Source organism: Miscanthus floridulus, chromosome 13 (assembly GCF_019320115.1).
Source record: "Miscanthus floridulus cultivar M001 chromosome 13, ASM1932011v1, whole genome shotgun sequence".
NCBI classification, from domain to species: domain Eukaryota; kingdom Viridiplantae; phylum Streptophyta; class Magnoliopsida; order Poales; family Poaceae; genus Miscanthus; species Miscanthus floridulus.
Window position 1 is genome coordinate 85578109 of NC_089592.1, and position 72089 is coordinate 85650197.

Sequence of the window (72089 nt, forward strand, 5' to 3'; positions counted from 1 at the left end):
TTGAAGCTATAAAAGCAATCAGGTAATAACGTGTCTAGACTTCTCTACCATTTATATTTTTCCTTTGTAAGTACATGCTATTGATTCTATTCTTATTGCAGGGGAGAACCAAAGAGGAGGGCAAGGAACACCAAATCTGCCCAAAGTTCCATTGTGCCTTTGGAGGAAGATGCACCGGCGGCATCCCATGTCTACGCCCCAACTCTGGACGTTTCAAGTAAGAAAAAGGGAAACCATACTAACTCCAACTCTGGATGTTCAAAATTGTACGTTTTCTAATTCTGAATTTTTTCATTGATTCAATTTTTTCTCTAATCTAAAACCATTGCCCATGTATACCATTTGTAGGTCGAGAAGTGGGTCAAATCAACCTGAAGCACTATCTGTCGCTTCTCACGAAGATCGACCTGCTCAAGTTAAAAGGAAGGTCTAACCCAAAATGAAGAAGCTAGGACTTCCAAAGAAAAAGGCGTAGACATTCCAAAGGTGCCACTTGACAGCCCATTCGATGGGTACAAGAAGCAAGACAGGACTACCTGCCAGCCCTACAATGAGTACACACAGCAAAAGAAGGCTTAGCCTTTGATTTGTGATATGCATATTGAATTTGCTTGCTATATGTGATCCCAATGTATGCTTGAGATGGCCTTTATGTGTGACATTTATGTGTGACCTTATTTATGTGAGACTGAACCTATGATGGATTAGTGAACAATTTATGTGTGAACCTATCTCATGTATGCAAATTTATGTGTGAACCTATGGTGAATTGCAATGCATTTGTGCAAATTTTTATGCATTTGATAAGCTAATTTTATTTTAACGTATTTGTGTATCTGATTATGTTTCTTATTACTTACTATTATGTGTGACCTTATTTATATAAATATATTACTCCAAATCTAAATCAGACAAACTAAACTCCGCACTTTATTTTTTCACCAGGGTTATAATGGTCATTTTACCCTTTACTTAACACCATTAGTGCTAGAAACGGATGGAAGGCCACACATGCAAGAGAATTTCGTTTTCTGGCCTCATAGGTATATAGTTCTATATGAGACCCGCATGTCAGATGTCCAATCCATCTGAACCAAGCACTTCAACCATGAAAAAAAATAGGATGAACCTAACCCCTTAACTAAATAAAAAATGAGTCTAACCACCTCTTAAAAATAGGGTTGGATTCAATCCAGCCCTTTATGATCCCATGGACAGACACACGCTGAGAGTCGTTGGCGTCGGACTGCCCAACCGACAACCATCACCGACCTAGCACACGTTTTCTCCACAGGCCAAGTGCCACGATGAAACAAACGGCTGAACGGGCCAATAACTGAAGAACACCTAGAGAATCCGACGATGAGCGTTCAGACACTAGACGGGAGCACGGTGCGGTGCTTCGTGGAGGACGAGGGCGCCTTCAACTCCTCGGTGGACGGCCGGTTCGCCGCGCTAGACGCCGACCACGACGGCCTGCTCACCTACGCGGAGATGGCCGGGGAGCTCATGAGCCTGCGGGTGCTGGAGAAGCACTTCGGCGTGGACGAGGCCGCGGTGGCGCCCGACGAGCTCGCAAGGCTGTACCGCGGCCTGTTCGCTCGGTTCGACAGGGACGGCAGCGGCATGTGCGGAGATGAGGGAGCTGATGCTCGCCGTGGCCAACGGGCTGGGCTTCCTTCCCGTGCAGACAGGGGCGGGCCCACTTGTATTCAATGGTATTCAGTTGAATACCCATTATTTTTGCAAAAAAAGATTATATATAGTGTATTCTAGGTATATCCGTATATGTACGAAAAAAAAGAAAAAATCTATTTAACCTCCCACCTTTCATACTTGATCTACTTCACCCTCAACTATGAAACCGTCTGTTTTACCCCCTGAACTTTCTAAAACCGTCTATTTTACCCCTGGACGGTTTTCAGCGGCGGGTCGCTACAGTAACAGCGGGTCTGCTACAGCAACGCGGGTTGCTACAGTACCAATGGTTTTGATTTTTTTATTTATTTTCGGTGAATTTTTGAAAAATCATAGAAAAATCATAAAATGAAAAATCTAATTTTATTGGACTCCACATGAGTAGATCTACACAGTGAATATATAATACGGTATGCTTTAGTATAATTTTTTTTTGTAGCTTTAGATTAATTGGAAAATCCAATTTTGTCTGTAATTAATTAGAATTTATCTATAACTAAGGTATACATAGTTCAATGAGTACGAAATTTTTACTATAGTTCAAGCATACAATAATTAGCGTACCATAAAAATTTCACCAGAATTGGACCATAGAAGCTGCAGCTATGAATTATTCCAATTAATTACAGACAAAATTAGATTTTCCAATCAATCTAATGCTACAGTAAAAATAGATTTTTTATTTTACGATTTTCTATGATTTACTGTGATTTTTCAAAGATTCACCGAAAATAAAAAAAATCAAACCCACCATTACCGTAGCAAAACCGCTGCCAAAAACCGCCCGGGGGGTAAAATAGACGGTTTTGAAAAATTCAGGGGGTAAAACAGACGGTTTTATAGTTTGGGGGGTGAAGTAGACCATGTATGAAAGGTTGAGGCACGCCGCCACGCCGCTACCAAGCTTCACCGGGTATCCCACGTCCTTGAGCACCATCTCCACGCCGCTCAGGCATCCCAGAAGTTGCAGCTGCAAAAAAACAAAAATGTTTTTTTTTTGAAACAAAAGATAAGTTACAGTGATTGATTAATAATTTGCCAACGTTGCAAACTGCAGTGCACAGCAGCTAGGATCGTATTCGTACCTCGTTGAGGTTGCCAAGATGGCCGATCCTGAAGACCTTCCCGGCGTCCTTGTTGAGGCCGAGGCCGAGGCTCACGCTCACGCTTTGTTTGGTTGAGCTGTGACTGTGAGCTGTGGAAAAGTTGCTGTGGGCTGTGAGCTGTAGAAAAACTGAAAACTGTTTGGTTAAATAAGTATAAAATATACCTTTTATCTTTATCTCTCTTGAAACAACTATGGAAGAGCTTTTTATTCCACTAATTTCGAAAAGCAGAAAGCCAAAAGCTAAAAGCAGGATCAAACCAGCTTTCAAAAATAAACTACGGAAAAACAGCTGCTTCTGAAAAAGCACCCTCCAAAAGTAGCCCCTTTGATTAGACTTTTAACTTTTAGGGCCAAAAGCCAAAGCCAAAAGCTCAACCAGGACCTGAGGTTGTACCGCTTCCACGCGTGCTTGACGATCTCGGCGCTGTCGATGTATGGTGGCACGACGACAGCGGTGACCGTGTCGCTGAAACACTCCACCTTCCGGTAGCAGTTCTTGAGCCCCCACGCCTCCACGGCGAGCCTGCATTTGGCGCAATGAGTCGATCGAACACCTGGTGGGCATGCATGCAAGAAAACACCACCGTAGCGTACCGTACCTAGTGGCTGTGCCGAGGCGGTTGTGCCTCTTGATGACGTTGTCGAGCCCTTCCTCGAAGATGAGCTCAAGCGCGGTGCGGAGGCCATAGAGCAGCTGGATGGAGGGCGTGTAGGACCAGTACGTGCCCATGTCGTAGAACTTGAGGTAGTCCTTCCAGTTGAAGAAGACGCGCATAGACGTTTGGCTGTGGCTTGTCGTAAATGATCGTAAATTTCCAACCAGAACAGTATTTTTCTCTCACACAAATCAGCTAGCAGTATTTCTTCACGAACCCACAACGATACGAACCAGCCAACCAAACAGGCATTTTGGCCGTCTCGCTGGCCTCCAGCGCCTTGGGGCTGGCGCACACGATGCCCATCCCGGTCGGCATCGACAGCGCCTTCTGCGACCCGGTGAGCGCCACGTCGACGCCCCACTCGTCCATGCGGAAGTCCAGCGCGCAGATGGACGACACGCCGTCCACCAGCAGCAGCGCCGGGTGCGCGTACGCGTCCAGCAGCCTGCGCACGGCCGCGAGGTCGTTGGTGACGCCCGTGGCGGTCTCGTTGTGCACGATGGCCACGGCCTTGATGGTGTGGCGCGTCGCGTCCTGCCGGAGCTTCCGCTCCAGCGCGGCGAGGTCGGCGCCGCGGCCCCAGTCGCTCTCCACAACGTCCACGTCGAAGCCCAGGCACTGCTGCTGGTCGATCCACAGCAGGCTGAACTGCCCGATGAGGAAGGAGACGATGCGGTCCCCCGGGGACAGCGTGTTGGTCAGCGCGCTCTCCCACGCGCCCGTGCCCGTCGTCGGGATCAGGAAGGGCGTGCCCCGTGGTCGTCTTGAAGATCTTCTTCACGTCCTCGAGGAGGACCTTGGTCAGCGCCGGGATGGCCGGCGAGCGGTAGTCCTCGTTCTGCCGGTTCATGGCGCGGATCACGGGGTCCGGGATGTTCACGGGGCCCGGCACGAACAGGTGGTTCCGCCCGGGGCCATACACGTAGTCCGCCATCTTTAGCTTAGCTTGCTGCAGCACTGGTGCAGGGAGACAAGTCAGTCAGTCAAGCTCAATTCTCAAGCAGCTGCCCTGCTGACGTGTTCGTTCTTTCTTTCTTTTTTTTTTTGGCTAACAACAGTTGCAAGCTTGCGTGGGCTTGGTAATGAGCCTGGATCAATACAGGCCCGCCTATTAGCTCTGCAGAAGTTGTTGATTTTCTCTGAAACTGTTACGTAGCAGTCCATTTTTTTTACCCTTCCGAGGCCCTGTTCGGCTTGCTGAAACTTGGCTGAATTGGCTGAAAAATGCGGTTCTGGCTGAATTATTGTGAGAGAAAAATATGGTTCCGACTAAAAAAACAAGCTGAATAGTGCGGATTATAAGGTTCTGAATTGTACTTGCGTGTACAGCCTGCTAGCTAGTACTTCTGGATGATGCAAGCGTCAACAGACATTTATTGCAAGCATTTTGATCTGGATGATGCATATATTTCACACATATGTTGCAAGGGTATACTCCAAATGTTTCATCTGAAGTGTTTTCATATAGCAATCTGAATGTTGCATATGTTGCAGTAGCTATACATATATGTTGCAAGTGTATGTTTCAAACGCTTCAGCTGTTTCAGACGTATGTTGCAATTGCATGCACAAATCTTGCAAGCTTATGTACTAAACATTTCACATGTTTCAGACGTATTTTGCAGCAAATGCTTCATGTTGCAAGTGTTTTCATTAGCAGGCGAAGACGGTCCCCATGTGCGCGGGGCAGTCCCCACGTGCATGCGCAGCTGCACGCATGGGAGCGCAGCGACACGTGAGCAATAGGCGCAGTCACGTAGCAGCACGCGGGCATGCATAGCAGCAAGCGTGGGGTGGCAAGCGCAGCAGCATGCGGGGCAGGCGCGTGTGCCCGGATGGGTGCTAGCATCCGGACACTAGCCACATCGTAGGAAGATCCATGCTCGTGGAAACCAGCTATGCCGATTTCCAAAGAAAATAACTGTCTGTGCCAATTTTATCAGCCTAGTCCGAATTAGAAGCTAGATTTTGGTATGAAATTTGTAAGACTCCAACTTCCGTCGAGGCAAGATCTCTCCACCCTATAAATATAAAGAGACATAGCCAAATGAAAAATAACCTATCAATCCAAAACAATCTACAATTACTTTTTATCATGTTTGGCCTTTTGCCTATGTTTTTTAAATTCTACTTGCTGTTTATCTCTTGATCCGATAACTAGAGTTGAAGTCATGGGCTTGTGGCCGACCTTGGGCAACCTGACAACATTCACGCCTTGCTGAGGTCTCTCTTAGGTGAGAGATTTGATTGTTCTTCGCTAGTTTGCTAGGAAATCTAGTTGTCCTTCACCACATAAGCATGATACCTACCCTTCTCTGACGAAACTCGAGAATTTCAGCTAGGTCGGTTTTTTGCAAATCGGCTAGTCCAATTTGTGCTAATTAATTAATGATGTTCTTCTTGAACAATTGCTAGGTAAAATTAAGATAAGTATACTGATAGTGAAAGTATCACAATATAAGTTCGTTTCACAAGATTGTAACTATAAAATATGTACGCTTCTTTGACTATTCATATGTTTTGTTTGCACATAGAAGTCAGTCGTTGCGTTACATTTTTTTTCAAGATCACGTTGTTAGAAATTTAGGCATTTTCATGGTTAATTTAATCCAGAAATATAACATCAGTAGGTTTGTGATGGCATATATGTGCATGTGTATATCTCTAATGAAAGCTACAGCATGCAGACATAACATACAGATCGATATAGTAAAAGCGCAAAGTACAGTAATCACAGAGATTAGATTGTACCTAGTGGAGGGTCCCATGCCGAGGGCATCGGAGGCTCCATTCGCACTAGTCGACATAGTGTGTTGCTCGAAGTCGTGGACCACAGTCGATGCAGGATGGTGTTCGTAGTGCAATCCCGCGAACGGATCACCAGAAAGAAGACGTGTTCCGCTAGCCATCACCACCAGGAAGAAGACGTACGTGGACGAGCAGTCGCGGATCGCTCCCTAAAAACCTAATCGCCGCTCACCCCGTGCAAGGTTCTCAGGCGAACGAGAGTTCCGGAGGCACCTGCTCTCCCGCTACTCCGTGCGCGCAGAGGTACGGGGAAGCCAGAGGGCTACTGAGATGTGGTATCTCTCGGGAGCAGTTGCAGAAGTCAGGAAGGACTGACGGAGGACTACGGATATATGGCTGCAATGGGGAAGGAAGAAAGGCAGCGGAGAATCTTAGGAGACGTAAAGCGGAAGGGACGGTAACTGCCGCAATCAGTTCGCCTTCACCATCAAGGAGAGAAACTCTCGTGATTATGTGAATTTAAGTGGCAAAAGACTGGCCACACCCGCTCGCTCGATGCCCGCCTGCCTGCCTACCACGGCACGGTCGAGGCCCCATGCCGACGCCCACGGCCACGGCCCGGCCAGCGGCGGCGGCGGCACGCGCGCGTGTGTGGCACCCCTTTGTCCTTTTCCCAGCTTCTCAATTAAGATGAATAATTTCCAACCATATAAGCTAAGTCAACGTTCAGTCAAAATCATGTATGGTATTAAATCATACAACGCTTAATGTTACATACCACAGAGTTTTATTTGATTTATTAAATATTATACGGGCCAAGCCCATAATATATCCAACAATCCACACCAAACTCTAGGGTTTGTAACAAAGTAGTCTCAAAACCATATTTCTTTTATATACCAGTGTTTTGATGGAGACTGTTAAGTTGAACATTCATCTAGAGCAATAGTTTCACTGAATCACAACTGAACAATGGACTAAGCCTTGAATTGACAGTTTTGTGTGAGGTAAATGTCACTAAAGTTCTTAGGTGATACTTGGCTGCAAAAGGCATCCCCTCTATTTGAAGCATATAAGTCATACTCCAGTGCCTTTCATGAGTATTTAGAGATCACCCAAATCTCATAGACTGTGACCAGCTGTCTGACTCATATAGGTGTGCTCCTCAAAAGATGTTTTATAGGACAACATCTTTGCTTTAGCAAGCCATTTAGAACACATTAAGGTAAAAACCAACCTGCCTTACAGAAAAGAAAGATATGCATCAGAAATGAGTCTTACTAAGGATCTTTCCTCGCAATTTACTACTAGCTTGTTTCACCATCCTACTTCACGGGATCTCCGATCACATAGAACAGGTTACAACTATAGTAAATTTCAAGTGGGTCTCAAACCCATCTCTCTCGATGTACTTTCTATCACATTGCATGATAGACCCTTAGTGAATTAATCTGCTAGATTGTTAGACGTGTGAACATAGTCCAACGCTATTACTCCGGAGTTTCTCAATTTTCTGATAGATTTCAGTCGTCTCTTGACATGCCTTGTAGACTTCATGTTATCCTTAGACCTGTTAACCTTTATAATCACAGTCTGGTTATCGCAGTTCATAGAAATAGCTGGTATAGGTTTTTCAACAACCGGTAAATCCATAAGGAGATCATGAAGCCACTCAGCCTCAGAGCCAGCGATGTCTAATGCTGTGAGTTCTGCTTCCATTGTAGACTTCGTTAAGATAGTCTGCTTGCAAGACTTCTAGGAAACAGCACCACCTCCAAGCGAAAACATATATCCACTTGTGGCATAAAGCTCATCAGTATTAGAGATCCAGTTTTGAGAGCCACGGTGGTTCCTAGGAGAGAAAAGGGGGAGAGCGAGGGAGAGGAGAAAACTCACAAATTCATTCGTGAATCATGGAGCGAAATGTCGGACTGGAGGTCATTGACCGTGAGGGAGTCGGTGCTGGAGGCCTTCACCGTGAAGGGGTTTCTGCCACCGAAGGAGGTGGCCCACTGGAGGGCTCCCAGGAGGGAGGATGTTCCACAACCTCGGGCCGATGAGGTGGTTTCCTTCCTCGCCTTCCATGAGCGTGGTTTAGGATACCCCACACACTGGTTCCTACATGGGCTCCTTAACGAGTGGGGTCTGGAGCTACAGCACCTCAATCCGACGGGGGTGCTGCATATCGCCGGCTTCGTCACCATCTACGAAGCCTTCCTTGGGATGGAGCCGCATGTGGACTTCTTCTAGCGGCTGCTCTCCGAGCAAACTTTGACGGTGGGGAATCCGCCCAAGGCCGCATCGGCGGGGGGCTTCGCCCTACAGAGAAAACCAAGCACGGGGGGTTTGTATCCCATGTACATCCCTTGCGACTCCAACCGGGGGTGGCACGGGGAGTGGTTTTATATTAGGAATCCGGTGGAGGCGCCGTTCCCGGCGTTCATTGGTGGGAGGCTGGAGAGGCGGGATAGTTAATCATGGGGCCCTTCCCGTTGAGAGAAGAAGAAGGTGGAGATCATTGAGGCAGAGCTCCAGAAGCTCATGCAGCATGGTCTCAATGGGGTGCGGGTGTTCCACACCCTCTACCGCCATTGGGTTGCTCCGTTGGTGGAGAGGGCACGACCGATGTGGAGGTATGGCGGCCCGACGGACCTCGATCATGCGTCGCTGGAGGAGCTGTCGAGTGATGAGGTCTAGAGTTGCCTTGACCGGGTGCTGCAGCTGAAGCCCACAGAGAGGGTCGATGGAAAGCCCAGACCTCTCAACGCTTCCATGGTGTCCAAACTAGTATTCTTCCTTCTCCTTATTCCATGTGCTTTCCCTTTTGCCTTCCTATTTTTTATTTTGAGTTGCCTATTTTATAGGGACTTGATGCTTACATGTCCTGGCCGCACCTTCCGAAGGGACCGGAGAGCATGGCCCGGCAGGCCGCCTAGAAGGAGGCGGCGGATGCCAGGAAGAAGAAGAAAGCCGAGGAGTCTTGGCGTAAGTATCAGAAGGAAAAGGAGGTCACCCGGCGCGTAAAGGCCAGGGAAAGAAGGAGCAACGTCGAGTCAAAGCTCGAGTCGGAGGATCCCACAGAGGTGGATGACATGATTTTCTCCGAGGAGGAAAGTCGGGAGGTCGTTGTGACCTCGATGGAGCATCACCACCCTGTGGCGATGTCTGCTAGTGATGAGCAGGAGGCGGAGAGGCACACCGAGGTTCCCATGTTGAGGAAGCGCGCTACGAGTGCAGACGTCGTCGATGAACGGGAGGCTAAGCGGACGCAGTCTCTGGGCCCTTCGGTGGCGTCGCTAGTCTTGTCCTCGCCTGCTGCTGGCGTGGCCGAGCAGGCCAAGCGGTCAAAGGAGCGGGCTTGCACCCATGTGTCACCAGGAGTAGTGCCAGCGCATGACTCGCAGCAGGAGGATGCCCCGCTTGCTGCTTCGATCGGCGCATCCCAAGCCAAAGTTCGTGGAGACCCGTAGGCCGGGCAGGAGCCGGTTGGGATGACTTCGCCCCCGGCTAAAGTGAGGGGGATAGGTCATAGCCTGGGAGTAGTCCTTGCCCTATGGGTCTATTGACGTCAGGTCTTGCTTTCAGAGTCATGCCGCTTACCTTCCGGTATGTTTTTCTTTGTTTCTTTTTTATCTGTTGTTTGTTGAGTCTTTTTGGAGTATGACTGACCTATACTTTTTATCAGCGGCTGGATGATGATGGGGTTGAGCATTGCCCCAACTCTCATGCAGGAGGTTTGGAGGTCCACCTTGCAGCGCGCCGTGGTGAGCGGCGGGGGGAACAGGGTGGTGGCGGCGAACCCTTCCCTTCTGGGGGTGGTGCTCCCTAGGTTGGTTGCTTGTATGGCGACAATGACGGCGATGGTGCTGGCGGTGATCCCGTTCGTGGCGGAGGCTTTGCCGGTGGTGTCCCTCATGGCCCCTCCTCCACCAGTTGTGGCGGAAGAGGAGAAGGAGCCTGAGACCCCTGCCTCGCCGGGCGAAGGGCTACACAGCTCACCCTCGCGGTCGGAGCTGTAGGCGCCGTGGGGAGCCATGGCTGGGATGGAGTTGGAACACCCGTCAATGGCCCGCACAACCCTGGTGGTGGAGATCCCAACCAACGATGAAGCGGATGTCGTGGTGGAGCTGCCAGTGCCATCGTGGGAGCTGGCGGTGGTTCGGTCGGAGGCTGGGCGCTCTAGCGGGCTACCGAAGGGTGACCTAGAGTTGCCCTGTCCTGAGGACCCATCCAAGGTGTGGTTCATCCTTCTAGATTCCCAGGAGTGTCATCTCTAGGACATCCTTGGGGAGAAAGGACTCGCCATGGAGTCCAATCTCGCCAAGCTATCGGTGAAGCTCGAGGACACCCAACAGCGGGTTAAGTCCGCCCAGCAGTTGGTCAAGGTCGACCTATAGCTTGCTGTGGAGGTGAGTTTCTCGTGTTTGTCCTTGATCTCTTAGTCTGTTGTTGGTTGCCTCAGCATGCTTGTTTTTTGTTTTCGTAGGGTCTGAAGGAGATGTCATCCCACAAGTCCCGTTTTCTCTGGATGGAGCATGCCCGGATGGCCAAGCTTGAGCATCAGCTAGAGTACGCCCCCCATGAGTCCCAGGACTAGGCGGCCGAGGTGACTACGGTGCGGGTGGAGGTGCAGCGTGCGGTGGAGCAGGTGACCGGCGCTGAGCGGGGGCTTGAGGTGGCGAAGGCCTTCCAGGCAGAGACGAAAGTGGGGCTATGGAAATCCCTGTTGGACACCGAGGCGGCGCTCCAAAAATCCCTGGAGACCCTTGAGTTAGAGCGGAATGCCCTGGAGTCGAAGCGGAACGCCTTGGTGTCGGTGAGAAAGGCCCTAGAGTCGGAGCGAAAGGCCTGGTCGGAGGCAGACCAGGAAGCGCTCACACTTTGGGGCTGGGTGATGGGGACGGAGGAGGCAAACGCCCGGCTGCACGAGTAGGTGGCTCGGCAGGCAAAGGAATTCTCCGTCCTCGAGAACTTCCGCCTCGGTACGTACCTTTTCTATTTTTCATCGTGTTGGTTTCCTCCTTTAGCTTGTTTCTGAGCTTGTCGCCCTTCTTCCAGAACTGGGCGGAAAGGTGAAGTCGTTGGAGCGGGACCTGGAGACTATCAAGGTGACTTTTGGTCAGAATGCAGAGGCGCTGGCCAAGTCCCTTGAAGAGCGGCATGCTCTTGAGGGGGAACTTGACTAGATCCGCAATGTTGCATAGCTTGTCATCTCTGAAGTCTTTAGGTCGGCGCCAAATACTAGCGTGCCCGCCATCCAGCTGGAGGAGGTCCTGGATGAGGTTTGGGCCCTCATTACACACGAGCTATTCTATAGAGCATCGGGAGTGTTGACTTCGGTGGCGACGTACCACCCAAACCTGGACTTCACCACTATCTACAGCGGGTATGTCGATGGCTTGAGCATGGAGGACATCCAATCGCTCGGGGAGAGCCTGCTACCGCATGCAAGGTTGGTGTCAGAGCAAGTCTCTGCGCAGTGGGTGACGGATGCCCGCCATGAGGACATGGCTGAAAGCGCATGTTAGGGGGACGTTGCCTAGCCTATGGATATCACAGAGCCTGGATTGGAAGTGGACATCGCCCCGCCTTCAACCAAGCCGAATGTCGTCCCACCGGGGAGTGAGTAGCCTGTGCCATCACCGGTTGCACCAATAGTAGATGCCGTCGAGCCGCCCCAATAGCTTGTAAAGTATAAGTAGTGTAGTAGATGCAAAAAGTTTAAGTTCGTGGGGGAGCCCCCGTGTAAACGTTCTTGTGTACTTAATGACTACAATTGGTTTTGTTTTTTGTGATGGAGTCACTCCATTAGGGGAAGCTTGTTCCTTTTATTCCTTAGTTTTATGTAACACCCAAAATTCTACTACAAATTAGCAATTGAATTCTTGCCCTTCTTATACATTTTCTAGGTATTTTTAACTTAGGCTAAATATTAAATATTGGGTAAATAAAATAAACTATAAGTTTAGAAACTTGTTTGTTGCATTCATGCCGAATCATATGGTTTTTGATTGAGTGTAGGGCTAGATGATTTGAAATTGAATTCAAAACTTATTTGAATTTGGCTTAAAATTTAAAATGGAGAAAATAGAATTGGAAAAAAAAATTTGATTTGGAAAGAATTCACCTTCTGGCCCAACTCGAGAACCAGCCCGGCCTTCTTCCTCCCCCTTCCCGGCCTGCCTTGCTTGGCGCGGCCCACTCGGCGGCTGCCCGCGCTGCCGCACTGGCCCGCACCCCACGTGGCCCAGCTTGCTGCTCGGCCTGCCTTGTTTTTCCTCCCGCGCGCGCACCGCATAGCTCGGCGCACCGGCCCACAGCACCGCTGGCTCGGTTTTCATCACCGCGCGCTCTCTCTCTCACTGCACCTCGGCCCCACCCGTCAGCGTCTTCTCCCTTCTTTCCTTTCTTCTTCCCCGAGCTTCCTTTTTTCTTCCCCGGTTCTTTCCTTTCTCCGGCCGCCGTCAGCGCTGCTCGGATGGAAGGCCACCGCCGTCACCCGCACATGGCAGGTGACCAATCCCGCCCGCTCCCCTTCCTTTTTCCCCTCACCATCTGGCCTATAAAGCCCTGCGACCCCTTCTTCCTCCCCCATCCTCCTCTCTTTTCTCTGACCGCCACCGAAGCTCGCCACTGTCGCCCGTAGCCCTGCTGCTCCGGCGCCCTAGACTCGACGCCGACGTGACCTCGAGCTTCGCCACGACCCAACGTGCCCGTATGTACCATCGATTTCGCTTTTTGGTCTTGATTCGCCCGGGTTCCATCTCACCCGCATCCTTCTCTCTCTCCAGACGTTGTCGCCGCCGTCGACGACCCGCTTCGGAACTCTCCAGGACGCTGCGCTCCCCTCCAGACGCATCGCGGTGAGCCCCTCGTCCTTCCTCTGCGCTCAGTTCGTCAATTTGTGCGCTAGGATGCCGTAGCCGCGAGCTCCGAACCACCAGCCATGGCGCCGCCGTCGTGAGCCTCTTCCTCGGCGGCCCGCTGCCCTGCACCCATCTACGCCATCAGATCTTCGGTGGACGGCCACGATTAGAACTCACCGTTTCGAAGTATAAGCGGTCCACCGTAGACCCACGGACTCGGTCCACGGCGCCCTGTCACCGCATCCACCACGCCACGTGGTGAACCGCACCAATCCCCGGCTGCCATGCGTCAGCACAGTCAGCAACCGAGTCAACCCAGCAGTCAAAGCTGCACGTTTTGTAGATTAGCCCCTGGAGTTTCAAGAAAATAACCCGCAATCCAAATTAGTTCAAACTGATTTCTTTTATGTCCTGTTTTCTTCTGATTTAAACCCTATATTTTCCAGAATTAGTGTGCCCAGTCCAAAGTACATTTAAATGCAGATTTTTAATTGTTTTAATTCAAATTTGAGTTCAAATATTTACAGGAATGCCACTGGATCTTATTTCATGCATAACTTTCACGTTTTAAGTCCGAATTGAGTGATTCTTTCGCTCATGTGTTCGTAGAAATGCGTAGAACAGATCTGTAAGTTTTTCAACATATGTTTTCACTGTTTGGTGTGCTGTTCTAATAGAGTTCTATCTTGTATGCATGTAATGATTGGAATGATGCTTGATTGATGATTGGATCACGATTAGAGGGTGACCCATTCGAGGTGACTAAGGACCCCCAACAGGATCAGCAGTACTCCCAGGACGACTTTGAGGAAGGCAAGTGTACCAAAGGCCTCTTGATACCCATGAACTACTACCACTTACATTCATGCATGAGTTTAATTTGAATTGCCTTTAAGGACTTTACCTAGATGATTACTTGTATCACATATCCTTGTTACCAATGGTTTTTGGGTAGGCATTTTGGATAGATGCTGCAGCGCTTAACATGAAGTAATTGTTAAACATACTTAAAGACTATATGCAATATGATAAAATGGAACTTTTTAGCAACAGATAGGGGGCTGGAGTACGGGGTTGAGTACTCTAGTGCCTCTCCATAAGGACTTTATCCTGAAGCGGCAACCCAGGAGGGACCGTACAACCCCGAGTGTCAAATGGCTCTGACTTTAACCTATTATCTAGTATGTACTAGCTCGTCTGTAGCTCCAGTAAGGGGTAAGAGGGTATCTTTCCTTTTTCTATTAGGGTGTGCACCGTGCTGCGATGCCCACGTGTGCCATTCCCTTGTAGCTATGATTTGTTAGTGCAACTAGCTAAGGGTTTCATAGTGAAACTCTGCCACACTTCCTAGGAAGAGGTGTAGTGGGTCTCGCGAACCCCGGCATTGGGAATCACGGCTCGGTGGGTAAAGATGTACAATTTCTGCAGAAATAATTAACCTGTTATAACAGCCGTGCTCACGGATACGAGCGGTCTAGATCCTTCGAGATTAGTGGTTACTGTGGATGGTGGATGGTTGGGAATTGAGACAAAGCTGGATGATACTTTAATACCACTTGGGATTTGGGACTGTCCATTAAAGTAGTAATTCAGGTTGCTAAAAATTGAACAACTAAAATTGCGAACCGCAGTTAAACAGTGTCAAGCCTATTTGAGCCTCATAGATCCCTTTGTTATACTTGCTAAGCATGGTGAGCTTACACTTGCTTTACATCAAATGAAAATCCCGGATGGGTAACAGATAATGGATATGAAGAGTTTCCAGAGGATGTCCAGAACTACTAGGAAGACGTTCACCAGTTGGAGTCCCTGTGGCAGTTGGGCTAGTTTTTCCGCTGTGTTTGTAATAATGTTGCCTTCGAGCAAACTTTGTATTTAACTTTATGATGAGATATGCGATGTAATAAGTACTTTACTTTGATACTACTGCAATTTGTGATATATGTGTGTGTTTGGACATCCTGGGCGCACATATATGAGTACTTGGTTTTGCTTTGCAAAATTGGGTGCGACAAATTGGTATCAGAGCTATAACTGACTGTAGGATGAACAACCTAGTTAGAAATGGACGTTTCTAGGATCACATTATCTTTATTTTACTACTTTAATCTGCTATAAAATTTTTGCTTATATTCTGTTCTTTATCCATTGCCAAAAATTATTTTGTTCTAATACTCAATCTTTTCATTCTTATAGATGGCCCGTACCAAGCTGACCGCGCGCAAGAGGACCCTTCCGATGCCCACCAGGAGGACCAGGTTCACTTTGGGCAAGCGTGTCCCGGCACATCTGGTGGAAGCTCTGAGGAACCAGGAGGAGGAACCATCTGTGGAGGTGCCCATGGGGGAACCTCTGGAGGACTTGCTGGAGGATCCAATGGATGAAGAAACAGAAGAGGTGCCTATGTTCGAGGAGCCCATCGAGATCGAGGATTCTGAGGAAGATCCTGAGGAAGTACAGGAACAAGGTGGCCAGGAGGGAGCAGGTGACCCCGATGATGGAGATGGTTCCGATGAGGCTGAGACCCACACTGACTTGGATCAGGCCCTGGACGAGCTCGATGTCATGGGGAGGGCCTACATGCAGCTGGCTCGTGAGAACGCTACACTGAAGCAACAGCTAGGAGGTCCAGATGTGGAGGATTCAGGAGTACCCGCTCAGTCACCCCCGAGGACCAGAGGAGAGTCTGGAGACCCCAGCACCAGCACCACCATCGACCCGTACCCATAGGAGAGTCTTAAAAATATGTAATAAGCACGCGTAGCTACGCGAGAGAGTATTTAGTTTCTTTCTTTTAATGGTTGGACAAATGTTAGTTGCATGGTTGGATGTTTATCATTATGAATAATGTTGATTTGGATCTTTGATATGATTGTGATGACTTGTGGGCATGTCCACGGTCATTTAGTTAAGGTTAAGGTTTAAGGATATTATGAATAAATAGTTGGGTTTCGTTTTATCATGCTGTCCATTCTGTATCTTTCGGAACAGTCTGTCTTTATCAGTTCATATCTCGTAATCTAGATACTCAAAGGTCATGAAATTTTTATGGAGATAAGTAGACTTCAACATCTTTCTTCTGGCTCTGGAATCACCTCAATAGCTATTATAAATTGTGAGATACAACTATTGTAAGTCGAGGTTTCTGTGCTGTCAGGATTCCGGAACAGTACTTCTTATCGTCTGAATTTGACTAAGTAAACGTTGAAATCTGAAAAAGTATTCTAAACGAAAGTTGTAGAGAATTTCATAAGCTTTCCAGGAAGGTATGCTACGCAATCATGTAATAAACAGAGACTGAGATATGCTCGTTTTACAGCACTGCTGCTATCCAACTCGCTGGAAAAATTCAGAACAAATATCTTCTTGCATACCCTACATATATCTCTTGTCTACACCTACTCTTGTTACACCAGTATCTTGTAAGAGTTATATGCTTGGACATGTGAGACTTATATGATGCCTCTACATATGGTGAACACCAGGAGAAACAACCAGGGAGGCGAGGAACTGCCACCACCACCCCCAGTCTCCATGGAGCAGCTGATGATGATGCAGACCCAGTTGCTTCAGCAGATGGCCCAGAACATGCAGAACATGGGGCAAGGGAATGGAAATGCACCCCCTCATGTCAGGAATAAGAGGGGAGAGTTTCTGAAAGGACACCCACCTGTATTCAAGCACTCTGCCGATCCACTCCAAGCTGATGATTGGCTACGTGCCATTGAGAGGCAACTGGAGATTGCCCAGTGTGATGATAAGGAGAAGGTTTTATATGCTTCTGGACAGTTGCAAGGAGCTGCACTAGATTGGTGGGACTCATTTCGCTTCGGCCGCACCGAAGCTAATCCCATCACTTGGGCTGAGTTCCGCAGTGCCTTTCGCACTCATCATGTGCCTGCGGGACTGATGAAGCTGAAGAAGAAGGAGTTCTTGGCTCTCAAGCAGGGGGGCATGACTGTTGCTGAATATCGTGACAAGTTTATACAATTGTCACGGTATGCACCTACTGAGGTAGACGAGGATGGAAAGAGGCAGGAGCTGTTTATGGAGGGCTTGAATGATGGTCTCCAGTACCAGCTGTTGTCCCATACCTTTGCTAACTTCCAGCAGCTGGTGGACAAAGCTTTAGTGATTGAGAACAAGCGCCGCCAGATGGAGGACAAGAAGAGAAAATTTCAAGGACAGCAATCTGGGAGCAACTCTCGCTTCCGTACCAACCCTCAACAAACTCAACCTCAGCAGCGCTATCAAGGTCAGACAGGTCCCAACCGCAACCAGCAGCAGCAGCGTGCACAGCAGCAGCAACAGCAGTACAAGGCACCAGCTCAGCGCCAGCAGCAACCCAACAATGTACCAGTGAGGAATAATGCCCCCAATGCTCCGCAGAGGAATGGCGCACCAAAAGCGCCAAATGCAGTTAATGACAACAAGTGTTTCAATTGTGGAGAGCCGGGACATTACTCTAATAGATGCCCCAAGAAGACTAACTCACAACAGAACTACGTTCGGGGAAAGGTGAACCATGTTACTGCTGAAACAGCTCAGGAGGCACCGGATGTGGTGATCGGTACGTTTCCGGTCAACTCAAACTCAGCTACAGTACTTTTTGATTCTGGTGCTTCGCATTCCTTCATAACATACACATTCATAAAGAAGCATGGTATTCCAGTAAGTGTTATGAAGAAACACATGTTAGTAAGCTCACCTGGTGGGGTAATGAAAGCAGAGTGGATATGCTTAGCTGCTAGTCTCAGCATAAGGGGGGTAGAATTTCAAGCAAATCTTGTAGTCATAAATTCCACCGGTATCGATGTCATCTTGGGTATGGATTGGCTAAGGTTGCAGAAAGCAGTTATTAATTGTGGTAATAGCTCGGTGAATCTTATCACTTCAACTGGAGAAGAAGTGGTGTTTGTGGCAACTCAGTCTGCTACAGAAATCTGTCGGGTTAATCAGTTGGAGGGTACAACCTTAGAAGATATAAGGATAGCAAATGAGTACCCGGATGTCTTTCCTGAGGAATTGCCAGGTATGCCACCTGACCGAGACATCGAGTTTATAATTGAACTTTTACCTGGAACTGCACCCATAGCTAAGAGACCCTATAGAATGGGAGTGAATGAATTAGCAAAACTTAAGAAACAACTAAGGGAATTGCTAGATAAGGGTTATGTTCAACCTAGTTCATCACCATGGGGTGCACCAGTACTGTTTGTAGAAAAGAAGGATGGTACACAAAGGATGTGCATAGACTACAGGTCACTTAATGAGGTCACAATTAAGAACAAGTACCCATTGCCTAGAATTGATGACCTATTTGACCAATTGAAAGGGGCTTGTGTGTTTTCCAAGATTGATCTTCGATCTGGATACCATCAGTTGAGGATAAGGCGTACTGACATCCCTAAGACCGCCTTTGTGACTCGCTATGGACTGTATGAGTTCACAGTTATGTCTTTTGGTCTGACTAATGCACCTGCCTACTTCATGTATTTGATGAACAAAGTATTTATGGAGTACCTTGATAAGTTTGTCGTCGTGTTCATTGATGACATACTAGTGTATTCTAAGAATGAAGAAGAACATGAAGGACATTTGAGATTGGTGTTGCAAAAGCTTAGAGAACATCAACTTTATGCCAAGTTCAGCAAATGTGAGTTCTGGTTAAAAGAAGTATCTTTCCTTGGTCACATAATCTCTAATGGAGGAGTAGCAGTAGATCCCAAGAAGGTTAGAGATGTGTTGAGTTGGAAGCCACCTAAGGATGTTAGTGAGATTCGGAGTTTTCTAGGTATGGCTGGGTATTATAGGAGGTTCATCGAGGGATTCTCTAAGTTAGCCAAGCCCATGACTGCGTTGTTGGAGAAGAATGCCAAATTTGTATGGACTAAACAATGCCAGGATAGTTTTGAGGAGTTGAAGAAGAGACTGACTTCTGCTCCAGTGCTCATCTTACCTGATCTCACCAAAAGTTTCTCTATCTATTGTGATGCCTCACGGCAAGGTCTAGGAGGTGTTCTTATGCAAGAAGGCAGAGTTGTTGCCTACGCATCTAGACAGCTGAGAAAACATGAGCTAAATTATCCGACTCATGATCTGGAATTGGCAGCTATGGTGCATGCTCTTAAGATTTGGAGGCACTACTTGATTGGTCATAAGTGTGAGATTTATACGGACCACAAGAGTTTGAAGTACATATTCACGCAGTCAGATCTGAATCTGAGGCAGCGTAGATGGCTAGAGTTAATCAAGGATTATGATTTGGATATACATTATCACCCGGGAAAGGCTAATGTTGTAGCGGATGCCCTAAGTAGAAGGAGTTATGTGAACATGGCCTATACAACTCAACTACCTGAAGAGTTGTGTGAGGAGTTCAAATACTTGAATTTGGGTATTGTGGCCAACACCATGGAGTTAGAGGTAGAATCCACTCTGGAACAAGAGATTCGTAAAGGACAGATGGGTGATGAGAGGATCAAGGATATTGCAGAGCGTATAGTGATTGGTAAAGCCCCAGGATTCCATATGGATGATCAAGGGACAGTATGGTTTGGCAAACGGATTTGTGTGCCAGAAGTGAAATCTATTAGGGAGTCTATCTTGAGGGAAGCTCATGACTCAGCCTATTCCATACACCCAGGAAGTACTAAAATGTATCTTGATCTTAAAGAGAGGTACTGGTGGTATGGACTAAAGAGAGACGTAGCAGAACATGTGGCTATATGTGACACGTGCCAAAGAGTGAAAGCAGAACATCAGAGGCCAGCAGGTTTACTACAACCTATGAAGATACCCAAGTGGAAATGGGAAGAAGTTGGAATGGACTTTATAGTTGGATTACCCCATACACAGAGAGGATTTGACTCTATCTGGGTGATTGTTGACCGATTGACAAAAGTGGCCCATTTCATTCCGGTCAAGGTAACTTATTCGAGTGCAAAGTTAGCAGAGTTGTATATGGAAAGGATTGTATGTTTACATGGTGTACCAAAGAAGATTGTTTCGGATAGGGGTACACAGTTCACATCACATTTTTGGCAGAAATTGCATGAGTCAATGGATACGAAGTTGAACTTCAGCTCAGCTTACCATCCTCAAACAGATGGACAGACCGAGAGAACAAATCAGATCTTGGAGGATATGCTAAGAGCTTGTGCTCTGCAATATGGGACAAGTTGGGATAAGAGTTTACCATATGCCGAATTCTCCTATAATAATAGCTACCAAAAGAGTCTTAAGATGGCACCGTTTGAGGCATTATATGGCAGAAAGTGCAGAACACCATTGTTTTGGAATCAAACGGGGGAAAGCCAAGTCTTTGGACCAGATGTTTTGCAACTGGCAGAAAAACAAGTACAAACAATAAGACAAAACCTAAAGGTTGCCCAGTCTCGACAGAAAAGCTATGCGGACACGAGAAGAAGAGATTTGGAGTTTGAAATCGGTGACTTTGTTTATCTCAAAGTTTCACCTATGAAAGGAGTGAAGAGATTTCATACCAAGGGAAAGTTGTCACCCAGGTATGTGGGACCATTCAAGATCATCAACAGGAGAGGAGAAGTTGCTTACCAGCTAGAATTACCAGAGCAGCTCTCAGGTGTTCATGATGTTTTCCATGTGTCACAACTTAAGAAATGTTTGAGAGTACCTGAAGAACAACTTCCTTTGGAAGAACTGGATATTCGAGGGGATCTATCATACAAGGAATATCCAGTGAGAATCTTGGAAACAGCAGAGAGAATCACAAGGAGCAAAATAATAAAAATGTGCAAGGTTCAGTGGAACAAACACTCAGTGGATGAGGCAACGTGGGAAAGAGAGGAAGATCTGAGAACTGACTACCCCAATCTCTTTGAATCATCCGAATCTCGAGGACGAGATTCATCTTAAGGGGGGTAGGTTTGTAACACCCAAAATTCTACTACAAATTAGCAATTGAATTCTTGCCCTTCTTATACATTTTCTAGGTATTTTTAACTTAGGCTAAATATTAAATATTGGGTAAATAAAATAAACTATAAGTTTAGAAACTTGTTTGTTGCATTCATGCCGAATCATATGGTTTTTGATTGAGTGTAGGGCTAGATGATTTGAAATTGAATTCAAAACTTATTTGAATTTGGCATAAAATTTAAAATGGAGAAAATAGAATTGGAAAAAAAAATTGATTTGGAAAGAATTCACCTTCTGGCCCAACTCGAGAACCAGCCCGGCCTTCTTCCTCCCCCTTCCCGGCCTGCCTTGCTTGGCGCGGCCCACTCGGCGGCTGCCCGCGCTGCCGCACTGGCCCGCACCCCACGCGGCCCAGCGTGCTGCCCGGCCTGCCTTGTTTTTCCTCCCGCGCGCGCACCGCATAGCTCGGCGCACCGGCCCACAGCACCGCTGGCTCGGTTTTCATCACCGCGTGCTCTCTCTCTCACTGCACCTCGGCCCCACCCATCAGCGTCTTCTCCCTTCTTTCCTTTCTTCTTCCCCGAGCTTCCTTTTTTCTTCCCCGGTTCTTTCCTTTCTCCGGCCGCCGTCAGCGCTGCTCGGATGGAAGGCCACCGCCGTCACCCGCACATGGCAGGTGACCAATCCCGCCCGCTCCCCTTCCTTTTCCCCTCACCATCTGGCCTATAAAGCCCCGCGACCCCTTCTTCCTCCCCCATCCTCCTCTCTTTTCTCTGACCACCGCCGAAGCTCGCCACTGTCGCCCGTAGCCCTGCTGCTCCGGCGCCCTAGACTCGACGCCGACGTGACCTCGAGCTTCGCCACGACCCAACGCGCCCGTATGTACCATCGATTTCGCTTTTTGGTCTTGATTCGCCCGGGTTCCATCTCACCCGCATCCTTCTCTCTCTCCAGACGTTGTCGCCGCCGTCAACGACCCGCTTTGGAACTCTCCAGGACGCTGCGCTCCCCTCCAGACGCATCGTGGTGAGCCCCTCGTCCTTCCTCTGCGCTCAGTTCTTCAATTTGTGCGCTAGGATGCCGTAGCCGCGAGCTCCGAACCACCAGCCATGGCGCCGCCGTCGTGAGCCTCTTCCTCGGTGGCCCGCTGCCCTGCACCCATCTACGCCATCGGATCTTCGGTGGACGGCCACGATTAGAACTCACCGTTTCGAAGTATAAGCGGTCCACCGTAGACCCACGGACTCGGTCCACGGCGCCCTGTCACCGCATCCACCACGCCACGTGGTGAACCGCACCAATCCCCGGCCGCCATGCGTCAGCACAGTCAGCAGCCGAGTCAACCCAGCAGTCAAAGCCGCACGTTTTGCAGATTAGCCCCTGGAGTTTCAAGAAAATAACCCGCAATCCAAATTAGTTCAAACTGATTTCTTTTAGGTCCTGTTTTCTTCTGATTTAAACCCTGTATTTTCCAGAATTAGTGTGCCCAGTCCAAAGTACATTTAAATGCAGATTTTTAATTGTTTTAATTCAAATTTGAGTTCAAATATTTACAGGAATGCCACTGGATCTTATTTCATGCATAACTTTCACGTTTTAAGTCCGAATTGAGTGATTCTTTCGCTCATGTGTTCGTAGAAATGCGTAGAACAGATCTGTAAGTTTTTCAACATATGTTTTCACTGTTTGGTGTGCTGTTCTAATAGAGTTCTATCTTGTATGCATGTAATGATTGGAATGATGCTTGATTGATGATTGGATCACGATTAGAGGGTGACCCATTCGAGGTGACTGAGGACCCCCAACAGGATCAGCAGTACTCCCAGGACGACTTTGAGGAAGGCAAGTGTACCAAAGGCCTCTTGATACCCATGAACTACTACCACTTACATTCATGCATGAGTTTAATTTGAATTGCCTTTAAGGACTTTACCTAGATGATTACTTGTATCACATATCCTTGTTACCAATGGTTTTTGGGTAGGCATTTTGGATAGATGCTGCAGCGCTTAACATGAAGTAATTGTTAAACATACTTAAAGACTATATGCAATATGATAAAATGGAACTTTTTAGCAACAGATAGGGGGCTGGAGTACGGGGTTGAGTACTCTAGTGCCTCTCCATAAGGACTTTATCCTGAAGCGGCAACCCAGGAGGGACCATACAACCCCGAGTGTCAAATGGCTCTGACTTTAACCTATTTTCTAGTATGTACTAGCTCGTTTGTAGCTCCAGTAAGGGGTAAGAGGGTATCTTTCCTTTTTCTGTTAGGGTGTGCACCGTGCTGCGATGCCCACGTGTGCCATTCCCTTGTAGCTACGATTTGTTAGTGCAACTAGCTAAGGGTTTCATAGTGAAACTCTGCCACACTTCCTAGGAAGAGGTGTAGTGGGTCTCGCGAACCCCGGCATTGGGAATCACGGCTCGGTGGGTAAAGATGTACAATTTCTGCAAAAATAATTAACCTGTTATAACAGCCGTGCTCACGGATACGAGCGGTCTGGATCCTTCGAGATTAGTGGTTACTGTGGATGGTGGATGGTTGGGAATTGAGACAAAGCTGGATGATACTTTAATACCACTTGGGATTTGGGACTGTCCATTAAAGTAGTAATTCAGGTTGCTAAAAATTGAACAACTAAAATTGCGAACCGCAGTTAAACAGTGTCAAGCCTATTTGAGCCTCATAGATCCCTTTGTTATACTTGCTAAGCATGGTGAGCTTACACTTGCTTTACATCAAATGAAAATCCCGGATGGGTAACAGATAATGGATATGAAGAGTTTCCAGAGGATGTCCAGGACTACTAGGAAGACGTTCACCAGTTGGAGTCCCTGTGGCAGTTGGGCTAGTTTTTCCGCTGTGTTTGTAATAATGTTGCCTTCGAGCAAACTTTGTATTTAACTTTATGATGAGATATGCGATGTAATAAGTACTTTACTTTGATACTACTGCAATTTGTGATATATGTGTGTGTTTGGACATCCTGGGCGCACATATATGAGTACTTGGTTTTGCTTTGCAAAATTGGGTGCGACATTTTACCTTAGCATAATTTTGTTTTTTATTTTTTCTTTTTCGTACTTGCCCGTTTGTCCCTTAGGCTGCAACCTTAGGAGCCCGAGCGTGGCCCGCAAGGCTCAGCTGCTTGTAACCGTAGGTAGAGGCAGGGTGCGATCGGTTAGAATATTTTAAAGTAAAGCTACATAAGGCTATTTAAAGGAACGAACTATCCTTTTGTTTGGGTAGGCAGGAGTTTCACCATATGATAGTAAACAAAAAAGAGAGGTAGTTGTGCACCCTCGTGGAGCCCCCGAGCGACCCGGGCCGAAAATGTTCGGGTCGGGGCGCTTTTATAGGAGCAAATGTTTAAGTAAACAATGGTAAGACTGAATTTTTAGGGGAGGAAAATGACATAGCTGTTCCAAGCATTGATCAGAATGTCGCCGCTATCGTCCTTCAGTCGGTAGGCGTCTGGTCAGATCACCTCTACCTTCAGTCGTCCAGATCCTTGCCCGCTACGCCCCCTTTCTCGGCCGCTACTTCTTTGCCTTTTTCTTCCTTTGCCCCGCCGGCCTGTTGCAGATGGCGCTTGAGGAGCTCACAATCCTTGTAGAGGTGTTTGACGGGATAGGCGTGGTTGGTGCACGGGCTCTCCATGAGCTCGTTGAAGTGACCCGGAAGGTCCTGCTGGGGCTGCTTGCCCATGTGATCGGCCGTGGCAACCAACACGGAGTTGGTCGGTCGGCGGTGATATTTTCTGTTCTTTTTCCCCCTCTGCGTGGAGGGGCCCTCGTCCTGATCCTGGCGCTTGGCCTTGCCTTTGCCTCGGCCTCTGTTGGAGCGCTGTAGGAGCAGCCCTCGCTGGAAGCATCAGACAAAGGCCTATGGTCCTGGGCCATTCGGGCTAGGACTCTGGCTGCCGCCGTGAGCGTCTCAGTTTGGCCCGAGCCACACATGTACAGGCAATCGGTGCGGAGCGGTCGCCAAGTCAAGATGAGCGTAGGTGTGGCCTCCTATGCCGTGCTCAGTGGCAGTAGCGGTGAGCAGGTGGAGTGGTTCATCTGGTGCATCCCCACTCCCCTGGTGGGGAGAGAGGCCGCAAGTCGGTGTCGCGATGCGGAGCTCTCCGCCTATTGAACAGCGGCGGTCTCCACTAGTGCCCGGATGTTCCGGTGGATCACCTGTTCCTAGGGGTCGTTCGGCTTGGGAAGGCCACATAGAAGCATTACCATAGCGGCGATGTTCTGATTGGCCCGAGCAAACTGTGGGGGTCGTTCCCATATCCATGGTGTTGCGCTAGACCCGACGGGCATGACCTCGGGCGCCGCTCGTTGGTTTATGCGCACGGGGCGTAGTGTGGTGCGCCGAGCGCGCTAGCGCCCTCGGCGACTGGTTTAGTCGCTGTTGTCGTAGCTCCTCACCGTGCTCCCGTGTGAGCGCGGGGGTCTCCGCATGAGGGTCTAGAGGGGTGTGAGACTACAAGGACTCCATTACCACCGGTGGCTGTCTCGGGGTGTCCGCCATAGCGTACTCCTAGGATGGGCGGTGGCTAGGCGCCACATCGCCGATGCTGGAGCCTTCACTCTCAACATCATCATCCATGAGGTCGAGGAAACAGGTGGGAGCATAGCTCGTCATTCCCACAAATTCAGACATGAGAGGGGGCGGCGCCGGCATCCTTTGGAGCCCCTGGGCATACGTGTCTGTGGGAGACATGAGGACATAGGGGAACCGATTGCATGATGGTCGCGGTGGGGACAATGGAGTCCCTCCGGATAATCGGTGGAAGATAGAGAATAGCAAGTCAATAATAGCATGTACATTACTCACAGTGGGGTTTGAGCAAAGAGTTTGCTAGGAATGAAGTGTAGATGCCTCATCGTTGAAGTCCTAGAGCCGATGGAGGGTGCTCCTTCGACAGGCGCCAGAATGAGTGCCTCCTCGGGGAGGTGTAGTATGCCGAGCCGGTCGGCGACGAAGTCCAAGCTTCCAAAGAGGAAGGCCTGGGATGGCTTGAAGATGGGTGGAACCACATCCCAACAGGTGGGAGTGCAGGAAACTCCAGTGAGCCGAAGCGAGTCGTATCGCCTAAGCCCACCATGGCGAAAGTGGTGGAAAAGTGGGCCATCCGATGACCAAAAAGTGTTGAACGTATAACGTCTTCCATACGGACGGCGCCAACTGTCGATGCAGAAAATGACCAACACGTAAATATTTGTAGTTTTGCCATACATTGTGATCGAAAGTGGCCTAGCACTCAATGACATAGGGTTTATACTAGTTCAGGCAACGTGCCCTATGTCCAGTTTGAGTCAGTCGGTGACTTTATTCCTGAGCCTAGGTGCTCGAAGTTGCAGTGGGGTTACAAACGAGTAGGAGGAAGATGGGGGGTACAAGAGGTTCGGTCGGACTCCGACCGGAAGGGCCAAGAGTGACGGGAGCCCCGTTATGAGCTAAGTGTTCAAGCGCGTGCTTGTGGTTTGAACCTGACAGTTCTGTTGTTGTGTGCTAGTGAACTTGATCGATCTAATAAATCTGAGTGAGTTTGAATGAATCTCCTTCAATCGACCTATCTGTTGGAAGAGAGCGCATCCCCTTTTATAGATGAAGGGGATGGCCTTACAAGTGAGAGAGAGGAAGTACATTCGCTGCTAAGTCTTGCTGCCCATGCCGACGGGTACAAGACGATGGTAGACGCCCACAATACTGTTGAATGTCAGATGCACGTGGGAGGTTGTGTCGTTTTCTTCAGGTATGGCAGACGTCGGTACCTGCTATATTGCTGATGCCCAGAGGCATGTGAGGGCTTTTTACCATGTTCGTAAGGTACGGTAAATGTCGGTGCCCACAACACTGTCGATGACCAGAGGCATGTGGGGGGAGCCTTACCATATGGGAGTAAATGGCGCCTACAATACTATAGGGGAAAATGTCGGCGCCTACAACACTGTTTGGGCTCTGTCGTGCTAGGGAGGTTGTAGAGTACTGTTTCTACAGGTGTACAGGGTACGGTCCCTAGTATTGCGGTTTGACTTGTGCGCCCTGCCTTACTTTCTCCGTCCGTATCCTAGTCCTTGCTGAGTGGGCGTCCTCGGTCGGTGGGTCCTAGTTGGCTCTAATCGTGACGGTCGGAGGAGAGCAGTGAGCAGGGGTTCGGTGCACCCCCGGTCAGAGACATGGGTCGGAGTCGGAAGTGGTGTTTGGCCAAGCCTTCCGGTCAGAGGGGCCATCCAGAGGCGGGCTGGAGACCGAAGCAAGCGCTCCGGTCGAAGAGGTGGGCTGGAGTTGGAAGCAGGCGCCGTTCCTCCTTGGCCAAGCCTTCCGGTCGGTGATTGGATCGCCCTTCTGGCCTATTGTTCAGGTACTTGGGCCGGCCCATGAGTTGCACATTTTGTTTGCAACGTCGTTCGCTGGGCTGAGCCTTTGGTGGGAAGCCGATTCGCGAAGGACCCCAGGTTTATGAACCCAACATATTTGATCTCCTTTTTTGGACATGTAACATACACCATAACTTAGAGAATCTCACAAACTTAGAGAAACTTACAAACCCTAATCTACAACTAAATCTAACCCTAAAAAATTGACCCTAAAACTATACTAACTAATCTAATTAACTAAACTAACTAAATATACTAAGTACTCTAACTAAACTAAATTAAACGAACTAAAGAAAAACAAAATCAAACTAAACTAACCCTGACCCTAAAACAAACCCTAATCTACAACTAAAACTAACCCTAAAAAAAGACCCTAAAACTAAACTAACTAAATATACTAAATAATCTAACTAAACTAAATTAAACTAACTAAAACAACTAAATCAGACTAAACTAACATTAACCCTAAAACAAACCCTAATCTACAACTAAAACTGACCCTAAAACTAAACTAACTAACTAATCTAATTAACCAAACTAACTAATAAAGTAACTAAAAAAAGAAAATCTAAATTGAAAAAATGTTACCTTCACAGCCGCCGAAGAGCAGCCTGCGGGCCGGATGCGAGGCGGCGGCGGCACGGCGCCTGCGAGGGGGAGAGAGAGCGCGCGTGGGGGCCTGATGTTTGAGCTCCTGTCGGCCTTTGGCTGGCCGACATGCCCTATCGGCCATCTGACGGCCAACAGGCATCAGCGCGCGTGGGTGCATACTTCAATTAGAAAAATGTGTATATTTGCATACTTTTGTACTTGAAACAATATATCCATATACTCAGGAGATTAGCTAGGATTAGGGACAAACAAATAAATCCTTTTGGAGAGCAGAACAGTAGTCATAGCACTTGGCCTGTTACTCTAAGTATCTACAACCTTCCTCCCAGGTTATGCATGAAGCGGAAGTTCATTATGATGCCTGTGCTCATCCAAGGCCCGAAGCAACCTGGCAATGACATCGATGTGTACCTGAGACCACTTATTGACGAACTTCTCATTTTGTGGAATAAAGGAGGTGTACGTGTGTGGGATGAGTACAAATAGGAACACTTTGATCTGCGAGCATTGTTGTTCATAACAATCAATGATTGGCCTACTCTAAGTAATCTTTCAGGACAGTCAAACAAGGGATATAATGCATGCACACACTGCTTCGGTGATATTAGAGGTGTATTCTTGAAAAAATGTCGAAAGGTCGTGTACCTTGGCCATCATCGATTTCTTCCTACAAATCACCCTGTAAGAAAGAAAGGTAAGCATTTTAAAGGGAAGGCAGACCACCTGACTAAGCCTCACAACCGAACTGGTGAGGATGTACTCGATATGGTCAATGATATGAAAGTCGTCTTTGGAAAAGGACATGGTAGCCAACCTGTTCTGAACGACGCTAATGGTCACGCACCCATGTAGAAGAAGAAGTCCATATTTTGGGACCTACCCTATTGGCAAGTCCTAGAGGTCCGCAGCTCGATGATGTGATGCACCTGACAAAGAATCTTTGTGTGAACCTACTAGGCTTCATGGGTGTGTATGGAAAGCCTAAGGACACATTTGAAGCACGACAAGACCTGCGTTGTTTGAGAGAAAGAGACAACCTGCATCTAGAGAAGATAGATGATGGACACCATTACTTACATCCTGCCAGCTACACTCTAAGCAAAGAGGAGAAGGAAATCATGTTTGAATGCTTAAACAACATCAAGGTACCATCTGGATTCTCCTCAAATATAAAGGGTATTATAAATGTGCCAGAGAAGAAATTCTATAACTTAAAGTCCCATGACTGTCATGTTCTCATGATGCAATTACTTCCAGTTGCATTAAGAGGAATTCTACCTCCAAATGTACGTCTAGCCACCATGAAGCTATATGCATTCCTCAATGCAATTTCTCAGAAGGCAATTGATCCAACTGATCTAGCTAAACTACAGAATGATGTGGTTCAATGTCTCGTGAGCTTTGAGTTGGTGTTCCCTCCTTCCTTCTTTGATATCATGACACACCTCCTAGTTCACCTAGTCAAGGAGATTTTCATTCTCAGTCCTGTGTTCCTACACAACATGCTCCCCTTAGAGAGATTCATGGGAGTCCTGAAGAAATATGTTCACAACCGTGCTCGCCCGGAAGGAAGCATCGCCAAGGGCTATGGAACAAAAGAGGTCATTGAGTTCTGTGTTGACTTTATTCCTGACCTTGACTCGATTGGTGTTCCTGAATCGAGACATGAGGGGAGACTAAGCGGAAGGGGACACTAGGGAGGAAAACATATATTGGTACGGAGGATGATTATTTCAATAAAGCACACTACATAGTTCTACAGAACTCCTCTTTGGTAGATCCGTATATTGAGACACACAAGGATCTCTTACGATTTGAGTTTCTAGGGAAGACTGAAGCTTGGATTACGCGTAAGCACATGGAAACTTTCGGCGGTTGGTTGCGAAAAAAATGTCAAGGTGATGAGAGCATCCATGAGCAACTGTATTTATTGGCTATGCAACCATCATGTCATATCCTCATATAGAAAGGGTACGAGATAAATGGGAACATATTCTACACAGTAGCCCAAGATAAAAGGAGTACCAACCAAAACAGTGGTGTCCGCATAGATGCCACAGACCCGAATGGGAATAAGCAGACATATTATGGCCGCATAGATGAAATATGGGAACTAGAATATGCACCTACTTTGAAGATCCCATTGTTCAAGTGCCAATGGGTCAAGGTGACCGGAGGCGGGGTAACAGTAGACAATGAGTATGGAATGACAATAGTAGACCTTAGTAATATTGGGTACAAAGACGAACCATTCGTCCTTGCCAAGGATGTGAATCAGGTGTTCTATGTCAATGATATGTCTACCAAACCAAAAAGAGGGATAAACGATAATGACTCAACCAAAGAGCCAAAGCACCACATAGTTCTTTTAGGGAAAAGACTCATCATGGGAATTGAGGACAAGTCGGACATGTCAGAAGATTATGAAAAGTATGACCGAATTCCGCCCTTCAAAGTGAACAAAGATCCTAGCATCTTGGTAAATGATGAGGACACTCCATGGTTACGATGCGATCATAACCAAGGGACATACATAAAGAAGAAGTTCACTGCTATGCCCACTTGATGATATAGTGATTTAATGTAGTGTGTGTTTGAGATATTATGTAATAATTGTGAATTCAGATGTTTATTATGTCGTGTTTCAAATTAAATCAATGTTTGATTTGGTGGGATTTCTCTCTCGAAAAGTTAAATTAGGATATTGAGTGATGAAAAATTAAAATATTAACGTTAAAATGATGTGAAAACAAATTTCCTATCCAAAACCAATAGTTTTAATAATTTTAATTAAACACTACATTTTTGCATTAACGAAATAAAAAATATTAGTTACATTATGTTTTATAATTATAACAAAAAATAAAAAAGTTAGGTTATAGATTTTTCCTATGTGCAATAAAGAAAAAGAAAATCCATATTTTTAACAAAATAATTTTATGCCTTTTATTTAATTTACTATGTATTTAACAAGAAAATCTATATTTCTATTAAAAAAATTTGCTCAAAACAGGCGGGAAATGAAACTGCAGCCCACCTTTACTCCCGGGTGGGAAGCCCACCCGAGAGTAAAGGTGGGCTGCAGTTTCGTGGCCCGCCAAAGAAAACCCTTTACTCCCGGTGCGTGTTACCAACCGGGAGTAAAGGTATACCTTTACTCCCGGTTGGTAACACGCACCGGGAGTAATGGTCCTTTACTCCCGGTTGGTAATACGCACCGAGAGTAAAGGACCTTTACTCCCGGTGGGGGGATGGCACCGGGAGTAAAGGGGTGTGGCATATATACACCAGTGCCATCTTCTTCCTTGCGTTCTTCGCCAATTCCTCTCCCTCTGCTCCCATGCCACCTGGCCCGCCGCACTGAGGACCCCGCCGCCACCCTGCCCAACGCCGGTGGTCGCCACTGCCTCGCGTGCATCCACAGTCCCCACGCCACCCCACGCGCCGACGACCTTGCGGCGCCAGCAGCTGCCCGCCCCGGCCAGACGCGCAGGCCACACCGTACCCTCCAGCGCGTGTTGACACGGCGCGACGACGAGGCCGCCAACATGTGTGGCTTCCTCTCCTCCATTCCCAAGGTACGTACATACGTTCTACGATGGCAACGATTCTCCGCGGCCGTTGTATGTGCGTGCTTGGTGGTTCGTAATTTTGTTCGTGATTTGGCGATCTTGATCGAACAATGCGGTGGCGGCGCTGATGTCAGGCGATCCTAGGTATAAGTTTCATGGCTAATTAATTCATACGTGTATGTGTGTTGTTAAAATTTTATTTTATAAATGGAAAGATCAAAGGTGGAAGTTTGTTGCAATTTAAAATGGAAGGTAGTTCGATGGCATCTCAAAATGCGTGGCATCTACTTAAAGAGCTAGCGAAATGGAATATCGGAGTTCTCTAATGCGACCCAGTTGGGCAGCTTCAGTTATTATATATTGTTATAGTACATAACTGGTACAACAACGTACAGTTGGGGTCTAATGGCATGGAATACTGGATAGTTGGACCACAAGTTAGGGCCCCTTCAATTAGTCAGGAATGGAGCTTGGAATTATTCCGGCTTACCAACATTATACAAATTAGTGAACCATTTCGACCGAGTACTCCCGGCTGGTGGCTGGCATATGTATACGGCCCCTGGTATATAAGCGCCATGCGTTTCTGTGTATACAGTGGAGCACCGCCGCCCTCGTTCGCCCTAGGGTTTAGGGTTTATACGGCGGAGCACCGCCGCCCTCGTTCATCCATGTGTACAAACATATATACGGTGGAGTACATGGAGCACCACCACTCTCGTCACACCGTCCTCTCTCATGGCCTAGTCGATCAACATTCGTATTATCGTTATCGTTAACGCTAAACAATCACACTAGGGCGAATTGCGTCGGTGACTAGGGCGAACCGCATTGTTGATGTCACCGACGTGGTTCGCCCTAGTCACCGATGCAATTCACCCTCGGCCGTTATGTATAGCCCTAATTCGCCCTAGTACCGACGTAGTTCGCCCTAGTGTGGCGAATTGCATCCGTGACCGAGGGGCAAGATTTAATAATGCATATTATTCGTAGATTTTACGCATGTAAGCAAATATTTGACGTACTATATATTGGTTTTGTTTTTTGAAGCTAGATGGCCGACCCGAGAAACATGGATGAGGAGGAGTTGATGATGAATTTGATCAACACTGGCACTCAAGTTGCTGGCGATGATGGTGCTAAAAATAACGTGCAAGAGGATGCAGATGACGGGAGTCAGTACTTAGCTCTTGAACAAAATGAGCAACAACATATTGGCCAAGTATATATTTTTATTATTAGCTATATATATTATCATATGTCTTATGTGTGCTCATGACATTAAAAATAATGTTTATGTTTTGTAGCCCTCTGGATCGACATCAACAACTACAACGAAGAGTAAAAATGTTCGAGGTCCCAAAAAGCCATTGGAGGGCCGCTTCATCATCTCGAAGTTCAATGTGGATACAGGTGAACTGGGGGGGGCAAATAAAACGAAATTCATGCACCACTATGGTTACCTTGTACGGGACCGGCTCCTGATCAGTACCTGTGAATGGAAGAAGAAGACCAATGCTCCTCATATCAGTTTTGTTTCCGATCGTGACAAGACGTTAATTTGGAATGATGTCTTAGAACATTTCACGCTCCGAACAGATGGTTATGATGATATAATAGATGGTGATGAATCGAAGGGGCGAGTTAGGGATTAGGCAATGAAGAAGATGGCCACCTAGTTTTAGACTTGGAAGAAACACCTATACACGACGTATGTCAAGAAGAACATAGCACCAGATTTTACCGTCCCAGGCCCGATCTCAAAGCAGAGGCCCTATTGGGATGAGTTTGTATAGTACAAGACGTCGGAAGAGGGTGTGAGTCGGGTGATAAAGAACCAACGTAATGCCCAACAGAAGACATACCACCATAACTTGGGATCTGGTGGCTACCCGACTGCCATTAAGAAGTGGAACAAAATGGAAGCAGACCTTCTTACCAAGGGTATCACACCAGAATCACTCGAGTGGGGAGAGCGTGCAAAGAATTGGTTTTTCGCTCATGGGGGAACACTGGACTAGGAGACAGGGAAGTGCGTTTATGGCGCAAGACTACAAGAAGCAGTAGAAAGATTGTTTTATGCTCAGAGAGCTACTGCTAGTGGTGCGTTTAGGCCCAACAGAGAGAAGGACGAACTGACATATGCCATTGGGACTATTGAACATGGTGGCCAAACTAGAGGCAAAGGAAGTGTCTTGTGGGAGCATGGATTCCCTTAGGACAGACCTTCCTATAGAAGCCGTCAGAGAAAGAAGAAAGAAGAGGCACAACGGCTCCAGAGGTTGGAGGAAGCGATGCGTGAAGCATAGGAGCGGGAAAAAAACCTTGAAGCAAGAATGCAGGAGGAAATCAGAAGGCAAGTGCAAATAGTAGTGAGTGCAAGCAAGCAGGCTTCAGAGCCAGGAATCAACATTAGCCAATCTGTTCAGTTGAAAAGAAGCTACGCTTCCACAGAGATACCAAATCAAGGGGACATAGGACTGTGCTTCCCTATGGATGATGTCATTGAACCTTGTACATCGTGTGAGCTACACATTCTGAAGGGGAATTCCACAATCAAGGTGGCTATCGGTCTTGTTAATCCTATCGACCGAACCAAGACACTAAGGATTCATGGGAATATAATCCAAGAAGGATATGCTACCATCTCAGTAGATAAAGCTGAAAAAGGTTTTAGTGATTTGCCTCTTGACATTCCTGGAGGTGATGGCGAGAAGACTCTAGGAGAAGTAGAGAATACATTCATTCTATGGCACAAGCGCTACATCATCATTCCTAGGATGTCGCCTCCACCTCCTCCTAAACTACCTCACCACAGGGGCAGATGAAAACACTACATCATTAATTTATATTGGCTTAAATAATTAACAATCTGGTCATAATAATATGTCATTCCTTTTTTTGTAGCAGATCCTCCCTCAACCTAAATCCAATTGTTCAATCACCAGATCATCATAGTGCTCTGTATGATGACAATGTGTTGGAAGGCGAGGCTGCATCCACACCATCTCCAAGGAGGTCTCCAATGCCACAGCTGCCACCTCCAAGGAGGTCTCCAACGCCACTACCACCACCTCCAAGGAGGTCTCCAACACCTCCCCCGCCCCCGCCTACCAACGCAATCGACAGAGAATTCCCGGAGTTTGCAAATGACACAAGAAACTTAAGGTTTGCTTTAAGTACAGATGATATCAATCCTTTCGGAGAGCAGAACAATAGTCATAGCACTTGGCCTATTACTCTAAGTATCTACAACCTTCCTCCTTGGTTATGCATGAAGCGGAAGTTCATTATGATGCCTGTGCTCATCCAAGGCCCGAAGCAACCTGGCAATGACATCGATGTGTACCTGAGACCACTTATTGACGAACTTCTCATTTTGTGGAATAAAGAAGGTGTACGTGTGTGGGATGAGTACAAATAGGAACACTTTGATCTGCGAGCATTGTTGTTCATAACAATCAATGATTGGCCTGCTCTAAGTAATCTTTCAGGACAGTCAAACAAGGGATATAATGCATGCACACACTACTTCAGTGATATTAGAGGTGTATTCTTGAAAAAATGTCGAAAGGTCATGTACCTTGGCCATCGTCGATTTCTTCCTACAAATCACCCCATAAGAAAGAAAGGCAAGCATTTTAAAGGGAAGGCAGACCACTTGACTAAGCCTCGCAACCGAACCGGTGAGGATGTACTCGATATGGTCAATGATGTGAAAGTCATCTTTGGAAAAGGACATGGCAGCCAACCTGTTCCGAATGACGCTAACGATCACTCACCCATGTGGAAGAAGAAGTCCATATTTTGGGACCTACCCTATTGGCAAGTCCTAGAGGTCCGTAGCTCGATCGACGTGATGCACCTGATGAAGAATCTTTGTGTGAACCTGCTAGGCCTCATGGGTGTGTATGGAAAGCCTAGGGACACATTTGAAGCACAATAGGACCTGCGTTGTTTGAGAGAAAGAGACAACCTGCATCCAGAGAGCACAGATGATGGACGCCATTACTTACGTCCTACCAGCTACACTCTAAGCAAAGAGGAGAAGGAAATCATGTTTGAATGCTTAAACAACATCAAGGTACCATATGGATTCTCCTCGAATATAAAGGGTATTATAAATGTGCCAGAGAATAAATTCTGTAACTTAAAGTCCCATGACTGTCACGTTCTCATGACGCAATTACTTCCAATTGCATTAAGAGGAATTCTACCTCCAAATGTACGTCTAGCCACCGTGAAGCTATGTGCATTCCTCAATGCAATTTCTTAGAAGGCAATTGATCCAACTGATCTAGCTAAACTACAGAATGATGTGGTTCAATGTCTCGTTAGCTTTAAGTTGGTGTTCCCTCCTTCCTTCTTTGATATCATGACACACCTCCTAGTTCACCTAGTCAAAGAGATTTTCATTCTCGGTCATGTGTTCCTACACAACATGTTCCCCTTAGAGAGATTCATGGGAGTCCTGAAGAAATATGTTCACAACCGTGCTCGCCCAGAAGGAAGCATCGCCAAGGGCTATGGAACAGAAGAGGTCATTGAGTTCTGTGTTGACTTTATTCCCGACCTTGACTCGATTGGTGTTCCTAAATCGAGACATGAGGGGAGACTAAGCGGAAAGGGGACACTAGGGAGGAAAACATATATTGGTACGGAGGATGATTATTTCAATAAAGCGCACTACACAGTTCTACAGAACTCCTCTTTGGTAGATCCGTATATTGAGACACACAAGGATCTCTTACGATTCGAGTTTCCAGGGAAGACTGAAGCTTTCGGCGGTTGGTTGCAAAAAAAATGTCAAGGTGATGAGAGCATCCATGAGCAACTATATTTATTGGCTATGCAACCATCATGTCATATCCTCACATACAAAGGGTACGAGATAAATGGGAACATATTCTACACAGTAGCCCAAGATAAAAGGACTACCAACCAAAACAGTGGTGTCCGCATAGATGCCACAGACCCGAATGGGAATAAGCAGACATATTATGGCCGCATAGATGAAATATGGGAACTAGAATATGCACCTACTTTGAAGATCCCATTGTTCAAGTGCCAATGGGTCAAGGTGACCGGAGGCGGGGTAACAGTAGACAATGAGTATGGAATGACAACAGTAGACCTTAGTAATATTGGGTACAAAGACGAACCATTCGTCCTTGCCAAGGATGTGAATTAGGTGTTCTATGTTAATGATATGTCTACCAAACCAAAAATGGGGAAAAACGATAATGACTCAACCAAAGAGCCAAAGCGCCACATAGTTCTTTCAGGGAAAAGAGTCATCGTAGGAATTGAGGACAAGTCGAACATGTTAGAAGATTATGAAAAGTATGACCGAATTCCGCCCTTCAAAGTGAACAAAGATCCTAGCATCTTGGTAAATGATGAGGACACTCCACGGTTACGATGCGATCATAACCAAGGGACATACATAAGGAAGAAGTTCACTGCTGTGCCCACTTGATGATATAGTGATTTAATGTAGTGTGTGTTTGAGATATTATGTAATAATTGTGAATTCAGATGTTTATTATGTCGTGTTTCAAATTAAATCAATGTTTGATTTGGTGGGATTTCTCTCTCGAAAAGTTAAATTAGGATATTGAGTGATGAAAAATTAAAATATTAACGTTAAAATGGTGTGAAAACAAATTTCCTGTCCAAAACCAATAGTTTTAATAATTTTAATTAAACACTATATTTTTGCATTAACGAAATAATAAATATTAGTTACATTATGTTTTATAATTATAACAAAAAATTAAAAAGTTAGGTTATAGATTTTTCCTATGTGCAATAAAGAAAAAGAAAATCCATATTTTTAACAAAATAATTTTATGCCTTTTATTTAATTTACTATGTATTTAACAAGAAAATCTATATTTCTATTAAAAAAATTTGCTCAAAACAGGCGGGAAACGAAACTACAGCCCACCTTTACTCCTGGGTGGGAAGCCCACCCGGGAGTAAAGGTGGGCTGCAGTTTCGTGGCCCGCCAAAAAAAACCCTTTACTCCCAGTGCGTGTTACCAACCGGGAGTAAAGGTATACCTTTACACCCGGTTGGTAACACGCACCGGGAGTAAAGGTCCTTTACTCCTGGTTAGTAACACGCACCGGGAGTAAAGGACCTTTACTCCCGGTGGGGGGATGGCACCGGGAGTAAAGGGGTGTGGCATATATACACCAGTGCCATCTTCTTCCTTGCGTTCTTCGCGGCTTCCTGTCCTCCATTCTCGAGGTACGTACGTGCGTTCTACGATGGCAACGATTCTCCGCGACCGTCGTATGTGCGTGCTTGGTGGTTCATAATTTTGTTCGTGATTTGGCTATCTTGATCGAACAATGCGGTGGCGGCGCTGATGTCGTGCGATCCTAGGTATAAGTTTCATGGCTAATTAATTCATACTTGTATGTGTGTTGTTAAAATTTTATTTTATAAATGGAAAGATCAAAGGTGGAAGTTTGTTGCAATTTAAAATGGAAGGTACTTCGATGGCATCTCAAAATGCGTGGCATCTACTTAAAGAGCTAGCGAAATGGAATATTGGAGTTCTCTTATGCGACCCAGCCGGGCTTCTTGAGTTATTATATATTGTTACAGTACATAACTGGTACAACAACGTACAGTTGGGGTCTAATGGCATGGAATACTGGATAGTTGGACCACAATTTAGGGCTCCTTCAATTAGTCAGGAATGGAGCTGGGAATTATTCCGACTTACCAACATTATACAAATTAGTGAACCATTTCGACCGAGTACTCCCGGCTGGTAGCTGGCATATTGTCGACAGAATATCATCGGCAGTCCACCGAGGGGTATCCCGTGATGGTAGATTGATCGGCAGAGGAGCGTGTAATCAAGAACAAGAAGGCAACAGAGACACACGAGTTATACAGGTTCAGGCCGTCAGTATGATGTAATACCTTACTCCTGTGGTCTATTGGTTTGTATTAGCTATCGTATGATTTGCCGTGCTTTCGTAGGGGGTCCCTGCCCGCCCTATATAGTCCGGGGGGCAAGGCTACAAGTCGGTTAGATCTGAGAGATAACCGGAAAGTAATAATAGATTACAAGAAACATGGGATCATATGTATCCTATCAGATCTCATAACATCTTCAGGATATCCTTCCCGTGCCTTGCGGGGGTCGCCGAGCAGCATCGTGCCCCGCAAGACTCCTCGTGGGCTAGGCCACCCCTGGAGGCATAGCCCATGTGGCCTGCCATGGGTATCCGGGGTCGTACCCCCCACAGCTAGTCCCCGAGCACCTTGTACCCGTTGTGCAATGCCGTCTTGAGCTTTTCCGAGCAGGTGCGAACCAAAACCGAGCTGTCCAACTCATGGTCCGACCACCATAAAGAGTCGCCGAGCAGTTGAGAGCAGCTGCTGAGCAGCGTGCAACATCACCGATCAGTGCATTCCGAGCACGGCTTGTCATAAGGGTGTAAGGAGCTCAAGTCCAAAATTAAAAATTCCTGCATGGTAAAATGAAGTGTGCCCACTTAGAGTCTGACATCAAGGGTAAAGATACCTGGTTTGATCTCTTAAAAGCTTGGAGTCTCTCAGAAGAAACAAACACATTCACCGCAAGGTGAAGTGTGCCCACTTAGTCCCCGAGCCTGACAGTAGGTGACGTAGTCACGTGGTGCCAGGCTTAGAAAATAGTGAAACAAACGAGCAGGTAGCTAGTCCCCGAGCGTAGCCTCGAGATGAAAAACGAACACATTCACCGCAAGGTGAAGTGTGCCCACTTAGTCCCCGAGCCTGATAGTAGTTGACGTAGTCACGTGGTGCCAGGCTCAGAAATTAGTAGATTGTTCGAGCAAATAGCCAGTCCCCATGTTTCTGGCGTAGATATTGGATAAACAAGCCGTGGTGAAAAAATTGGTGTAATGGCTGTGCAATATCGGCTATTGAGCCTCATTAAATTGCGGAGAAATCGGAGAATAGGTGGCGGCGATAGATGAGCGGCGTGGGCTACTGTTACGTAATAACCATTTTGGAGGAGTCGAAGTAGCGCTGATCGCGAGAACGGTTTCCCAAAAACCCTCAGGCGCAATGAAAACTATAGGAAGTGCTTTATAACCGCGCCGCCACATACATCGCCTCCTACCTCACTCAGTTTGCCTTTCTTCCTTCCTTCGCAAACCCTACACTCCACATTCCGCACCATCGCGAGCACTCGGCTCCAACCCAGTTCCAATCCGTAGAAAATGGCGCCGAAAAAAGGAGCTGCAAAGCCGAAGAAAGTGGTGGTCGGAGCCAGCCGCGATGAGGAGTGGGTGCCATCGAAGACGTCGGCGGCGGATCTTGATAGGATGGTGGCGGCGGGCGTTCTCCCAGACCGCCTCACTGCTGGATGGCGACCGGCTAGTGGTGAGCCCTTCCCGACACCACATACTGATGAGGCTGTAGTATTTGAAGATTATTTCTGGCGGGGATTAGGGTTTCCTATCCACCCCTTTCTGAGGGATCTTATGGAGTTTTGGGCGATTAGCCTCTACAACCTGCACCCCAACACCATACTGCATGTGTCAATCTTTATCCATTTCTACAAGACATTTCTCGGTATTCTTCCACACTTCAACCTCTTTAGGCACCTGTTCTGTCTGAAGAAGAAGGGGGGCAGTGGTTCAAAGGTGGTCGGTGGCGTGTACCTACAGCTTAGTGATGGGATGGCCAGCGAATACATCAACGTTCCGTTGAATACCTCCCTGAAAGGTTGGAACGCCAGATGGTTCTATATCAAACAAAGTCACCCAATGATTCGATGCGACATCCATCACATCCCGGTTAACCATAGTAGCTGGTCGGAGAGACCCAACAATGCTGACATGGAGCAAGTAATGGAACTTCTGGAATTGATTAAGGGCGTGGAGCTTAGGGGTGAACTGGTTGCAGCTAGCTTCATAGTTCAGCGCGTCCAACCCTACAAAGAGAGGGCCCACCCGGTGTTCGACTTTAAAGGTGATAACGACGGTACCCATGAAAACATGGACCGCCTGACAAAGAAAGAAGTGATAGATCGTGCCATAGATCTATTCACTTCCAATGTTTCATTCAACTGGCCAAAAGGAATGAAGGCTTTCAACTGCGGCAATCCACCTCCTCAGGTAACCCTTTCACTTCGCATTGACCAGGCATCAATTGCTGAGCATAGGACTGACTTACTTATGAAAAGATCCATTCGCAGGATAGGGCAATATATTTTTCAAATGTGCCGAGAGCCGGTTGGCCTAAAGGAGTAGACATTCGGCGGCTGCTGTAGCCTGAAGAGGATGAGCTGAGCTCCTCGTCAGATAGTCCATCCCCAGTGTCAGAGAAGGTCCACGGGAAAAGACCAGCAGTAGACGAGCCGGTCCAAAAAAGAAGAAAAACCGCGAGCTGTCATACACACAAACCAGGTGGCATCTCTCTTGGAGAGGACCGAATAGTCTGGCCACGACGAACAGCTGTGCTGGAGTGGTCAGACGATGATGATGACCAATCAGCGCTTCCGCCGAGCACGGCGGAGGCATCGGCAGATGCTGAAGCTCCCAAGTAGCAATCATGGGAAGGGTATGTTCGGGCAACGACGGAAGTCCCGGTGATGCAAACTACCGAAGTCCTCGAGCAACAAGAGGGGATAACCGCAGGACAATGCATAGAAGGGGGGGGGGCGCCTGGTCTCCAAGAAGAGCGGCAGCCCGCTGCAGAGGCGCAGGAGTCCTCCCAGAAAGTAGACCAAGTAGCCGCACCTGGGGGATCGGGGAGGCATCACCGATTCAAGAAAATCAATCGGAAGACCAAACCGTAAGTATATTTGCCTTGTAGTAATAATATTGTTCCTTGATTTCTCTTGGTTACTGAGAAGTTGTTATTACGCAGTGCGATGCCAAGGCCCGTGGCCTCAGAAAAAATGATGACTGCTCCCATCCAGGAGTCCCTGAGTGCTCGATGAACAGAGGACGGGCCAGCCACCGCTTCCAGCAGTCCTGGCGATGGTGAATCGTTGGCGCACACGATAGGCGTGTCGGCGACCACAACTGAGGCTACGATCGAAAAAGTCGATACCTTGGTAGTGGAAACTGTAGCTATTGTTGATGTGCGGGAGGCTAAGGATGCAACTCCCTCAATGGTCGAAGAGCAAACGTCATCACCCGGAGGGATGCCAGGAGTGGTCGGAGCGGCAGTCCGACCACAGAGCCCCCTAGCGGTGCCTCAAGCGACGGTGGAGGAGGACGAGGTTGTGGAGATCGAGTGTGCCGTACCTAAACCCCAGTCCATCTGAATTCTCCGAAAACGCGGGGAAGAGGTAGTAGTCGTCGAGGAGGAAAACACCACCAGGGAAATAAAGAGGTTGAAATCCGCCATTGCTGGAGTTATGACTCAAATCGAGGTGAGTACCGCACCTAGAACACTGATACATGTTGTTGGAGATCAAGGTTTATCTCTTGCATTGTTAATCCGCAGGGGATAGCTCGAATAGCCGATCAACGACACCAACTGATGAAGAGGATGGAGCCCCTCGCCGAGGAAAATAAGAGACTCCGGGAGGCGTTAAGTCTTTCGGAGAAAAGTATTCAGAGGGCCCAGCGCGAGCGGGACCTTACGGAGTCGAACTTGCAGGACCTTGAACATCAGAAGGAGGTTCTGTCCGATCAGCTAACAGATGCGTCCGAGCAGCTGAAGAAGACATCCGAGCAGCTGGCGATTGTATCCAAGGAAATGAAAAATATGTCCGAGCAGTTGGGCAAGAAAAACGAAGAACTCAAAAATAAAAACGAGCAGCTCGACCGGAAGTGCCAGCAGTTCGAGGATGTATCCAAGCTGAAATCCGGTATTCTTTTTCACATAATGTTCTCTGCATTAATTGGACATTCTTTTTTTTCCTTTTCTTATCTTTTGTGCTTGCAGAGCAAGACGCAGAACTCAACCAGCTTCGCCAGATCGTCGAGCAAATCCGACAAGAGAAAACGAAGGAGTCAGAGCGAGCAGATAAACTGGCCGAAGAATTGAAAGGTAGGTACCCCCTGATCAGAAGTAATATCGTAATACTTTTATGTCGTGACGAGCCATTGCAATTCTTGTAGATTATCGTCACAAAACCAAGGCATAGTTTGATGTGCTGGTGCAGGAAACCAAAGTCCAGAAAGACAAATTCAACACTATAACCACCGCAATAAAACCAGTACTCGACTGCATCGACGTTGAACCGGCGCCCCGTCCTGACAGCAGGCAGCTAGGGCCAGACACCATCATTCAGAGATGCAAGGCAGCGTGGGAGAACTTCAAAAACTTCAACCGCGACGCCGTTTTGACCACCGCTACTCATGCCCTTGCAGTGGTTCAGTCCCATTATCCGTCTGTCGACATCCAGTCGATAGGTGGTGGGTTCACCGATGGGCTTAGCGACACGCAAACCCAGCAGCTAGAGGATGACGTTGAGGATGTTGCAAAAATTCTTGTCGGCGATATAGACCTGTTTGGCGAAACAGAAACTGGAGGCGATGCTTAAGAAACTGCCCGAATATTATCGTCTGTAACACTTTAATTAACCTGGCGACGAAGAATCGTTGTATTTACTTCCCGATGCAGTTATGCATAAGTAGTGTTTGATCTGTTAGTTTTCGCTAAACTTGACGCCTTAGCTAGGCCGTAATCCATAACGCGTAACGCGGAGCTCATGCGTATGTTGGGGAAAAACAAGCGTTATCACAAGACCATAGCCTACCGTCCAACACGCAGAGCACGGAGCTCATAGCACGTTTGGTGGGATGTTGGACCCTTGGTGTCCTCTAGAGTTCTCATTGCAAAAAACATGCTGTTCAGCAGCCAACTTGAGTAACTTGGCAAAAAAAATAGTTCAAGTGGCGTCCGAGCAGTTAGTTCATGCCTGAAATCTAGGCCTTGACTAGCCTGTAGTCCATAACGTCGAGCGCAGAGACCCTGACACATGTAGGATGAACAGGCGTGACCAAGGAACCGCGGCCGACCAACCGTAACGCAGGGCGCGGAGCTCCTGAGCGCGCGTAGGATGTAGTCGGAGACAGGGTCTTCTCCATAGAAAACAGAAGGAAAAAACATGTGCTGCTCGAATATTGGCGAGCTATGTTTTGAAATTTGGAGCGAAAAATCGTCGTCGTTTTTGGTAGAAAAACCTGTGCGATCCGGAGAAAACATAGTAGGCGATTTATGGAGAAATCGTACTCGGCGAATTGGAGAAATCATGTTCGGCGATTTTGGGAGAAATCATGCTCGGCGATTTGGAGAAATCGTGCTCGGCGATTTGGAGAAATCGTGCTCAATGATTTGGAGAAATCATGCTCGGCGATTTGGAGAAATCGTGCTCGGCGATTTGGAGAAATCGTGCTCGGTGATTTGGAGAAATCGTGCTCGGTGATTTGGAGAAAACGTGCTCGGCAATTTGGGCGTACTTGGTGAGCGTATTGGAGACTGTCACGGAGTGGCGTATAGCCCGCTAACGGTAACTGAAGCTTATGATGAAGGAAAAAATGGAGAAAATTTATGGAGACTAGAACTTTATTAATATTAAAGTAAAGAATACATATCTATGTTATTTCAGGGGTAGAAATGTATAAGGTGCTCTATGTGCCAGGAGTTGGGAACATCGAGTCCATCTAAGTCGCATAAGCGATAACACCCTGGTCGAGTAACGCCTTTTATGACGTAAGGGCCCTCCCATGGTGAAGACAGCTTGTGAAGCCCTTCGGTTTTTTGTTTCCGACGTAAGACGAGGTCGCCGATCGCGAACGAACGACCTTTGACGTTATGGTTGTAATACCTCCACAGACCTTCGAGGTACTTGGATGTGCGAATGCAAGTAATCAGACGTTCTTCCTCGACCCGATCAATGTCTTCTGTCCGAACAGCCGCGGCTTGGTCTTCATCATAGTTTTCTACTCTGGGTGCTCGGAATGCAATATCCGCTGGAAGTATGGCCTCTGAGCCGTAGACCATAAAATATGGAGATACGCCGGTACTACGACTAGCTTGAGTGTGCAGTCCCCAGACCACAGCTGGTAGTTCTTTGAGCCATCTGCCCGGATGCTTTTCTTCTTTTTGATAGAGCCTTTTTTTGAGAGCGTCGATGATCATACCATTGGCTCATTCGACCTGGCCGTTAGCTCTAGGATGAGCAACGGAAACATATTTAACAGAGATGCACCGTTCTTCGTAGAAGTCCCAAAAATGATGGCCGGTAAAAGTTGTCCTGAGGTCGGTGATGATGCTGTTTGGGAGACCAAATCTGTGTATGATGTCTTCAAAGAGCTCGACAGCTTTCTTAGCAGTAGCTGCGATGAGTGGTTTGTACTCAATCCACTTGGAGAACTTATCAATGGCGACGTACACATACCGGAAACCTCCTGGCGTTGGTTTGAAAGGTCCGATCATATCCAGTCCCCAGCATGAGAATGGCTAGGAAGCTGGGATGGTCTGTAGTTCCTGTGCCGGTATATGTATTTGCTTGGCAAAAAACTGACAACCCTCACATCGTCGAACGAGATTTTCCGCATCGGAGATGGCCGTGGGCCAGTAAAAACCTGCTCAGAAAGCTTTGCCGACCAGTGTCCTCGAAGCCGCGTGATTGCCACAGGAGCCAGAGTGAATTTTGGAGAGTAGCTTCACACCGTCATCTTGGATGATGCACTTCTGCAGTATCCCTTCCTTGGCACTTTTCCTCATCTGGCTGCCATCTACCAACATGTAGTGCTTACTTCGGCGAATTAGTCGTTCGGTTTCGATTTTGTCAGTGGGTACTTTGCCATTGGAGAGGTATTTGATGAACTGTTCCCTCCAATTGGCGACCTACGAAGGTATCGTGAGTACCAACTGCTCGACAGGGGGTACTTCTACAACTTCCTTATCTTCTTTAATGGATGGTGTCAAGAGGTCCTAAATGAAAACCCCTGGTGGAGCCGCGGTGCGAGAAGATCCTATCTTTGATAGCTGGTCGGCTATTTGGTTTTGATCCTGTACCACGTGGTGGTACTTGATGCCATAGAATTTCCCTTCAAGCTTCCTGATTTCGGCACAGTATGCGTCCATCTTCTCACTGGAACATGACCAATCTTTATTGAGCTGATTGATAACCAGCGCGGAATCCCCGTATACCATGAGGCGTTTGACGTCGAGCTCGACGGCTATATGGAGGCTGTGGAGACATGCTTCGTATTCCGCGGCGTTGTTGGAGACCGGGAAATGTATGCGAAGAACATATCAGAGTTTATCCTTTGTCGGTGTGATGAACAGAATGCCCGCACTGGCACCATTGATATTAATGGCGCCGCCAAAGTACATCACCCAGTGCTCGGGGCAAGTGGCGGCGATGGGTTCTTGGATTTCGGTCCACCCAGTGATGAAATCGGCAAGCGCCTGTGACTTTACGGTCGGTCTGCTTCTGAAGTCAATGGAGTAGGTGCCGAGCTCAACAGCCCACTTGATAATACGGCCATTGGCCTCTTTATTGCGGAGGATATCCCCTAGAGGGAACTCAGTGACCACAGCGATCTTGTAGTATTCGAAGTAATGTCAGAGCTTGCGTGAGGTGATCAAAATTGCATATAACAGCTTTTGCACCCGAGGATAACGAGTTTTGGGCTCATTAAGTACCTCGCTAATGAAATAGACCAGATGTTGTACCTTGTAGGCGTGTCTAGTTTCCTCGCGTTCGACGACAATAGCCATACTGATGACTCAAGATGTGGCGGTGATGTAAACCAGCAGAGTTTCATCTGGTCATGGCGCTATCATGATTGGAGGTTTTGTTAAAAACAATTTGAGCTGCTCGAAAGCTGTGTCTGCCTCCTCCGACCAAGAGAAAAGCTCAGAGGCCTTGAGGAGATTGAAGAAGGGTAGCCCTTTTTCACTGAGGCGCGAGATAAATCAGCTTAACGCAGCCATGCAGCCTATAAGCTTCTGTATATCCTTGACACATGTCGGCCGTTTCATGTTGGTGATGGCGGAGACCTTATTGGGGTTCGGTTCAATGCCCCAAGCACTGACGATGTATCCTAGCAGGATACCGGATGGAACTCCAAAGATGCACTTTGAGGGGTTCAGCTTCCATCGGTATTTGCTCAAATTTGTGAAAGTTTCTTCAAGGTCGGCGATGAGTTTGTCGGCGGTTTTAGTCTTGACGACCACGTCGTCGATGTAGGCCTTGATGTTACAGCCGATCTGTTGGTCGAGGCACGTCTGGATAGCCCTTTGGTAGGTCGCTCCAGCGTTCTTTAGTCCGAAGGACATAGTAGTGTAGCAGTATGCACCGAAAGGCGTAATGAAAGACATTTTGACCTAGTCTTCCTTCTTGAGGGAGATCTGATGGTAGCCGGAGTAACAGTCAAGAAAGGAGAGCAATTTGCAGCTAGCAATGGAGTCTACAACCTCGTCTATCCGAGGTAGGCCGAAGGGGTCTTTAGGGCAGTGTTTGTTAAGATCAGTATAATCAACACACATTCTCTATTCTTTATTCTTTTTCTTAACAAGAACAGGATTAGCTAACCAATCTGGATGATACACTTCTTTTATAAATCCGGCAGCTAAGAGCCATTTTATTTCTACCCTAATAGCCTCCTTTTTGTTCGGCGTGAATCGGCGAAGTTTCTGCTTGATCGGTTTAGCGGTCGGCGAGACATTCAAGGAGTGCTCGATCTTCTCCCGTGGTACCCCCGGCATGTTTGTAGGTTTCTAAGCAAACACATCGGCGTTGGCACGTAGGAAGGAGACGAGCGCGCTTTCCTATTTGGGGTCAAGGTGAGCCCCAATTTTCACCGTCTTGGAGGGATCGTTGAGGCCGAGGCCGATCTCCTTGACTTCCTTGGACTTGGCGGAGGCACGGGGAGGCTCTAGGACCTCCATGTCGTCAGAAGATGCCATCTTGGCTTCGACGACCACGCTGGCCGTCTAGATGGAGAGGTCGGTGGCTTCGGCGAGGGCGAGACTTTCTGTCTCACAGGCGTAGGCGACGGAGAGGTTGGCCCGCAGAGATAGGACTCCTGCAGGCGAAGGCATCTTTAACACCAAATACGTGTAGTGCGGAACGGCCATGAACTGTATTGGCATGATAGGCAGTGTCGAAGTCTGCGACGTAGAAGTTGATATGCTCCACTCGGTAGTTGGTTGCCATGCCGAACTGTATTGGTAGGGTAATCTCCCCAAGCGGTCTAGATGCCCTTCTAGGTACCACGCCCCAGAAGGAGGAGTCTGAAGGCGTGAGATCTATTGGCCCGAGGTGATGAGTACAGGCCCGATCTTCCGAGAGGTAGCCGGTAAGTTCGATTTGTGGAGATCTCGACGTTGGCGATCCGGCTTCAAATCAGACACGATTCGAACCCTGCAACCGTTACACCACTGCTCCGTTGGTTATCAACCAAGCACAACTTGATTGACCTCGCCAAGAAGGCTTTTCCTGCAAGCGAATTGAAGAGCACAAGCAAGAAGGTAAAACACGCAATCTGAAATTGCAAATATGAATGACGCGAATATCAATAAAGGATTCAAGAACTCGGTTCCAAAGGACTAATCGACACAGTGGAGGAGATCAAGAACGGGGGCCCTGGATCACTGTAAAAGGATTTGTCACCACAGTTACAATGAACGATTTAGTTTCTCGATGGAAAACTAAACTCTAAACAAAACCCAATTGTGTAGCAGCGGCGGCGGCTGTGTTTATAGTCTAAGACTCGACCTAGGGTTGGGGACGGCCAGGGGTTGGGCACCCACAACTTGGGCTTAAGGCCCAACACGATACATGGCCAAGTTGGCCCAAATAGGTGATGCAGCACCTTGCCGTGGTCACACAGAATGATCCACGAACCTTCTGGAGCTGGGACCAGATCCAAAACGACGGCGTCGTCGTCCCCTTTCCAATGCATCCAAGAACGGCCCGTTTCGTTGTCGTATGAGGAAGTTATGACCGAAACAGTGACGACGTGTCTGCTAAATCCGAGGGCGACGTGGCAGCTGAGTTGGGAACGAATTGGAACTTGGGGAAGACCATGGCGTCGGTGTGTCCAGCGTGGCGATGTCCACATCACGAGGCCGAGCTCCCTTAGGGCCCCGGCGAAGAGTAGATTCAAAGCGCTCCCACCGTCGATGAGGACTTTTCTGAAGAGCATCTTCTAGACAGTCGCTCAAGGATGAGCGGAAAACGCCCTGTGTAGGTTATGTCCGCCCACTGGTCGGCCCTGCTGAAGGTGATGGAGACTTCGGACCACGGGCGATAGCTGGGGTTGGCGGTGGTTTCTTCTGAAACGACGGCGAGCACTCGTCGAGCGGCGAGCTTCCGTTCCCTTCTGCTCTCGTTGGAGGTGAAACCCCCGAAGATGGTGGCGACCACCTTGTCGTGGTCCTGGAAGGCATTATTATTATCCCCAGGAGGTCGGCGTCCTCCGTTCCCACCATTGTCGTCGTTGTACTTTTTCTCCTAGAACTCCTTAGCCAAACCAAGGCAGTCCTTCATCTTGTGTTTGGCATTCTTGTGCAGGGGGCACGGTCCGTCAAGGATCTTCTTGTACTGCTCATCGTAGTTGCGCTTTGCGCGTGGCTCATTGACGTTGGCAACAAAGTGATCTGGTCGGCGGCGGTGATTCTGACCAACTTTGTATCCATCTGGCCGATCTCGTCCGCTGTCCCGATGGAAACTACGATCATCGTAGCGGCGACCGTTGTGCTGTCGGTCGTCGTTGCGGTCGTCGTGGCAGCGATCGTTGTGCTACCGGTCGTCATTGCGGTCATTGTGGCGGCAAGGCGGGCGATTAGTGCCTGTATCTTCATGAAAACGCACCTCTGCTTCCTCAGTGTCGGCGTATTGGTTGGCAGTTGTGATCATCTCGCTGATTCTGGTAGGTGGCTTCCTGTTGAACTTAGAATGGAGTTCTCGGTGATGAAGTCCTCGGATGAAGGTGGTGATGACTTCGGCTTCCGTGATGTTGGGAATAGAATTCCTCATCTCGGAGAAGCATCTGATGTAGCTACGGAGTAGTTCGGACGGCTTTTGGGTGATGTGGTTGAGATCGTGCTTGGTTCTCGGCCGCCTGCATGTGGCCATGTAGTTGTCGGTGAAAACTCTTTTCAGATCTTCCCAAGATCCGATGGAGTCCGGGGCAAGGCTTGTGAACCAGCTCATGGCAGCTCGCGTGAGCATGACGGGGAGATAGTTTGCCAGGACATTGGTGTCTCCTCCGATGGCGCGGACGATGGTGGCGTAAGCCTGCAGCCACTGGGTTGGATTCATCCTCCCTTCATAGGGCTCGACCCCGGTGATTTTGAAGCCACGGGGCCACTGGAGTGTTCGGAGCACCCTGGTGAAAGCTGGGGGCCCTTCCGGGCTGTCAGGGCTAACATCGGTAGTAGTGCCGGCGGCGATCGGCTCTAGAGCTAAGTCTGGGTTGCCGTACTCTTGCTCGTACTCCTGGCGACGTCGAACTTCATCTTCATGGCGCCCAAAACATCGTTGATCAATACGCCGTCGTGCATCCCGAAGGTTACTGAGGTGCACTCGGGCGTCCTGTTCGACCTCTTGGTCGTGCTAGCGATGATGCTCGGCGTGGTGGCCTCCGACTCCCCCCTAGGGAGGTAATGACTGGTCGGCGAAGTGGCTTTGACTGGGGCGGCGATTAGATCTAGGATCGGCTGATCAGCGGATCATGCTCATGGAGCATGAAGGTCTCTAAACTTCTTGGATCTCATTAACTTGACAGTGTGCCGCTTTAAGCATAGCGGCGACTTTGGCGAGCTCGGGCGTCTGCGGTAGGTGAGCAAGTTCATTGGCGGCCATGGCCAGATTGGCGCTCGGCGTCTTGAAAACGTCGTGGCCGTCAACACGGAGGAATTCTTCGTTGAGGTTGCGATGGAGGGGCCTTCCTTGTGAATCAAACTGGTTATCACGAGCGGCCTCGGCCATCGCAATGGCGCGTTCATTATCACATCGCTACGCATGGTTGGCGTTCCTATTTTCACGGGCGGTGCGTTCCTCATCTGTTTTGTCGTTCCGAGGGGGGCTATCGATACTGACGTTGAAGATTGCGCCACCCCAGAAAGGCAGGAGAGGAGGTTGCTTGGTGAAGGTCTCGGCGAGGGGCTCAGTGGAGCCTTGAGACTCGGAGTCCAGATTTCCCTCAAGGATAGTTTGGAGGGATGCTCTGGGACCCCGGCTGGCGTGCAGCATGTTGATGGTTGGTGGAAGCTGGTCGGCAAGCTGGTCGGTGAATTTGCCCCTCAGGGCGTCCTGATACGTAGCGGCGGTGTTGGTGAGCCCGAAGGGCAGGGCAGCGAGCCCTGAGGTTTCCCGAGCACTAAACACTGATAGATCAGGATCGGAAGGTGGTCGGTGCTGAACAAGGGTGTCCAAAGCCGACTCAGCAATGGAGAGGCAATCGGTGAGTTTTAGGCCGACCCGATCCATAGACTCGATCAGATCGTCATTGTTGATGTGCCTCCTCCGGTAGCGAGGAAGCGAGCGGCGAGTGGCTGATGAAGTCGACCCCAGAAGTGGCTCCGAGATTGGATCTGTAGTTGCAGGTGCGAGGGTGGTCGACGCAGAATAGATCTGCACCGGCTCGAGAAGCTCTCCAACTCCATCGGCGTTGATGACCCATGTGATGGATCCGACCGTGAAGATCTGGCCGAGCTATGGGAGGAATGAAGAGTCTGCGGAAAAAGCCATCTTGTTCGACAAGGAAACATCATGCACACCCCTACCTAGCACACCAACTGTCGATAGAATATCGTCGGCAATCCACCGAGGGGTATCCCGCGATGGTAGATTGATCGGCAGAGGAGCGTGTAATCAAGAACAAGAAGGCAACAGAGACACATGAGTTATACAGTTTCAGGCCGTCAGTATGACGTAATACCTTACTCCTGTGGTCTATTGGTTTGTATTAGCTATCGTATGATTTGCCGTGATTTCGTAGGGGGTCCCTGCCCGCCTTATATAGTCCAGGGGGCAAGGTTACAAGTCGGTTAGATCTGAGAGATAACCGGAAAGTAATAACAGATTACAAGAAACATGGGATCGTACGTATCCTATCAGATCTCGTAACATCTTTAGGATATCCTTCCTGTGCCTTGCGGGGGTCGCCGAGCAGCATCGTGCCCCGCAAGACTCCTTCTCGTGGGCTGGGCCGCCCCTGGAGGCATAGCCCATGTGGCCTGCCGTGGGTATCTGGGGTCGTACCCCCCACACATATGTATACATCCCTTGGTATATAAGCGCCATGTGTTTCTATGTATACGGCGGAGCACCGCCGCCCTCGTTCGCCCTAGGGTTTAGGGTTTATACGGTGGAGCACCGCCGCCCTCGTTCATCCATGTGTACAAACATATATACGGTGGAGTATGTGGAGCACCGCCAGTCTCATCACACCGTCCTCTCTCGCGGCCTAGTCGATCAACATTCGTATTATCGTTATCGTTAACGCTAAACAATCACACTAGGGCGAATTGTGTCGGTGACTAGGGTGAACCGCGTTGTTGATGTCACCGACGTGGTTCGCCCTAGTCATCGACGCAATTCGCCCTTGGCCATTTATGTATAGCCCTAATTCACCCTAGTACCGACGCAGTTCGCCCTAGTGTGGCGAATTGCGTCCGTGACCGAGGGGCAAGATTTAATAATGCATATTATTCGTAGATTTTATGCATGTAAGTAAAGATTTGACATACTATATATTGGTTTTGTTTTTTGAAGCTAGATGGCCGACCCGAGAAACATGGATGAGGAGGAGTTGATGATGAATTTGATCAACACTGGCACTCAAGTTGCCAGCGATGATGGTGCTAAAAATAACGTGCAAGAGGATGCAGATGACGGGAGTCAGTACTTAGCTCTTGAACAAAATGAGCAACAACATATTGGCCAAGTATATATTTTTATTATTAGCTATATATATTATCATATGTCTTATGTGTGCTCATGACATTAAAAATAATGTTTATGTTTTGTAGCCCTCTGGATCGACATCAACAACTACAACGAAGAGTAAAAATGTTCGAGGTCCCAAAAAGCCATTGGAGCGCCGCTTCATCATCTCAGAGTTCAATGTGGATACAGGTGAACCGGGGGGGGCAAATAAAATGAAATTCGTGCACCACTGTGGTTACCTTGTACGGGACCGGCTCCTGATCAGTACCCACGAATGGAAGAAGAAGACCAATGCTCCTCATATCAGTTTTGTCTCCGATCGTGACAAGACGTTAATTTGGAATGATGTCTTGGAACATTTCACGCTCCAAACAGATGGTTATGATGATATAATAGATGGTGATGAATCGAAGGAGCGAGTTAGGGATTGGGCAATGAAGAAGATGGCCACCCAGTTTTAGACTTGGAAGAAACACCTATACACGACGTATGTCAAGAAGAACATAGCACCAGATTTTACTGTCCTAGGCCCGATCTTAAAGCAGAGGCCCTATTGGGATGAGTTTGTATAGTACAAGACGTCGGAAGAGGGTGTGAGTCGGGTGATAAAGAACCAACGTAATGCCCAACAGAAGACATACCACCATAACTTGGGATCAGGTGGCTACCCGACTACCATTAAGAAGTGGAACAAAATGGAAGCAGACCTTCTTACCAAGGGTATCACACCAGAATCACTCGAGTGGGGAGAGCGTGCAAAGAATTGGTTTTTCACTCATGGGGGAACATTGGACTAGGAGACAGGAAAGTGCGTTTATGGCGCAAGACTACAAGAAGCAGCATAAAGATTGTTTTATGCTCAGAGAGCTACTGCTAGTTGTGTGTTTAGGCCTAATAGAGAGAAGGATGAACTGACATATGCCATCGGGACTATTGAACATGGTGGCCAAACTAGAGGCAAAGGAAGTGTCTCGTGGGAGCATGGATTCCCTCAGGACAGACCTTCCTACAGAAGCCGTCAGAGAAAGAAGGAAGAAGAGGCACAACGGCTCCAGAGGTTGGAGGAAGCGGTGCGTGAAGCATAGGAGCGGGAAAAAACCTTGAAGCGAGAATGCAGGAGGAAATCAGAAGGCAAGTGCAAATAGCAGTGAGTGCAAGCAAGCAGGCATCAGAGCCAGGAATCAACATTAGCTAATCTGTTCAGTTGAAAAGCAGCTGCGCTTCCACAAAGATACCAAATCAAGGGGACACAGGACTGTGCTTCCCTGTGGATGATGTCACTGAACCTTGTACATCGTGTGAGCTACACATTCCGAAGGGGAATTCCACAATCAAGGTGGCTATCGGTCTTGTTAATCCTATCGACCAAACCAAGACACCAAGGATTCATGGGAATATAATCCAAGAAGGATATGCTACCATCTCGATAGATAAAGCTGAAAAAGGTTTTAGTGATTTGCCTCTTGACATTCCTGGAGGTGATGGCGAGAAGACTCTAGGAGAAGCAGAGAAGACATTCATTCTATGGCACAAGCGCTACATCATCATTCCCGGGATGTTGCCTCCACCTCCTCCTGAACTACCTCACCATAGGTGCGGATGAAAACACTACATCATTAATTTATATTGGCTTAAATAATTAACAATCTGCTCATAATAATATGTCTTTCCTTTTTTTGTAGCAAATCCTCCCCCAACCTAAATCCAATTGTTCAATCGCCAGATCATCATAGTGCTCTGTACGATGACAATGTGTTGGAAGGCGAGGCTGCATCCACACCATCTCCAAGGAGGTCTCCAATGCCACAGCCGCCACCTCCAAGGAGGTCTCCAACGCCGCTGCCACCACCTCCAAGAAGGTCTCCAACACCTCCCCCACCCCCGCCTACCAAGAAGCCAAGTACTAGCAAGAGGCCAGCCCCGCAAACGAAGAACCAGACCCGCCGGCAAAGAAAGCCACCGTGAAACCAAGGGCTATTCCCAAAATAATATCTGAAGAGAAGGAAGAAGTAACTGATGCATATAAAAAAGATATGTCTAGATTCTACGACAAACTTAAAAAGAATCAAGAAGCAAGGAGAAACCCAGAGAAACTGTACTTCTTCATAGCTCTAGATATTCTAAGAAAAAAGGTGGTTTCTTACCAGCAACAACAGCGCACCGGCGCCTGTGAGGGGGAGAGAGCCTGTCGGCCTTCCGCTGGCCGAAAGGACCCTATCGGCCATCCCTTCTGGGCTGCCGATATGTGGCAAGTACACTGTATCTGGACTATTGTAAAATCACAAAGATGGATAGCAGGTAGCAGACTCTTGAAATCTGGAGTACCTTTGATGGTATTCTCAAATGGTAGACCCAAAGATGCCAGTCTGTATACAGCTTGATGAGATTTCCTGGGTCCTCCATCTGAACAAGTAGAAATTGAAACAGTAACTTCATAAATAATCTTGCACCTATGAAAATTAAGTGATTCACAGGTTCAGTCTATAAAAATTGCATTGATCAAATGATTGGCCTAGTATCTGAATTAGTTGTAGTAGCAATGGACAGTGAAGTAGTGTCATCATACTGTAGCGTTAGCCAATGTTGGTTAGACTGGGGATGGTTTTTTTTTTCTTCATAATTTCATTTATTAAGGGCAGCGCACCGGCGCCTGCGAGCGAGAGAGAGAGCGCGTGGGGGCCTGATGTTTTAGTTCCTGTCGACCTTCCGCTGGCCGACAGGTCCCGTCCTGGAGAGCGTCTCCGCGATGGCGCTGGATGGCTAGAGGACTGGAATGGCCGGGTTGAGAATCCGAGGCGGCGCAGCGCTCCCTCGCACGGCCGGGTGGGCTCACCCGGCGGATGCGCATGGCGGTCAGCCGGCTAGGCTCGTCTGACGGGTAGATGAGCTGGGGCACACACAGACACAAGGCGGTCAGATGAGCTCGCGAGGCCAGGCGTGGAGAAAGGCAGCACGCGTCTTACGCGCGCAGAGTCAAGTGACACGGGGCTTGTTTGGTTATGAGCCTCGGCTGAGATTGCCTGAAAAAAACTGTTGCCTGGACCCTGCCTGTATCGTGTTTGCTTGGAGCCCTAAAAAGTTGCCTGCGAGGCAACAGCTGCCTGTGGCCAGGCTATCAAAATCGACTGCCAGGACGTTGCAGCGTGATTGCCTAGGCTAGTGACCCTGCGCCATCATGATCGGGAGACAAGGAGACATATATAAATAGAAGATAAAGCAACCTGTGTTAGCTTTTAGACGACGTTAATATTAGAATATATACACATCACAATATTATACAACTTTATCACAATTTTCTTGCATTTTTTTGACATGACTAGATTAAATGCTTCGCAATTTTTTTTGAAAAAAATATCTGATCCAAATATGTTTCTTGCTAGATTAATTGATGTATTACCATTTAATGGTATAATCAAAGTGTATAACAAAATCAATTAGATATAAGTTAGAAAGTTTTCTACTATTAACTTTCTTAGGCACATGCTTTCAACCAAACAGACCATTCTTAAGTTTACCTGGTCAGGCAGATTTCGTCAAATTTTCAAGCCACTTCTAGACAACACTTTTTGCCAAGCAAGTTGTCCCGTCTTCGAACCAAACAGGCCCTACATGAGTTCTTCTTCTATCATTCCGAGCTTCAACGTCGTGCTGGCCAAGGTGCCGGTGTCTTCACGAGCGTGCAACGATCACTGAGACTTGAAACTAACATCTTCTCTGGCGAGTGGAGCGACAAGGTGCTAGGGATCAAGGGCAGCCCCAATTTCATGGGGCCGGGCTGCACCATGGCCTCTCTGTGTTTGCTCTGAATTGGTGGACACGGTAAAAAAAAGTGTCAAGTTCCGTCCAGATTTAAAATGTACACAAATTGTCTCAAGTTTGTCGTTGAAATCCTTGTCAAATATGTCAAAATATAGCCTCAACATTTGATTCCAAAATAAGGATAAAATTATAAGACCTCTAATAAAATAGGGGCAAAATTGCATGACTAAACTTGTCTTTTTTCACAAAAGTTAGTACCCTTAATAAGAGGACTTCACGAAATAAGAGAAAACTCTTTCTTCAATTTGAAAATGCAGGGTTAAAATCCCAAAGATTAAAAATCAAAGCAAAATTACTATTTCGCTTCGAAACAAAGGCATGAACGTTTAAGCCTCTAAAATAAAAAATATGTCAATTAGCACTACTAATCTTCTACTACATTAATTGGCGCACAAATCAATGCATCTATGACCGTAGTAGCACGGCGTCCTCAATAGCAATCCTAAAACATTAGCTGATGTGGCAGCGAGAGACACTAAAAAAAAGTAAAGAGTAAATCTACGCGAGATGAAGCAAAGACACAGTGTTCATTGATATACGTGCGAGACTATCGCTTTAATGCACCAGTGAATGAACGCCGCACCAGGATCTTCAATTATAGGCCAGTAGGCACGCCATGGCCACCTACCAGAGCTGAGCGAACCCGCTGCCACCGTCGCATGTCTCATGGGCCGCGGACACGGCAGTAAGGCAGGCAACAAGTGTGCAACCCAGCCAGCGGGCAACCTATTTCTGAGCAATCCAAAGCCATAGGCCGGCCGCAGCAGTGCCCTACCTCCATGCTGCTCCGGTGCCGCACTGCCGCTGGGGGAGGATGTCGACGGAGAGGACGTGCGATCTCCCAACCTCGCTGCCCTAGCCTTCCCGTCACGGCCCTTGCCGAGCCTCGCCGAAGGTCAGGGAAGGGGAGCGACATCACGCCGCCGTGGGTTAGGGAAATGGCGGGGCCGCGCGCCGTCGGTCGGTGAAGGAGCGTGGCGTGGCTGATGCCGTGCTTGCGGGTCAGGCCGTGCGCCACCAAGGCCATCGGTGGTGTTGGGAGCCAGCCGCCGCCGCCGCCATTGGAGTCGGAGGCGCGCGGTCACGAGCACGGCCGGCGCCGACGTCGAAGATGTTGTCGCTTGATGTGGAGGCCGCACCAAGATCCAGGTGGGCCGCCGTTGGAGTGGGTGGCTACGCGCTGCCGGTCGGGCCACCGCCGCCAGGCACGCCTCCCGCACGGGCTGGCCTCTGTCTCTTCGACGCTGGTAGACATCGCGAATAAATGAGCTATATCGGTGGGATCCATTAGCAATAGCTAAAAAATAGGACTGATTTATTTTCTTAACGGGTCCACTCATGTAATCCGCTAATCAACCTGACGTCCATCTCGTGTGCAGAGAAGAGAACCCACACTACGTGGGAGTAACTACTCCCTAGGAGTTGGAAAAATTTTCCATATATATATATATAGAGCATATAATGTCCTCTTTTGTTTAGAAAAAAAGAAAGATTGTCTTGCCAGTTGACCAAACAAAGATTCTGTCAATCACTCTTGGTTGCTTCTTTCTTGCCCCGAAGAACAGCGCAACATGCGATCATTTGCAGAATTTTTTTAAATAATATTTGTTTTAAATGATCATTGCAAATCTAGAAGTTGTTATTCATTTATTGCAGGTATACCATCCTGTCGGTCGCTGGAGGGGCTACAGGTCCTAGACTACACTATTTTATGCTGTCTTAGCACTAAATACCTTTCCCAAACACAACCATTACCACGCAAAAAACTTTACCACTTTTCGAGCAACACTAAACATATTTGATCTCCTTTTTCGGACATATAACATACACCACAACTTAGAGAATCCTACAAACTTAGAGAATCTTACAAACCCTAATCTACAACTAAAACTAACCCTAAAAATCTGACCCTAAAACTATACTGACTAATCTAATTAACTAAACTAACTAAATATACTAAGTAATCTAACTAAACTAAATTAAACTAACTAAAAAAACAAAATCAAACTAAACTAACCCTAACCCTAAAACAAACCCTAATCTACAACTAAAATTGACCCTAAAAAAAGACCCTAAAACTAAACTAACTAACTAATCTAATTAACTAAACTAACTAAATATACTAAGTAATCTAACTAAACTAAATTAAACTAACTAAAAAAAACTAAATCAAACTAACTAAAAAAACTAAATCAAACTAAACTAACCCTAACCCTAAAACAAACTCTAATCTACAACTAAACTAACCCTAAAACTAAACTAACTAACTAAACTAACTAATAAAGTAACTAAAAAAAGAAAATCTAAAATTTTAAAAAAAACGTTACCTTCACAGCCGCCGCCGAGCAGCCCGCGGGCCGGGTGGGGGGCGGCGGCGGCACGGCGCCTGGGAGGGGGTGACAGAGCGTGTGCGGGGGCTTTGGCTCCTGTCGGATGCCTGGACCCATCGGCCTTCTGACGGCCGACAGGTAGCAGACGGCCTGTTGTTTGAGCTCCTGTCGGCTTCTCGGCTGAAATCACGGAATCTGAAGAAGCAAGTAACCGGCCACGAAACTGAACGACGCAGCAGAAATCTATATATGTCAAAATTTCGTAGACATTTGCGTCAGCTTGAAGGAAACGGAACACAGAACACCAGGAAGATCTGTTCTTCCTCGGGTCAGGAACCGAGGAGGCAGATCCAAATGCAGCTGCAGCCGCACTAGGCCACTAGCACGGCGCAGTGAATCTAAGCGCCTCTGATCTACTAGCAGAAAAAAAAAAACCCCTCCGAAATTGCAGCACTTGGAGATGGAGGCCAAGAAAGGCACCAGCTTTGAGCATTGCGGCATGGATGGAATTTGATTGCAGAGCGAGAGAGAGAGGCGGGACAACGGGGAGGAGAGTAGGAGTCTGACCTTGACCTGAGCGGGAGCAGGGGAGTGATGAGGCCAGAAGCCGAGCAGGACGGTGGAGGAATGGAGGGGGTGTGGTTGAGTGAGTGTGCTATATAAAAGGTGGTGCGTTGTGGGGATGGATGGAGTAAAAGATAACGAGACCATGGGGGTGGGGTGGCGGTGGCAGCTGGTGATGAGGTGAGGGAAAAGAGGCTGTAGGTGGGGCCCACGTGACGTGCCACTTCTCTCCTCACTCTATCGTGCTCTCCCTCTCCTCAAGCCAAAGAGGGGAGGTGCACTGCACTGCACTGAAAGGGGAAGGGGAGAGCCAGCCATAGCCAGGTAGGAGTGGAGCTAGCTGCCATTTCTGTCCTATCCCGAGTGACTCTGCTGTTCGTTTTGCTCCTCATTAGTGGCGCGATTACCGTCCATGAACTGCACGGGTACGGTTTTGTGGCTCCTTGACGATGCCTTGCTAGCTTTGCAATACTTTCAACCTGTTCGCTTCATCGTTTTTTTGGCTTATAAGCCGGCTGATGTTGTTTTGTTATAAGAGAAAAATACTGTATCATGTTTGATAAGTATGGCTGATACGATCAAGCGATCAGTGTGCTAAAACCGAGCCGTTGATGTGCCCTTTTTTCCCCTAGACTAGAGTTTGTTTTGGTCCAGCTTGAAAGTAAGAGAGAGAGAGAATTCTTTTGAGGAATTTCAGAACGTGATCACCTCTGTTTTAGTGCAAATAACAAAGGGGGTGTTTAGTTCTTTAGTCGCTCCTAAAATTCATGTCACATCGAATGTTTAGATACTAATAAAGAATATTAAATATAGATTAATTACAAAACCAATTACATAGATGGAGACTAATTTACGAGACGAATTTTTTAAGCCTAATTAATCCGTCATTAGCACATGTTTACTGTAACAACACGATGTCAAATCATGGACGAATTAGGCTTAAAAGATTCGTCTCGTAAATGGTGCTCTTTATCGGCAATGAATCAAATGAACATCTAGGCGATGAATATGGATCTTGAATCAAATGAAATCTGTCAGAACATGAAATCTGTCAGAGGCGGGACAACGGGGAGGAGAGTAGGAGTCTGACCTTGACCTGAGCGGGAGCAGGGGAGTGATGAGACCAGAAGCCGAGCAGGACGGTGGAGGAATGGAGGGGTGTGGTTGAGTGAGTGCTATATAAAAGGTGGTGCGTTTATGGGGATGGATGGAGTAAAAGATAACGAGACCATGGGGGTGGGGTGGCAGTGGCAGCTGGTGATGAGGTGAGGAAAAAGAGGCTGGAGGTGGGGCCCACGTTACGTGCCACTTCTCTCCTCACTCTACCGTGCTCTCCCTCTCCTCAAGCCAAAGAGGGGAGGTGCACTGCACTGCACTGAAAGGGGAAGGGGAAGGGGGAGGGGGAGGGGAGAGCCAGCCATAGCCAGGTAGGACTGGAGCTAGCTGCCATTTCTGTCCTATCCCGAGTGACTCTGCTGTTCGTTTTGCTCCTCATTAGTGGCGCGATTACCGTCCATGAACTGCACGGGTACGGTTTTGTGGCTCCTTGATGATGCCTTGCTAGTTTTGCAATGCTTGCAAGTAAGCATGTCCCTGCCTTTCTAAAACCGAGCTGTTGATGTGCCCTTTTCCCCCCCTAGACTAGAGTTTGTTTTGGTCCAGCTTGAAAGTAAGAGAGGGAGAGAGAGGAGAATTCTTTTGAGGAATTTCAGAATGTGATCACCTCTGTTTTAGTGCGAATAACAAAAGCGAAAAGAGCTGGAATGTGGTGATCCAAGAAACGGAGCCGAAGCAGAGAGGTTCATTCATGTGATGATGTACTGACAAGAGCACTGTTGTCACTGTTGTGCCCTTTCGGCCTTTTTCTTCTGCGAACAGGATTCCTTTCCTCCACCTCTCACGGTGTCAATGCGCCCAACACTACCAACCAACTCATTCTCAATGGTATGCTGGGTTATTAGGAGGTTTTCCGTGGGACACAACACATTCAGACAATGTGACAAACATATTAGAGATTGAAGGTTTCTCCCTGCTCAGACTGCCGCGCTACTCCGGTCCGTAAGTTTGATTAGATTTATAAAAGAATATTAGTAATATTTGTATCTCTAAATAAATTTATTAAGAAAATAGATTCAACGATATATCTAACGGTAGCACTAGCGTCTGGATGTCCGGACGTCCGCGACGGCTCTGCCCTGTCCACTCAAATTTGCATGCCGCTCGCGCCAGCTCCGTTTCCCGCACTCGCATCTGAATTGCACGCTATACATCTGCTGCCCACGTAGCTCGGATGACTCGCTCCCGCCTCTTCCACACCGGCGCGGCGCCCGTCTCTTCTAGGCCACCCGGAAGACTCGCCACGGCCTCTTCCACAATAGCAATGCGCGGCTTGTGCCTCCTCCCCACACCGGCAACGGCGGCCTGCGCCTCCTCCACGCGTCGATAGCTGTGGCTTGGCCCTACCCACCCTCATGGACACCAACGCTGGCGGTCTGCACTTGCAACATGAAACACTCGAATGCAACATACATTTGAAATAGATGAAATATTTGGGACATACGCTTGCAACATGTGTATGAAACATATGCAACATCCAGATAAAAATAATTGCAACATGAAAAACACTTACTGCAACATAAGACTGAAACAACGATACGATTGGAACATACCGCTGCAACATATGTGTGAAAAAATATGCAACATCCAGACAAAAACGATTGCAACATACGTCTGGAAATAGATGAAACATTTTGAACAAATTCTTGCAACATGCTTCTGAAACACTTGCAACATATGAAACATGTGCAACATCCGCCTGATCTACTTTCGTAACATCCATAAAAAACAAACTGCAATATACTTTTGAAACGATTGAAACACCTGAACCATACATTTGCAACATGTGCAACATCCGCCCGATCTACTTTCGTAACATCTATAAAAAATAACTGCAACATACCTTTGAAATGACTGAAACACCTTAACCATACATTTGCAATATAGGGGGAAGTCTGGGCCGGCGACAAGCGGCGACGCCCGAGCACCACCGCAACCAGCGCAACCAGTGCTGGGCTTGGTTCGGCGGCGACGGTGGGGGATGGGGGCGAGGAGCGCCATGGCCGCCGTGGTGAGAGAAGGGCCCGCTGGGGGTGGGGAGGGCGCTGCGCCGGAGTGGACGAGACCCGCACACTTCCCTGCAACACCGCGGCACTACCTCCATAGATCTCGCCGAAGGTGAGTGGATCTTACTCCTTGGATCTCGCCGGGGTGTGGGAGAGGGCCGTCGGATCTACGAGCGTTGGGGGCGCTCGGTGGGGGAGGACACTGGGCGTTGGTGCACTGCGTGGAGGGGATGAGGAGCACGGATGGGGTAAGGGCGGGAGCATAGCGGAGCGGAGCGAGGCTTGCGGGAGTTGATTTTGTTAGGCGAGGCGTGTTTTTTTAGGCAAGCGGCAAATGCGACAGTGAGTGAAGTAACCTGTCCGGCCTTCCGGACGTCTTAATGGTAGCATTACTATTTATCTAATGATATTAATTATGTACCGTATATATTAATATTTTTTATATATATTTAGTCAAAATTGTTTCTCATGGAGCGAAAACGACAATTAGAAAGGGACGGATGGAGCATGTAGTATAAAGTATTGGTTTGAAACTGTGTGAGATCGAACAGAAGCTTCAGTGACCGTTCTTGAGAATTTTGTTACCTACAGTACATGTGGAATGTGGAAGTCTGAAGTCTGAACTGAACGGAAGCTTCGGTTTGCAGCAGCCTAGGCCAGGCACATGTTTGGTGGCCACAAGTAAACACCAGCTTTTGTAGTGGTGTGTGGTGTGGTGTTACCGATCTCATGCTCATCATACAAGAGCAAAATGCCCTGATATATATTCACATGCTTCCTTGTTCTCGTTTCCCTTTCTTTAATTCTTTACTCCACGTGGCGAGGGGCATGTCGGTGTCTCAAACTCTGAAATCTGAATACGACGTTGCTCCTTTTTTCTGAACTGCTACTTCCAATAATGGCACTAAACCGACAGAAGCCTGAAGGCGTGTGTGGCCGATGTGATTACGTGAGGTCGCGGCCAAACGCGATGCGACGACGGCGACGGGGACAGGGACGCCTGCGGTGTCGCCGTGTCGGTGCGACGACGAGACGGTGGTTCGTTTCATCAGCTCGTATCCGGGCGGTGCGGGCGGCCACTGTCGTTTGGGCTTAATGGGACACCATCTCAGAATAATTAGTGGCTGTCCTATGGTGAGTAATAAACAAGGCCCCCCGCCCCCTAATCATGAGAGGGGAGCTGTCAGCCTCAACTGGCTGGGGCTTCAGTCCCAACTTCCAATTCCTAAGCAGAGCAGAATCATGGGTGGGGTTGCCAAGTAGGAGCACTGCCACTACTCGTGCCGTTTTACATCCATGATCAATCATTCCGACGCAGAGCCTTCAGTGGACGGAGCAGCGAAGGAACTTGAAGAGCTCGTGCGTTTTACTACTACTACTACTACAAAGCAGACGCAGGAACGAACACTGCCTGTTGCGGTATGCTTATTACTGAACTCGCCCAAGTCGCAAATCTGGGTTCAGCCTGGCAGACAGACAGTTCGTTCTTTGGGCTTGCGCATCGTCCAGTTGAGTTGTTGGCTCTTGCCACATGCCGTAGCCTGAAGACAGGATCACATGAATGCTTCATGCTTCCTGTAAACGCTGTTCGCTTCAGTCTGAAGAAAACAAAGTGGATTACTGTAAAGTGGAGCGACAAGTGCGCGCGTTTACTATTCCGGTTGGCATTAATCACGCACGACAGGCAGCCCAGTACCCACCCTCCTTTTTTATTTTATTTTTTTGATAAGTTTAGCTTGACTGGGCTTATCCGCTATCATACAGCGTTTTACTCTCGCAACGAATCAGCGAACCAATCAGGAGTCCACGAGGGATCTCGACTTGCTGGTTCCTTCGACTACTACTATGGACCACTCGAAGAGCAGAGCAGAGCGGAGACCTAGGTTTTTGGGCCACGGGAGCACTATACTCCTGCTCACCACTTGCTCTGCACGCAGCGCGCTGTAAACCACACATTCGTTTCTTTTGCATGCATCCCTCTTTAAGTATACTCCTGCTCACCACTTGCTCTGCACGCAGCGCGCTGTAAACCACACATTCGTTTCTTTTGCATGCATCCCTCTTTAAGTCTTTAGGTTTGGGTGTTGCGGTGTTGCCTGCTCTTTTGTCGGTGCCAAGAAAACACACATCTCCTACCAAAAACCCCGTTGGCTAGATAGCGATTTAGCTCCGTGTGGAACCACCGTTACATCATCTGGTTTTATTTTCTGACTGGAGACAAGGAGTAGGAGTAGTCGCGTCGCACTTCTCAGACGCCATATGCCCATGCGAAACGAGGACGCAAGCGAAGAGGAACGGAATCGTGTGTGTTATGAACGACGTATAAGAATATGAAGTAAAGAATCAAGCCACAGAGGAGACACACGATTTAACGTGGAAAACCCCTCCGATGTGAAGGGGAAAAACCACGGGCACCAGCCAGCAACAATCTCACTATCTCAAGAGTTTTGGGTTACACGCTTATGGCGGCTTACAAGAGAATCAAGTCTCCACGAAACGCTCCGGCCCAAGCCTCCGGCGACGGGCCTCCGCTTCGCTCCGTCAGAAGCCTGGCCTATATCCTGGAGTGAATTTGGAACAACTCCAACAGTGTGGCATGCTAAAATAAAAGGCGTCACGAAGTTGAACGCGGAGCCACTTACGTCACGGGTAATCATCGGCTCCGGGTCCGGGATGCGGATGCCAGCGGCGACGACACGAGAACCACCGGAATCGTCGACCGAATCGGATGGAGCCTGAAAGGAAAGAAAGCGATCTAGCGGCGCTCCGACCGACGCGGAGGCCATAGGCCAAGGCTGGAAACTGCCGTGCCGATTGCCGACAAGCAATGAACCGAACGGGAGGTGCTGATGAACCCCAACTGCGGCCGCCGGCGGTTGTGTGTCACTCTGCAGTGTCCACCCAGCCCAGCACGGCACCACCAGCACCCAATTGCAAGCTTGGGTTGCTGCATCTGCAGCCAGCTGCACATTCTTCCTTTGCTACCAAGCTCTAGGAGTAGTAGCTCTCTCCTTGGAGGCCTGGTGAACCTTCTTGTCTGCTCTTTGTATGCGTCGGTCTCCGCTGCCTGCTTTCCTGTCAGCCTTGTCACGAACTCACAATAATATTCCTAAAAAAAAAGAACTCACAATAATAATTACGCTAAGAGCACTCCCAATATAAGAAACTACTACAATTCAATAGCATTGGATACCTTACAAAAAAAACTATGTTTCCTGGTGCATGATTTTGGACTAGAGTCTAGATAAAAATTTGTCCAATCATTCGCCGTGTTTCTCTCTCCCATCTTACGGATCCTCTGCGCATTTGGCATTTTATTCTTTTCTCTCTCGTTCTCTGCCCCCGGCGTAAGCAGCGGACGAGCTCCATCTCCGCCACACGGGGACAACTAGCTAGCAGCTCCTTGAATATGCGCCACGCCACGCAGAGCTCTCCTCAAGTTCATCCAAAGGTGCACGGCCTTCCTCTTGCATGTCCACGGCCAACTCAGCGGCGTCCGCGGCGGCGCCACGCGCGGAGGTGGAGCGGGCACTGATGGCGAGCACTGCCAGCCGGGAGGCCAAGGCGGACGCTGACGTTGGGCGGCCTCGCTCGAGATCCGCCTGTGGCGACGAGCCGGCGTGAGCTCCGTGCCTCGTCCATGTGCAGGGCCGTCTCGTCCACTGCGGACGGACGTGGCGTCCACCATCGGTCCGTCCAGACGCTACTACTATAGTTATAGTTGGCCATTTGGCCCGGGCACTACGGGCGACCCAAGCACGGCACTAAGTAGCACGGCCCAGGAACGGCCCAGCCCGACGGCCTTCATGCCAGTGCCTGGCACGGCCCGGCCTTAATGCCGTGCCTAGGCCGCCATTCTGGCCCGTAGTGCCAGCACGGGCACGCCACACTATATGGGCCGGCCCGGCAGCGGCACGGCTCGACACCGTTGGATCTCCGGCTTCGCTCCCATCGGACCGTTTGATCTGGCCGTTGGAATAGGGGGTACAAAACCCGTCCTGGTCGGCCGGCCGCGTCTTGCTCCGTCGCCCTAATTCATTTGCTCTCACTCTCAGCTCTCCCCCATAGCGCTGTCTCGCCCGCTCCTCTCTCTCCTCGCTCTCCTCTCTCGGCGAGTCGGCGTCGCCGCGTCGCCGTGTCGGCGACTCGCTCTCCTCTCTCGCCTCCGACTTCCTCTCTTCTTCTCGCTCTCCGGTGGCCTCTAGAGCCACCGCTGGCCGGCACTGGCACAATCCCTAACCCTAACCCTTGATCTCGCTTTGTCCTCGCCGGATCCGTCCCTCGTCGTCGACCTCGCCTGATCCATGCCTCGTTGACCTCGCCGGTGACTCTGGTGCTCAGGCTTTGAAGGTAAGTTGCCGTCAACCTAACCCTTGCTCAATCCCTAACCCTAACCCTCAATCTCTACTAACCCTTGCTCTGTTTTGTCTGAAGCCGTTGAGGGACTAGGGCGCCGACGAGTGGCGATGGCTGGATCCGACGACGAGATGGTTGAGGTCGGTTCCAACCAAGAGAGGCGGTTGTGCGGGTTGGCCGGAGATGATGATGAGGACGACCTGTGCGAGGACGCCGTGGAGCTGTTTGGCCGTAACATTCAAGCTCCCATCATCCTCGAGCCCTGCGATGATCAAGCAGTGCACGGGGAAGAGAATAACGGCAAGCGGTCAGGTCCCTCTACCTTGGCAGTGTGGCTTGATTTCAAGAAACTCTTTAAAATAGATAATGGTAAGAAGGTCAGGTATGGAGCTAAGTGCATCCATTGCTATAAGGAATAGTCTGGGCACTCTAGTGGTGGCATTGGTCCTCTCACCCGGCATAGGAATAAATGCCCTAGGAGGCGTTAAAAACTCGCATGTCTCAATCACAGATTTCTTTTAATCCTGATGGTAGTATGCGTAATTGGTAGTGCTATCCTATTGTTGCTTGTACTCAACCAGTTCGATTGCTTGCTAGGCTTGATGTTCCTATCTCTTTGGGAGAATCATATGCAATTGAAGAATACATTAGAACTGCTCATAATCCTAAATTTATTTTAGTCTCTAGGCAAACCACCACTAGAGACATGCTTAAATACTTTACTGATTGGAAGGCTAAGCTTGTTGAGACTGTTAGTTCTGCTAGTGTCTAACCTCTGATATTTGGTCTGGTAATGCCAAAGAGGACTACCTTAGTGCTGTTGCTCACTACATAAACTCTGATTGGCAACTAGAGAAGAGAGTGTTTCGTCTTAGGCTTATTGATTGTTCCCACAATGGACAAAACATTGCTGATCTTGTTGCATTTGTGCTTGTTGATTATGGTTTGACTGGAAAAGTATTTGCTGTTACTTTGGACAATGCATCATCTAATGTATTAGCCATGCAAAAATTTAGACCTGTTCTTTCTAAATATCTTGGTATTTAAGTTGTGGTCAATGCATCATCTAATGATATTGATGATTTAGACAATGCAATTAATTGTATGCTCTTGCATTAACGTTGTGCATGTCACATTATCAATCTGATTGTCAAGGAGGCCCTAACTGCTCTTAAGCCTTTGATTGAAAATTTTAGAATTGCAATATCTTTCTTAAACTCATCTAACCAGAGAATTGCTGCATATAAAAGTTACTACATTGCCACTGGTGTTAGGCCTAGAAAGTTTTAACTAGACATAGAAGTTAGGTGGAATTCAACATACCTAATGCTTAAGCATTTGTTTCCATATAAGGTCTCATTCACTACTTTCATCCATGCTCAATATCCTAGGGCTGAAGGTGGTCAGTTGCTTTTAACTGATGACCATTGGGCTATGGCAGAAAAATGCTTAAATTTCTTGAACTGTTTTATGATGCTATAGTTGCATTGTCTGGTATGTACTATCCTACATCTCCACTCATTATTCATTATCTTGTTAAGATTGCTATGCACCTAAAGAATTATGCTAATGATAATCACATCAGACCTGTGGTTCAACTTATGATAGACAAATATAATAAATACTACAGGGACATACATTTGCTTTATTCTTTTGCATTCATCCTAGACCCAGAGCTAAAATGAAATGTTTCAATAGAGTGCTTAGGAGGTTGGGTACCCTGACTAGTACAGATTATAGTGCTTACCAAGTTGGCACTAGAGCTCGACTTACTGATGTCTACAATAAGTATGAGGAGAAATATGGAGGTATTAGGTTGAGGAGGACTGCCCCTCCTAACCTATGGGGTAAAAAAAGGTCTGCTTGGGATGAGATTTATGATGATGATGGTGATATTGGTGGTGCTGGTGGTATGCATACTACAGTTGCTACTCTAATCATGGCTAGAGATACATCTGCAACTGCCCTGCTACAGGCTGTAAGTTCTTCAGGTTCTAATGTTTTTGAACTTGTTTAGACTGCGGCACTGTGAACCATTTAGATGATGATTTTAACATCTTGGTCTGGTGGTATCAACACAAACTCACATATCCAGTGCTGTCAATCATGGCTAAAGATATTTTAACTGTTCCTGTTTTAACCATATCTTTAGAATCCACTTTTAGTATGACTAGCAGGATCATCGAGGAGCGGCGGAGGAAGCTAAAGCCTAAAATGGTGGAGATGCTGACCTGCATCCAAGATTGGGAGACTACTGAAGCTCGGCTGCAACACATGGTGCAGGACAAGGAGCTTGAAGAAGCATTTGAAGAACTTTATCTTGATTAGTTATCATTTATGTAATGGGACTGTAATATTATGGATTATGGACTGGACTTTGATGAACTTTATAATTAGAGCTGGGCTGTACTCTTTTTTCCTGTCTAGGGTTTCTCACAAGGGTGAGTTTTACCTAGACATGTTTTTAATAAGGCAGCCATTGCACTAAAGCTCCCAATAAAATGTTATTTTGTTATCTCTGCCTGTGTTTGAGACTTTGAGTTATTTTGTTATCTCAATTCAATGAATATATCTAAGTTGCTTGTCATTCTCATTTTTTTTGAAGTATGCTTGTGATTCTAAGTTGAATGAGGGGTTAGGCACATATAGTGCCTAGGCCGGCATGGGCACTCCAGTGTCGTCGTGTCCTGTGGCACGACACCGCACACATAAGGGTTGTTAGTGCCATGCCTGTGCCGACACTTAGGCACGACGGCACTACATGGCACGACACGGCTAACCTATCGTGCCGCGTAGTGCCATGCCTCATCGTGCCCTGCTCGTGTCATGCCGAGCAGCCCGTTTGGCCAACTATAGCAGAGAGGCAGGGCCATGGTTTATCGACCCTTGCTGGCTAGAGAGACGAAGCAAAAACAAAGTAGGAGCAGAGTGCGCCGAGCGGCCAGTGGATGATGGGATGCGGAACAAGAAGTAGCAGCGGCAAGCGGGGCTGCCGGGAAGGGCCGCAGGGGCATGGGCATTGCGAGGGAACCGCTGCCTGGCTACAGCACTGTTGGGATGCGCGTGCATAGGGAATCATGAGCCTAGGCCTAGGTGGGTATGCCGGCGATGGTGAGCATGCAAATGTTGATGCCCGCTCGGACTGTGCTGGCGGTCACGGCATCACTAAAACACAAGGCAGTGCACGGCGCCCGTTCGACGAAATGTGCCACCGGTGGAGCCTCGTTGCTTCAAGGTCAAACAACAAAGCGTGTTCGATCACCAGTCGCCAGCCACCGTAGGTGTGCGTGTGCCACACAACTCGGAGCCATCTTCTTCCCCCAGACTATAAGCTAAAAAATCCCTGTCCGGCGCCACACAGCTCGGTCTGGCAAATCCCTGTCCGGCATCCAAAGTCAGTACTACTTCTATGCTCTCTCTTTTTTTTGTGAATTCACTACTTCCAGCTCACAGTCCTCTCTTCTTTTTTAAAAGAAAGAAAAAACTTTGACTTCCCAGTTTACCAACGACTCAGATTCCGTCTAAAAACTCTAGTTTGGTTTTGGTTAATTAATGAAACCCTAAGTGCTAACCTAGTTTATCAAAGTGATTATGAGATAGGTAGCACTACTCTAAGTGATGAAGCAATGGCGAAGATCATGACGATGGTGATGGCATGGTGATGATCAAATGCTTGAACTTGGAAAAGAAGAAAGAGAAAAACAAAAGGCTCAAGGCAAAAGTATAAATGATAGGAGCCATTTTGTTTTAGTGATCAAGACACTTACAGAGTGTGATCACATTTAGGATTGATAGCCATACTATTAAGAGGGATGAAACTCGTATCGAAATGTGGTTATCAAAGTGCCACTAGATGTTCTAACTCATCGCATATGCATTTAGGACCTAGTGGAGTGCTAACACCCTTGAAAACATTTGTGAAAATATGCTAACACATGTGCACAAGGTAATATACTTGGTGGTCGGCACATTTGAGCAAGGGTGAAGAAGATAGAGGTGAAAAGGGGTTGGTCTCGCTGGTCACAAGGTGACTAGACGCTGGTCTAAGAGGGACCAGTGCGTCCGATCAGTAGTAACAGCAAAGATGCTGGCATTGATCAAACGACCGGACGCTGGGTCGCTCAGCGACCGGACGCTGGCAAGCTGTGTCCGGTCATGTTGACATGGTAGCACAGAGGAAGACACCGTGTGACCGGTCGCTGGCTGTGTCTGATCAAGCATGACCGAACGCGTCCGGTCCGAAAAAACCATCTCTGGAAGCTTACTAGAAACGACCAGACGCTGGGGTTCAGCGTCCGGTCACTGTTCGCTGCTGTGTCCGGTCGTCTTCTGACCGTTGAGATCGGGCGAACAACGTTTGAAGCAGGAGACACGTAGCGAAGATCTAAGGACCAGATGCTAGGGTGAGCGTCCGGTCAATCTGACCGGAGCGTCCGATCGGCCTGTGTTCAGTGCAGTGAGGAGTCCAACGGCTCTATTTCGTGGGGGCTTCTATTTAAGCCCCATGGCTGGCTCATGCTCACCCTCTTGGCCATTTGTATTGACATAGCAACCTTGTGAGCTTAGCCAAAGCCCTCCCACTCATCTCCATCATTGATTCATCATCTTTATGAGATTGGGAGAGAATCCAAGTGCAATGCTTGAGTGATTGCATCTAGAGGCACTTGGTATTCATGTTTTGCTGTGGGATTCGCTTGTTGCTCTTGGTGGTTGCCACCACCTAGACGGCTTGGTGCAGCGGTGGAGGATTGGCATGAGTTGGTGATTGTTCGTGGCCATCCCCGGTGATTGTGAGGGGATTTGTACCATCCCTGGCGGAGCACCGAAAGGTAACTCTAGTAGATTGCTTGTGTCATTGAGTTACCTCACTTGTGGGTAGGTTCTTACGGTGTCCAATCGTGTGAACGAGGTTTGTGCAACACCTCTTAGCCGCCGAACCACCAAGTGTTGGTCGACACAACGGGGACGTAGCGTGTTGGCAAGCACGTGAACCTCGGGAGAAAATCGGTTGTCTCTTGCCATTTAGTATTCTCTCGGTGATTGGTTTAATATTTATCTTGTGATTGGTTCACTCCTCTACACGGCGGTATAATAATCCTACTCACTCATTTAAATTCTTGCAAACTAGTTGTGGCAAGCTCTTTAGTGTAATTAGAATTGAGAGCTTACTTTGCTATTTAAGTTCATTTAGTGGAGCTCTTTATAGTAGCAAGATTGAGAGCTCTTAGTGAGTTGTATCATAGCAAGTTGTGTGTCTAGCAATCATTGCAACTAGAATTGTTGGATAGGTGGCTTGCAACCCTTGTAGAGCTAGAGCAAGTTTGCTTTTCACTATTTGTCATACTAATCAAATTGCTCTAGTTGATTTGTAGATTCTTAAATAGGTTATTCACCCCCTCTAGACATATTAGGACCTTTCAAGTGGTATCAGAGCCATGGTCACTGTTTGATTAAAGGCTTAACAA

The 72089-nt window shown here is 48.0% G+C and overlaps 1 protein-coding gene and 2 pseudogenes across 1 annotated transcript; 1 reads left to right on the top strand and 2 right to left on the bottom strand.

Moving 5' to 3' along the window:
• The first annotated feature begins 1330 nt into the window (after positions 1–1330).
• LOC136500206 (uncharacterized) lies at positions 1331–2148 on the top strand (annotated as a pseudogene).
• Positions 2149–2188: 40 nt separating this feature from the next.
• LOC136500207 (serine--glyoxylate aminotransferase-like) lies at positions 2189–4687 on the bottom strand (annotated as a pseudogene).
• Positions 4577–59158, bottom strand: LOC136500208 (uncharacterized). Its single transcript, XM_066495579.1, has 5 exons — positions 59150–59158; positions 58580–58762; positions 54759–54836; positions 54578–54690; positions 4577–4682 (listed from the first exon to the last, which is right to left on the bottom strand). The coding sequence occupies exons 2-5, from the start codon at positions 58697–58699 to the stop codon at positions 4577–4579; spliced, it is 417 nt and encodes a 138-aa protein (XP_066351676.1). The 5' UTR covers positions 58700–58762; positions 59150–59158.
• Between the last annotated feature and the right edge of the window lie 12931 nt (positions 59159–72089).

What these genes read in the sequence shown, in the direction of transcription:
- LOC136500208 (XM_066495579.1), bottom strand. Translation starts at nt 58,699, where the DNA reads ATGGGTCCAGGCATCCGACAGGAGCCAAAGCCCCCGCACACGCTCTGT. An exon ending in GCTCGGCGGCGGCTGTGAAG is followed by an intron (nt 54,837 to 58,579) that starts GTAACGTTTTTT and finishes CTACTTGTTCAG; the next exon opens with ATGGAGGACCCAGGAAATCT. An exon ending in CCGGTGCGCTGTTGTTGCTG is followed by an intron (nt 4,683 to 54,577) that starts GTAAGAAACCAC and finishes CGCATTTTTCAG; the next exon opens with CCAATTCAGCCAAGTTTCAG.